Here is a 60,948-nt window from a genome sequence, read left to right as displayed (position 1 = left end):
CTCCCGTGTGAGGAAAGGCTGAGGGAGCTGGGGCTCTGGAGCTGGACAAGAGGAGACTGAGGGGGGACTCATTCATGGGATCAATATGGAAAGGGGCAGTGTCAGGAGGATGGAGCCAGGCTCTGCTGGTGACAACCAGGGACAGGACAAGGGGCAATGGGTGCAAACTGGAACACAGGAGGTTCCACTGAAATATGAGAAGAAACTTGTTGGGGGTGAGGGTGGCAGAGCCTGGCCCAGGCTGCCCAGGGGGTTGTGGAGTCTCCTTCTGTGCAGACATTCCAACCCGCCTGGACACCTTCCTGTGTAACCTCATCTGGGTGTTCCTGCTCCATGGGGGGATTGCACTGGATGAGCTTTCCAGGGCCCTTCAGCCCCTGACACTCTGGGATTGATTCTGTGATCCCGCTGCTCCGGGAGGTTTTTGGGGATCCTCGGAGCCGCAGCTCATCTGCCCCGGCGGCTCCCGCCCCCGAGGCACCGGGAGGGAGCAGGGGGACCGGGACCGAGCGGCACCGAGCGGGACGGAACGCGGCGGAACGGGACAGAACGTGCCGGCCCGTGAGGGGACGCGGGGTGACGTGAGGGGACGCACAGCTCCGCCCCCCCCGCCCCGCTGCGGCGGCCAATGGGAACGGGGCGGCCGCTGACGTCACGCCGCCGGTCCCGCAGCCGCAGGGGCGGCGGAGGGCGCGGGTCGGTCAGTGCGCGTCCCGCCGCGGCCGCAGCACCGTGTCCCGAGTGCCGATCCGCCATGTCGCGACACAGCTCGCAGGACGAGAACCTGCAGGGTAAGGGCGGTGTCGGTGTCCGTGTCCGGGCTCCCTCCCTGCGATCGCGCCGGCCTGCGCGGCGCCGAGGCGGCCGGTCGGTCGGGCCGCCCCCTGGGCCTGCCCGGGCAGCGCCTGTCAGCGGCCCCGGGAGCGTGTGCTGGGCCGGGCTGACGGGATCCGCTCCGTTAGCCCCTGGCCGCGCACCCCGGCGGGGATTGCTCCTTAAACCGGGGGCGGAGCTGCCTGGGAGCGCGGAGATGAGCGTGGGCAGAGCGGATCGGTCGGTGCGCTCCGGGACGGGAGTCGCTGGGGGCAGCGCAGGTCAGCCGCACGGACCGTGTGTTCAGCAAGGGCCGGCAGGGAGCTCACCCCGAGACCTGCGGGCGACGGCATGAACCCATGTACGCGGTGGTTTTAGCCATTGAGGGAGGCGTTCTCATCTTTCTGCGGCATTTCGCCTTTTTGTTCCTAGTTTTGAAAGCCATCTATTAAGAAATTAAGATTTCCAGAGCTACCTGAGTGCTTTTTTTAATGCTGGTCTGTACTCCCACAGTGTGTATCCTGGGCTGGAACATCATGTAAGATCATTCTCCTCAAAAATCCATCCCTACAACTCAATCTGTTCGGTTTGCGTTGCCACGCTAGACGTGCGTATATTTCCAACTTCGTAAAAATATGGGCTTTTTTGCCTTTAAAGATGATACAAGAGCATATTCCTAGTGCACTGGCACAACCTGACCCTTAAGACTGCCTAAAAGAAGAATGTACTGTGATCCTTTTGTTACAGTTTTCATCCTCTCCATGTTTTATCATGCATTTTTCTTTTTTTTTATTTTTAAGCAGAAGCGAGGCTAAATTTCTGTGTTCACCAAACAGCAACAACATTTGAGTTTTCAGGGTCTGTAAAGCCCATTAATGCTGGATCCAGTAGCACTGCAGTCGGCAGCGCTGGTTTGCTGTATGAAGCGGTTCTGCTCGCCTGTGGTGCTGATGACTGTTGAGATGTGATGGTGCCTCCAGCGCTGTGTGTCTTTCCAGGAGAAAACAGCTCCCAAGGGCTGTACAGATCACTGTAGTGCAGCACACGGGGTCTTTGTGCTTTGGGAGCAGGGGGGATGTGTGAGGAGCTCCAGTTGGACACTGTCTCATTAAACCTCAGTGGTCGTGATCGTTCTTTGGTAACAGCTTGGGCTTCCATCAGAATAGGGAAAAGTTAGTCTGGGTATAAACACATACCCAGACACATACCATACAGTGTCACGTGGAGGGGAAAACAAAACAAAACAGTTGTGAAATAAAAGAGGCTATCTGGAAAAATGCTGCTTCAAGACTCAGTAACCCAGTATGTTTCCATCCAAAAGATACTGTGGTTATCTGGCTTTTCAGAAGAGATGAAACAACGTTATTAATGCAGATTAAGCAGTTTGGCTTCTTGCTGTTTTCATTTCATTCGTGAACCTTCAGTCTCAACCACAGTATCTTTCTTCATTTGATGTTTCTGTTTCACGCTACATCTCTGCATTGGCGTCTCCCCCCTGCGTGCCGGTAAAACCTCTCCTTCCTCCCTCTGTTCTGACGTGGTTTGCTCCTCATGCTCTGCCCCGTCCGTGCGTCTGCCCCTGTCCGTCTGTCTGCCCCTGTCCATCTGTCTGCCCCCGTCCGTCTGTCTGCCCCGTGCGTCTGCCCCGTCCGTGCGTCTGCCCCGTCCGTGCGTCTGCCCTGTCCGTGCGTCTGCCCCCGGCTCCTTCTGCTCTGTGCACCAGGATCCCGGGAGTTTCCCCTGCCCGCTTGCTTCTGCAATAACTGTTGTATTTCCTGCAAACTGCTGTTTGCACACATCAACATGTTACATCGATAAATTCCACTGACATTTGTATAATTCAGATATTATCTGTCCCCTGAGCTGGTTTGTGAACGAGCCAGCAGGTACGTTGTGCACGGGTTACTCGTAGTCCAGAGAGAGTTGTTGTTGAGCACACTCTTAAAAAAACAAAGCAACATGTGACTCCATGTTAAATATACTGCGAGTAGCAAACACGTGATCTGGTCGTTGCCACATATCCTCTGTTGCTTAACAGTAACACCTAAAAACGCTTACTGAAAAAAGGCCCAACAAAACACAGTTATGGGATTCTCCAGCCTAAAATATTTTTGATAAATGGATAAATAAACTTCCGCAGAGAAAGTCCTTGAGATTATTTTATTTGCCTACCGCCTACGCTGAACAATAAAAATGAAGCGTATCCTGCAGTAAAAGATCTTCAGCTGCAGGAAGAGACATGATGTACTGAGCAGCCTCTGGGCAGCTCCGGCTGCCCGCAGAGCCCCCGCGCCGGGGCATCGCACCGTGCTTGGAGCTGAGGTGGCAGCATTCATGCTTCTGCCTTTCAAAGCGGCCCGTGGTGCTGGGGAGGATCAGCAGCCTCACGGTTTAGATGCCTTTCACATGAACCCCTTGGTTCATTCTGGTTCTGTTTGCAATTCTGCCACCAGGTTCCTGGGTAGAGCTCCACTTCAGCAGCAATGGCAGTGGCAGCACCGCCACCCCGACGGGCCAGGAACAGGTGCCTGCCTCCATTTCCATTCACAACGGCGACATGGAGAAGATTCTCCTCGACGCTCAGCACGAGTCTGGAAGAAGCAGCTCAAGAGAAAGTTCTCATTGTGACAGGTAAGCAGAGCGCTTGGGCGGAGGCCAGTGGTGCTGCTGCACAAACAAGAGGAAATACAAATACAGAAATGCTGACATACGTGTATGTATATACACACGCACATGCATGTACGTATATGCAGAGAGAGGAAAATTTCATGCTTAAAAGGCTGGTATTTAAATACTAGAGTAACATTTGGGTAGAAGCCTGTCCTGAAACCAGAAAGAAGGTGCAGGGAGAGGACGCTCGAAGACTTCCTGCATCTCGTGGAGATGCCATGGTGTGGTTTTGGTGCCATGGCGGGGTTTTGGTGCCATGGCAGGATTTTGGTGCTATGGCAGGATTTTGTTGCCATGGCGGGGTTTTGGTGCCATGGCGGGGTTTTGGTGCCATGGCAGGGTTTTGGTGCCATGGCGGGATTTTGGTGCCATGGCGGAGTTTTGGTGCCATGGCAGGGTTTTGGTGCATCTTGGTGAAGTCCAGCGGCAGCCGCTGCACTGTGCGTGGCTGTGCTGCGTGTGTGCAGGCAGCAGCCTTGTCCTGGTACATTGAATACTCCGGGGCCGTCATTAATTCATGTGTCTGATTGTAATGGGCTCTGAAGTCTGCAGCCTAAAGCTTAACAGTAGGATGCAGGACTTGCTAGTTTGAATTCAAAGCAAACCCCACTTCCATTCCCCATTTTCTGCCCATTGTTATTAAATAAGTTGCACAGGCCAAATCATACAGCTTCCCAGGCCTATCTGTGCACTGCTGAAAACCAGCCCTGTGCAGCAGTCTGCTTGGCAGGTTGTTAGGAAATCAAAGATTAATTGAATACGATGGCTGGATTGTGTCACCCGCTGACAGATTAATCTCGTAAGGTAGGGTCAGGGCACTCTGGCTCTTTGGGAGAACTCTTCTTACAAGCCTTATTGGCTGGCTTTTAGTTCATACCACAAACCCTGTCACACAGAATGTAACGAGTTGTTTCTTCCTTGCTCTTCTGTTCTTCAAGCCCTCCTCGTTCCCAGACACCGCAGGACAGTCACCGAGCTCTGGAATTAGAGAGTCACAGCAGCGGGGAGAAGAACAGCTTTCAGGTAAAGAGCTTGTCTTGCTTGGGGACAAATAATTTCTTACTCGTTGTTTAAAAAACAGCATTAAGAAATAAGAGGTGAAGCTGCTAATGTAGAGACTTAAATAACTTAGTAACTTGGATTAAGGTTTGCAGAGTCAGGCTTTGGGTGTTTGCGTCTGACTTGCGCAGAGTTTGTTTTTTAAACTAACCTGAGATATTTGAGAAGGATTGAAGTGCCCTGATTTCTTGCCTTTCCAAATGGCTGGTTCTCACGTGCCTCTTTCCCAGCACAAGCTGGAAGCACCACCCTTCAGATCCTACAAGTAGAGAGAGAGAAAGGCTGCTCCAGAGCACAACGCTGGCTGGAGCCAGAGCCAGAGCCAGCGCCGGAGCCAGCGCCTCGCTCCGTCCCCAGCTCTGGGGACCCTGAGGCGTGTTCTCTGTGCTGCTTCACTTCTCCTGTGCAGCGGGCGTTATGCTTCTCAATAGGCCCATGGTGATGGGAGTCTAAAGATTGAGAGACAGCTGCATTTTACGTTGGGGTGTATAGGAAGTTTCTCAGCAGGGCAGGTACCCGCGCGGTTGTACAGCGAGCATCAGGGTCCTCTGGGCAGCTCACCCTGCGGGAGTTTCCTCTTCCTCCTTGACTGTCACCGTGGTACTGGTTGTGCATCCCCACAATGAAACGGTGTTTAAATGCACAACCTGCGCATTGTGAATGTAAAACGGGAATTTGGCAGCAGCAAGAACTTCCGGAGTCACCTAAACATGACAGCAAATAACGTATGTTGTCAGAGCGCTGCCATAGCTTTGTGATTCCTGTTCATGTTAACAACTAGCACTTAGCATTTCTACGTGTGGCTTTGAGAAGCTCACTGGTACTCCTGCTTTCATTTTGTGCCTTTGTTTATGTACTTGCAAAGAAAGTTAGTAAATACGTTTGTGAGAAGAACGGGGAAAGGGATGCTGTGCATTAACCATGCTTTGGCAATGTGTAGTTTACTGCGTGATGACGGGCTAAACTCTCAAGTCTTCACTGTAATTAGATACTAGTTTAATATGAAAAAAATACATTTTGAGCAGTGAAGTATTAGAACTATTTAAGTAAATTGCTCTGCTCTTGCAAAGACTCGCTGTATTATCTTGGGTGAATCACTCTGCCTGCGCTGTGTATGTATAGAGATACTATTTGCTCTTTAAATTATGTTTTGTGCCTGTGCCACATGGTTACAGAGTTAGCAGCCGGCAATTAGAAACCAAGAGAATACTTTATTGGAGCCTCTGCGTGAAAAGAAATAGCGATGTACAGTAAACTGGCAAGAGTCAGCAGCACCAAGTTACGCTCCAGTGTGGGACTTCTTTTAATTCTAGGAACAACTCGGGCCCTTTGCATTTTACTTTAAAAAACCCTGGTTTTTTTCCATCCCCTCCCATTTTCAGTGACAATTGTTGCTCTTGTGTAGCTGAGGGGGCGCTGGGCCTTGTCTCAGGGTCCCCTTGGTCCCTTGGCTGTTAGTTCAGGGCTTGTCTTTTCCTGCCTGCTCTTAAACACTTTTTACACCCAGTCTGTGTGTTGGCTGTTTGTACAGAATTTACAGCACTTACCCGTGGGGTTTAACTTCATGCAGTTGTAGGTTATACAGCTGTACCAACAACACGTGGGTGTAGTCGGTTCTCAAAACGACAAGAAAAGCGCTTGGTCCCATTGCCTCGTCCTTTAGCTGCAGCTCCCGTCATGGCTACAGCTCCTACAGGAATCACCAGCTCCGGGTTAGCTGAATACATGGCTGGAAATCAATTCTATTGCCAGAAAACTCCTCCGAAGTTTAACGATCATTATTTAGGCTTTGAGAAGAACTGAAGTTAGAAAACCATCAGAATGGAAGTTCCCTGGGCAGTTTCATTTCCATTCCTGCGTGTGTACATGTGCATATGTAGCTGGTTTAATTCTGTGATCAGATGCTATTTTTATCGCGAGACCTCGGCTCCATTTAACGCGTGTGTGAGAAGCGAAGAGCTGTGTTGTGATTCAGCTTTTCTGCTGTAATTCACTGGATGGAAACACAGCCCCGGGCTGTCCGGGGCTCATCTCCGCACAGGTAGAGCTGGGCTGGCTTAGCTGCTTTACCAGGCTGGGATTAGAGTATTGATAGTTTCACTGGCTCGTGTTCCCGAGCTCGAGGACGGTCAGAGGCACGGCGGCTGCTTCTGAACATGGGCAGAAAGCTTCTTGTGCCAAATGCCGGGCAGATGTGTAATTGGAGATATTTTCAGGTCCTAGATGGAACAATCCAGTGCAGGGCTCTGGTGTCTGATGTGCAGGGTAGTCTTAAGCAAACTTGAGCACAAGCCCTATGGGGAGAGGCTGAGGGAGCTGGGCTTGTTTAGTCTGGAGAAGAGGAGGCTCAGAGGTGAGCTCAGCACTCTCTAGAACTACCTGAAGGGCAGTTCTAGCCAGGTGGGGATTGGGCTCTTCTCCCAGGCATCAGCAATAGGACAAGGGGCCATGGGCTTCAACTCTGCCAGGGGACATTTAGGCTGGATATTAGAAAGCAATTCTGTGCAGAGAGAATGTTCAGGCATTGGAACGGCTGCCCAGGGAGGTGCTGGACTCGCCGTCCCTGGAGGTTTTTAAACTGAGATTGGCCATGGCACTTAGTGCCATGATCTAGTAAACAGACTAGAGTTGGACCAAGGGTTGGACTCGATGATCTCTGAGGTCTTTTCCAACCCAGTCGATTCTGTGATTCTGTGATCTGCTCTGAGAACAGACCTCCCTCAGCCCCATCCTTAGCAGGAGATACTTGAGGACAAGGGGTCTGGAGAGTCCCCAGCGGGACGGGATGGGAGCAGCGAGTGTGGAGCCGTCCCGGTCCAGCCCGCCCTCTGATAACGGCTCTTCGGCTCTTCGTTTCAGTCTGAAGAAGATTTCCTGGAGAGGAGGAGGGAGGTGGAAAGGCTCCTGAAGAAGAATGCGGACTGGATATGGGACTGGTCCAGCCGGCCCGAGAACATCCCCCCAAAGTGAGTGCTGGTGCTGGGCGGTGAGGGCAGGGTGGTGAGCGCTGGTGCTGGGTGGTGAGGGCAGGGCGGTGAGCGCTGGCGCTGGGCGGTGAGCACTGGCGCTGGGTGGTGAGCGCTGGGAGCGCGGCCGCAGTCCTGCCCGTCCCGGCACAGCTCGGTAACGCTGTCACGGTGTTTGCCCTCACACCAGGGAGTTCCTCTTCAAGCACCCGCGGCGCACGGCGACCCTGAGCATGAGGAACACCAGCGTCATGAAGAAGGGAGGGATATTCTCAGCGGAGTTCTTGAAGGTTTTTCTCCCATCTCTGCTTCTCTCTCATTTGCTTGCCATTGGACTAGGGTGAGTTTTAACTTAAAGAATCTATATTTTTTTAGCTGTGTTCTCTGAGGCCTGATTCTGCCTCCCAGTTCCCTCACTGAGCGTGTGTTGTTGATCCGCAGGGTGTACATCGGGAGACGCCTCACGACCACGGCTTCGAGCAGCACGTTTTAAAGGCACCGGCGTTTGGAAGCGAACGCTGAGCTGGGAGCACAGGAGGGGGGAGCAGGAGGGGCCGAGCCCGCACTGACCGTGTGGCCTGTAACTGCTGTGCTGCTGGTTCAGGAAGAGGGAAAGAGACAGTAGAGCTGAGGGCTCAGATGCAGCCTCCGGATCAGCCCGCAGAGCATGGTTTAGATGCTGTAACATCGCTGTATTGCTTTGTAGTGAAGTATCTCTGAAAATTCAACCGCTTGGTGTTTCAGAACAAGCCTGGCTTTAGTAGAGCAGCTGTGCTTCAGCTGGGCATTCACCTGCACTGCTGTCCTGTTGTGCTTCATCCATGAGTGTTCATCGCTGCTGCTGTAATCACGGCAACAAGGGATTAGCCTAAACAATGCGTGGCCTTATGTATCTATAGGGGAATGCGGAGCCTTTCCCTCGCTCGGGGCAGCTCCCCGCTCGGTTCTGCTCGGCTCCTCGTGGCCGCGGCACCATCAGCCGCAAGGAACGAGCGGAGCACAAACTTCCCTGGGGTTTCACTAGTTCAGAGTGTGATGCACAATAGCCTGAGTTTAAATTTGGACTTTAGTGCCTAATAAATAGTTTCTTTTGCAAAGACACTTAAATAAGTCCCCGGTTATTAGTCGTTCCTTCTGTTGTATCTACTTGCAGACTACTGCTTCTCAGTCTTCTCGTCTGTAAAGTAATAACAGTTGCATCTTATATTTGCCTCCTCCTTGTATAGATTTAAAAAAGGGTTGCTTGCATATTTGTTTTTACTAATGGAATGCTTTTTCATTCAGTGATTTTACCTTATTTAATGAGAAGAAAATGAACGTTTGCCAAAATACCGTGTTTTATATATTTAAATAAAAAGGTTCCTTGTGGAGTCAGAGTTCTCTCATTCCTTTTTCTCTAGTAATCGTTGAAAGCGGCTGATAATGCTCTTTGTCTTTCAACGAGAGCTTCACCCTGTTCACTTGCATAACCAACTTAAGTTTCTGTAGGAAACAGCTTCGTTGCTTGTTCCTGAAGGGGCCGGTGGCTGGGCCGGCAGCAGGAGCCACAACTGAAACTCACTGAACTCACTGAACTCGCAGATGCGCATTTGACTTTGTACTGTCATCATCATTTACAAAATAAATTTGCTACTTTATCCTTGTTTCGCAGTCCTGACTCTTCCTTCCCTGCTTGCAGCAGAACCCGCGGGTGCGGGTGCCCGTGACGCTGCCCAGAGCCGCGGGTGCCCTGGGCTGCAGCGCTGGGGCTCCTCGAGCCCCTGAATCACACCCCGTGTGCAGCGCGACCAGGGGCTGTCGGGGGTTCCTGCTGGATGTGCAATGGAAAACAGATTTTTAGGAGTATTTTAATTCTGAATAATATTTCTCACACGTGACATAGGACACAGGTTTTCTTTAACCTGACTGCAGGCAGAGCTGAACCTCAGTGTCCCACTCAAGCAGTATTAAAAACATGGGTGTTGGGGTGACTGTCAGATCAGCAGCTTCCACCTCCTTTGGAAAAGCAAAGGTTTTTAAATACATTGCATCTAAAGGTAAATGAAGGATTGCCCATCAGCACTGCTAGGATGGGTTCCTGTCTGACTGTGGGCAGGGGGACCCTGGAGCTCCCGCACAGGTTATTGAACCTTTTCCTGCCTGTAGCGTGGTTGTTGCATTCACAGCATGAGGATGAGCCAGGGGCCGGAGCTGATCCCGACACCCATTGCAGGCTCTGCTCCTTGGGAACCGCTGTGTGCCAACACCAAACCCAGCCCAGGCTCCGCTCACCCCAAACCCAGCCCAGGCTCCGCTCACTCACCCACAGCTCCTCACCCCAAACCCAGCCCTGGCTCCGCTCACCCCAAACCCAGCCCCAGCCTCCACTCACCCCAAACCCAGCCCCGGCCTCCACTCACCCACCCACAGCTTCTCACCCCAAAGCCAGCCCTGGCTCCGCTCACCCCAAACCCACAGCTCCTCACCCCAAACCCACAGCTCCTCACCCCAAAGCCAGCCCTGGCTCTGCTCACCCCACACCCACAGCTCCTCACCCCAAAGCCAGTCCTGGCTCCGCTCACTCTAAACCCAGCCCTGGCTCCGCTCACCCCAAACCCGCGGCTCCTCTCACCCTGGCGGGTTTGATCTCCAGCCGCTCCGCACGTCCACAGGGAGGTCTGATCTCGGTCTGTGTTTGTGTGCAACAAAGCAATTCAGTTTCATCTTAAATCCCATTCCTGCCACATCCAAACCCACCCGAGGAAGAACTGGACCTCAGAGGCTGGTCTGTCTCCTCCCAGTGTTTTTCATCACGTAACCAGCGATGGGCTGTCACAGACACACTCTGCTGATTGAAGAACAACTGCGCTGACAATTAAAAACACGTGCGCAGGACCTAAGAAGCAAGAGTTGTGCAGGAAACTCCTGCAGGTTTACAGAACAGCCTTGGATGGGCCACATCCAGCACAGCCCCGCTCAACGGGGTGCTGGGGACTCAGCACACCCAGACCGCTGACTCTGCGAAACGAGCTCCAAAAATCTTACCTCTAACTTGTAGCAAAACCTTTGCTCTGCCGGTGATCCTGAGCCGGCTCAGCGCCGGGCAGCGTCTGCAGTGCCGCGCCGCGTACCCCCACCTGGCTTTGGACAAAATGAATTGATAAAAGTGCCACAAATCATCAAAAACTATTTAATTGGAAGTGGTACAAGCAAATCATGTTTTATATAGTAGATTTCATCATATGCTTTTCCTTTTTCCTCATATTCCGCTTACATTTACTGAAAAAATAGCTCAAAACTAGAGAGCACTAGAATATTCAGCGGGTACGAACAGATGACGGGCTGTGCGTCAGAGGCACGAGCGCTCACAACTAACCCTTGAGAACCGACACAAACATCTCCGGGCTGGCTCCTTAGGCCAGTTATCCCACAAACCGAAAAAATGGTCAAAACACACAGAGCAAGTCCAGGTAAACATTTAAAATTTATTAAACTTTTTGGTCAAAATAATTGAACAAGTATGTACAATCCCACCGTATTAGCTCTAGTATGTAGTTTAGGAACGAGGTCAAATTAACGCTTTAGTGACCCGGGAGTTCCACAGTTGGAGACTTGCCAACAGCGTCACAAGCGACGTACAGAATGGGTTGTGACGCCCGTGTCCCCAGCCCCGGCTCGCACAACACACCTTCGCTTCTGGACAGCGGAGCGCGAGCCGCACGGCCCCGCGTGCTCCGGGGAGCCTGGGGATCTCGTTTCCACGAGAACTCCCTGTTCGCAGGCACATTTCAGAGGGAAGGCCCAGCTACTCCGGAACGCCCAAGCGCTGCAACAGCCTCGCAAGTTCAGCAGCCCGTGGATTTTAGGCCTCTTTTGGGGAAAAGAAAACGAAAACAAGGTACCCAAGGCTTAAACCACAGCGGAGTCCCAAAGGCAGCGACCCCACGTCCCGCTCTTAGAGCCGGAGGCGACAAAACGAGCTCGGCTGCGCTGCTGCTCGGCGGAACCGACACTGCTGGCTGGAACCGCAACGTGAAATACAATATATTATGTCAGATATTTAAAATAAACTATATCTTCATGACGAATACTAAAAAGGTTAAAAAACGTAATGCACATAAGGTATGTCTCTATCTAACATTGAGAGGCATCAGATAAACCGGATTGCTCAACAAACTGTTTTTCCCTCGGCGCAAGGCGGTCACTCGCTGTTAAGGCTGCGGATGGCTCTGCACTAACCTGTTCCATCGACCTGGGACACACAGCATTTTACAACAAAACCAGTGCAACTCAAACTAAAGGACAACTGAATGGAAACTCTAAATTTAGAATTTGAAATACTACACAAAAAAGTTTGTATTAGTCCGTCAAAAAAAAATCCTCAGTGTTTTGGGGCAAACACTGTCAACTCTGCCCGTCAGAATTGTTTTGCACTACCTCAGTACATGCAATAAAAAAATAAAAAGACTGAATACATACCTTCAGATTTAAAAACACTTTTTATAGCTTGTTATTTTATTAAGTGGTTTACACCAGAAGGTGTGGTTATAGATACAGTTGGTGAGTAAATATCCATGGAAACCTGTCTACGAACCCAACTCAAGACCTACCTAAGTGCTCAAAGGTAAAAACACCTAAGCCTAGATACAGGCCAGAGGAGGAATGTTTACAGGCATTAAGCACAATATATGTTTGAAAGGCCCAAATATTACAGCAGAGAAAGAGCGCGAGAGATAGAAATTACATTTTTATGACAATTTTTCTTCTCGGGTGTTAATTTTTTGGTCTATAAACTGGAAAGGAAGGCTCAGACTTCAATAAATACAGGTGTCTGGAGACTGGCCTCGCTGAGCGCTGTCCATGGGCTCTGCTCGGGGTGTCCGAGCGCGGCGCACACGCTGCCCCCCGGCAGAGCCAGCGCCAGGCCCGGGGCAGCCAAGGGAGCGAGGGCGCCAACGATCCGACTGCTGGGACAACAGGCCTTCTCTTTTACAGACAAACAACTCAGCTCAACTATGCAAGACGATGACTCGGTCCTCAAGTCAGGCATCTTTAGTTAATTTTGTCCTGGAATATATACAAGTTATTGGTGGCAGCTACGGCAATGATGTTCTCCATGGGATGCCATGCTGTATGGAGAATCTTCTTGTTGAAGTCCAGACTGTCAACGCTTATTTCATCCTTCTTCCTCTTGCCCCCCGTACACACCTTGCGCGGCTTTAGGATGGCACGAGGTTTGCTGCTCTCCCTGGACGCCTCCAGAGTGATATCCCGCCGCGTGTTTCGGTCGAACATTCTAAAGAAATTGTTGTAAGATCCAGTCATGATAGCACTGTGGGAAAGCAGAAAGAGGCAAATCTTACTAGGTTTCCACAAACGGCATCATCACCCACCATCCCTCTCTGGCCCATGTGTGCCCCGGCTCAGATCAGTTTGGAATTGCTGCCCCAGCTCTTCCCCACTCCCCCAGCACTCAGGAGCAGCCTCAGGTTTGGCTCATCTCACTGTGAGCAGCGTGCCTTTGCTCTCCCATTGCTCCTCCATCCCTTTGTTCTCCCACTGCTCCTCCATCCCTTTGTTCTCCCACTGCTCCTCCATCCCTTTGTTCTCCCACTGCTCCTCCATCCCTTTGTTCTCCCACTGCTCCTCCATCCCTTTGTTCTCCCACTGCTCCTCCATCCCTTTGTTCTCCCACTGCTCCTCCATCCCTTTATCCCACAAGCAAGGACAGGCCAGCTGCAAACAAAGCCACTGTAAACCAATGACCGCGCCCTCCTTGGTGCTGTGCACACGTTGGCCAGGAGCACAGCAATGCATCAATTACAAAAAGTATCCTGAATCACCAAAAGAAACCCCTTGGGCGAATGTCTGCTGCAGCCCTGCAGGAACGAGTCAGCGTCTGTACAGTATCAAATTCGCTTTTGAACAAGGCAGAAAACCTGCACCTGAAAATGCTTTCACATATTTAATTTCCAACAGACAGCTTGTTTGTAGCTCACAAAAAATATATTTGAGGTTGAGGGCAAGTTGTCCATGATTCTCTGTATTGAACACTTCACTGCCTGGAAGCAGAAAAGCCGTTTCCCAGGTGGCAGAAGTCCCACAGGTGGTTAAAATCACAGCCACCTCACTTTATCATCGTATTTGCTAAGACACTGTCCTCACGGCATTAGGAAGCGAATGACCCAGGGAGGAGGAGATGCTCTTGCCCCACCACACACCATCAGCCACGCCTGGAAATGCTCCCCGTGAAACACTTCTCCCTTGTCAAAGGGCGCTGAGCAGCACAACTGCCACGACAACTTCTCCTCCTATGAAGATGTTCAAATGAGATGCCCTTGCTTTGACTGCTTTTCCCTCTTCAAAAAAGACTGACCAGAGTTGCTTGGGAAGAACAGAGATAAGGGGCAGTTTCTTTGCAATTTGCATGGTGAAAGACATACACCACTTTTTAAATGCGCTCTATGTTAGGTATTGGAAACACTGCTAACGTTTTTTCTTTTGTAATGTGGCAGATACAGCCTAAGTTCTCCCCTCAACACCTCCAAGCCAACTTGCAACCCGGCATTCAGAGTATCCGATTTTCTCTGGTATTGTTCACTTGAACAATGGTACAGCAGCAGCACGCAGCGATACCTGCAATCTCAACTCCCGCTGCAATAGTGCTGTAGGGATCTTTTCACTTTCTTAAGTAGTTCAGTACTGCTTATGGCTTTTGAGACTGGAACCCAAATCCCTAAAGCTGAGGGAAAACAAGCAAACCAAGGGAGCCAAAATGAACCCCCCAACGTACCTATCGGAACCGTTCCAGCAGCATTCAAACTTGTCAAAGATGCAGTCATTTTCATAGAGAGAACAAAGTTTGCTTCGAAGATATTCGTGAACCTTTTTGGAACATTTAAATTGATATTAGATATAAAGAAAAAGCAGAAAAGGGACAAAAAGGGATACTTAAGAAAACTTGACCGCCATACTTGATATGTCTCTACAGGCCTGTTCTCCATATTGAGGTCCCAGACCTTCACAGAAAGGTAGTCTCTCGTCATCATGTATCGACCGCTGTGACTGAATTTTACATCAGATATCGATGATATTATTTCTGAAAAAAATGATCTGCTGCTAGGATCTTCAGGTTCTTCGAAAACTGCAGACAGAAGACAAAATTACAAATGAAACCAACACCAAGTTTTACAGCTCTGAACATTTTTTGGTACTTGGAAAATTTTAAACCAATATACTGGTTTATTTTTAAAGAAAGTTGCTGTTAAGTACTTTTAAAAACTAATCTCTTCATAAACAAGGTTATGCTCTTAGTCACCAGATTGCTAGATGCCCACCTCCAACGTCTTCAACTGGAGCACAGCACCAGCAAACTACAGTTCACAGCTCTTTGGGATGAATCAGAGAAAACACAAAAACCAGCACATGGGTCCAGCAAACACTCCAACTGATCTACACACCGTGTTGGACAAGAGCCGATGCAACCAGCAGCATCCCAAACACCGCCTCTTGACGCACGACCCACGCACTGACACTACTGCACGGCACCCTTTTCTTTACACCCGAACACGAGTTGTACAACACAACCTACTGGAATATTAGTATCTACATTTGAAACACACTGTGTGTGGTTTGATAGAGCAGATAAAGAAACACATTATTTAAACCAAAGAGTCAATCTTTGAAGTCAATGTTTCATGATAGAATCTACCTAGAACTATTTGCTTCATTTTTGAACAGACCCCTTTTAGCAGGACCTTATTTTTTAACCGCTTGTCACTGAATAAAGTGCTTCTAAGTGATTTAATGCAATTCCACGTCCCACAGCCGAAGTGGCCTCACATTCTACATTTCCTATTGCGTGAGTATTTCCTTCCAGCACCAAGAAAGCCCTCTCTGCGCTCCAGAGCGCTCGGCTGCGGATACCGGTGCAGCAGGTGACCCCGCAGGACCCGCCGCACTGACACATCGGCCCTGTTCCGCCAGTCAACAGAAAGCAGCGAGGCAGGGCAGCTGTGGCAGCGATCCTGGGGAGCTCAGCACCACCGCTTCCTCACGACGGGATGGATGCAGCTCAGCAAACTAAAGAGCATTCACCTCTCGCCCCTGGAAGCTCACCTCTAACGCAGTGCATATGAAGAATTAATCCTATCCTAAGAGCTGCAAATGCTCACAAAATAAATGGATTCTGGCAGCATCAGCCCAGCTTCTAATGCACAAAGGTGAATAAATGGCCCTGAACTGGCATTTGATAAGCAGATACCTTTGAGAAGCACCAAGACTGAGTGTGGACAGCAGACAGGTCCCACTGGTGCCAAAAGCACTTGTTCCCGTCAGTTTATGATGCATAAATGGGTAAACAGGAGCAGAGTCAGATCATCAATTGGCTCATGCTACACTTCTGCTTGTTGATGGCCTAGAACAAGACAATTAAAATGTTCCATTCTACAAAACTACCACCCCTTACCTGTGTGCTCTTTCCCGACAAGCAGAGCTCGGTACGTTTATTTACACCTATAGGCTCTATGGGTATGAACACACAGAGGAACCCGGCAGCGCAGCCCGACTCACATTTGGAGTGGCGGTCGCAGAGCGCCGAGGAGCGCATGTCGCACAGCCGGATGGTGCCCTTGCTGCTGCTGTACACGAACACGTTGCAGTGGTGCGGGTGGAACTCGGCCGCCGTGATCACTTCTGTCAGCTCCTCCATGTTCGCAGGCTTGATATCTACAATATCTGGGAAGGGTTTTGTAAAGGCACGAACATGGCACGTTCAAATCGCTTCGAGAGGACAACTATTAGAAAACATTACAAATACCACGTAGAAAAGCAGGGCAAGATCTTAATTTCTGCCATGTACAATCTGTACAAAGTGATATGAGCAGATTAAACCAAAAATTCTAGATTGTACCAATCTCTTTAACAGACACAGGAGATAATTTCAGACTCCCCTCAAGCCTCCTTCTTAACACTTCCTGTTGAACACTGAATACACTTCAGTTATTTATCTACAGCTTTAGAAAACTTCGTAATGACCCTATTTAATATTCAGTTTCTCTGCAACTTTTATTGCACTGCAGATTTGCCAATATAGGACATACTATTAGTTTTGGATACATGCGGCCACAAAAAGATTTGAACATTATTTCTGCAGTCAATGATATCTTTGACATAGAAAAAATTTTAAATTTGTTTTCTTTAAGAGAAGTGTCACTTAGTTAAGAGACTTTCTGGAAAGAAGTACCTACAGTAACATCAACCCCTATTTAAGTCAACTGAACTCCACAAATAAAGGACACTCCCAAAACTCCTCGATTTCCTTTTAGCAATCAAACTATGCTGTTTCCAGTGGGAGTTTTCCACTGAGGGAACGCCTGCACTGCAGGACAAATGAGAGCATCCTCAGGCCTGCTTCCACCACACTAAACCTCCAGATTCCAAAATGCTGTATTTTAATACCTAGATTCAAATCCCTCCTCTAAATAGTAAAATGGAAGTGATTCTCTGAAACCTCCACAACGCCGATGTGCCCCAGTGTTCACAGAGAACAAAAAAGGATACTAAAACTCCTATCTGTGATTTCTAAATGCCATAGGTTAATTCTTAGGTCATCTGCAGAAAGATATGTTTCGTGATCACTATTTACTGAAATTGAGTTTATGTGATAAGTATGTGCATTTGCAAATATCCTTCTGGGACTTGCTTCTACCATTAGGTCCATGGGTTTCAATATTGGCACCTGAAACATGAAAAGAACAGTCAATTTTGGCATAAAACTGGCTTCTAATTCAGGAGATATTCATAGTTGCACATCACAGATTTCTGCTTTGATTTAGTGACTAATTTTTGAAATCTACTGAGCAAGAAAAGTAATCAAATCAGCTACGAATGCTAAGTTTGCATGCTACCAACACGGAACCTCGGATAACCGCTTCTGCGCCAGGCACCTGCCACACCCAGCAGCTTTGTCCCTCCTCCCCCAGGAAAAGGGGCGCGTGTGGAATGACAGCTGAAGATTATGGTCATTTGGAACAAGCCCCCCACACCTCAGAGGGGTAAGAGTGGTTTGCAGAGCAAGAGCCCGACTTGCTGAGGGAACTGGAGGAAGGGTTGGGTGCCACAGCCCGCTCGGGAGAGGGTGATGTGGCTGTTGGGTGCAGTGGCCCGAGCCCCCCAGTTCATGTTGGTGACCAGCACGTGGCAGGCTGAGGTGGCCCAGGGACGCCCTGCAGGCCACCAGGCCACCGACTCACATTGCCACCCAGAAAAGAGCTACGCAGCGCCCACGGTAACCAGCTCACCCCAGAGCTCTGGAATTGCTTTTGCAATGCTTCTATCTCACACTGCTTATAGCAAACTGTAATGATTCAAGTTAATCCATTATGTTTTATTAGGTAATTTTCCTATCTCACCACAAGTGTTCCTGGCCTGGTTGTGAAATCAAACATGCATCATCTGAATTATAAGGAATGGCATTTCTAAATGCCATTGTCTCTATGCACAGAATGCAGCTCTGAAGCGCTGCTTCTCCTCTCTGTCTACTTCTTTATAAACAACTGGGGAGTATTCTTCTGTAACAAAATATGTGAACAAAGCCCAACATACATATGATCATTTTAACACATGGAGGTAACTCTAGGCCAGGTGTTGTCCCCTCTGCCAGCGGTGGCTCAGCCTTGGCTCCCTCCAACCTCTCAAGGTCCGCAGCCCAGCCCAGCCCAGCCTGCCTTGCCCAGAACACCAGCACATTTACAACACCACGTTTTAAGAGAGGCTCTTGCTTTTTATTGCTTCCCCCCCATTCAGCCTGATGACTCGCAAATGTATTTTGGTGTTTGAAAAAGGTGCTAACGTGCTCCTCTGCAGGTACAGCCAGTGGCAGGTAAAACCCTTAGGTCATATTCTGGACTCCCCATGTTCCCAGATGGCTTTGAAAGCAGTGAGAACCTCAGTTCAATTTCTATTTATGGTAATAACAACAACATAGAAAAACCCAAGAAAAACCCCAACCCCACAGAATCACATTTCTTGGGCTCATGCTTAAAACGGTGCCAAGTTTGGAGCACTAACGCTGCCACTCCATCACTATGCAAGCGCAAAAACGTCAAGACTATTCAAGTATACATTTTCCAAATGCTCAGAACTTGCCTTTAACAAAAACACCTTCTACCTAACCACGGAACACCCAGCACCCTGCTTGAAATGGTGAGTCTTGTTCTTAGATAAAAACACCGAGCAAGTTCAACATGAGCATTATTGAGAGGAAAGAAAAAAAAATATCAACACATCAAATCTGAATTCCTCCTAAATTCAGAGGGGCATGCGCTTTAAGCCACCACAACACTGTAGCTGGCAGTGCCACAGGGCAGCACTCAGGGAGACACAAAGGTTCCTGCTGCTCCTGCAGCGAGCGGCACAGACCCACACAGCCCCAGAGCAGTCACTGTGTTATGGGCTGCTCAAATCAGCGTGTTCCTGCACCCTTCTGCAGGGTGCTCTGAGACCCCCCCAGCCAGCGTGTCCCTGCACCCTTCTGCAGGGTGCTCTGAGACTGACTATTTTAAGAACACAGGCGGGTGAGCCCACGCTGTCTAAGAACGGAGCAGAGAGCAATGCAGCCCCACAGACACTCAGAAGTACCGTTTTTTAATATGCTGAGGTGGAGCAATGCTGTCTGTAACAAAATACTTTATTTTAAAAAGCAGTTTAAATTTCAAATCAGTTTTACCAGGGGCCACATCAGCCTTGTGGTTGCCTTGAAAGGGTCATATGTAACTTCAGGACTGTATAAATGTTACTACTCCTACATTTAAACAGTCCTAAAATTACACTGGGCCCTCTGAAGGCAACTGTGAGGCTGATGGAGCCCCTGGTGAAAAGGAGTTTGACACCCCTGTGCAAGGATGTTCCAATAAAAACAAACTATTGGGAAGCTAATAATATAACATTCTAATAATGAAAGCTCGCCTCAGCATTTCCAGAGGAACCTTATTTAACAGTCACATATGTATAATAAAGTGCCTCCATGTTCTGTAAAAGTTTTCAGTGACCCTGACCAAAACATCGTTCTTAATCTGCACACATCAGTTGACAGCGTTGGTAGTACAAGGGTAGAGAAGAACATGCACAACGATATTTGAAGACAGAGCAGAAACATACCCGTAGTGCTGTGATTCTGAAAGGATCCCTAAGTCTTCCATCTTCATCTTTTAAGTTATAACCTTCGGCTCTTTTATCCCTTTCACTTATTTTCCATAATTTAATAGTTTTATCTAAAACCAACAAAAATTCACATGCTTGAGAATGCACTGAATTCAAAATAAAATCACCAAATAATGGAGTCAGCAGAGTGGATATTGTCTATCTGCCTGGCTTTCCACAGCAAGGACCCTGCAGGAGCCCTGAGCACAGGAGCGTCACACTGAGCACAGCCCGCCCTACGCACACCAGAGGGGTCTGCCTTCCAGCTTCTTGTTTAGCAGAACTGATAGGGGAAAACCAAACAAATAATATACCAGACACATAGAACTGGAGGGCGTGCATGGGAAATGCATGAAAATATCAGGAAACGGAGAAGACTGATTCCATCTTAACTCCAGTGTCAGGTTCAGTTTCAATAGCACACAAGTTTCTGCCTGAACAAGGCGCTACCACCCCCCAGAATGACCCGTCACAAGGGAAAATTCACACACCACTTACCAGAACTCACCAACCAGCCCTGTCTGGCCATCTCAATTATTTTTAACAGGCAAATGCTAGGGGAAAACCCAAGGAAGGCAGGATCCCTTGCACTGCCTGCACGAGGAAAGCCGAGGCTGCCCCAGGTGTGTGCCAGGAGGCAGCCGGGGCGGCAGGGCCAGCGTGGGCCCTGGTTCAAGGGCCATCCCCAGCTGGTCTGCAGGGCAGGAAAGCGTGACCCGAGGGAGATCCTGAGCTAACGGGAACAAACCTCCCAACCGCTGTGTTCTTTACAGCTTTTCAGATCACACGCTTTAAACACTGCTTTAAGTTCAGTGAGACTCAGATCAAAGTAAGATTATTTGAATTTCAAAGTCCAGTAGGCAGAAGTCATTCCTGCTTTTACAATTCCGTATAGCAGGGAGGGGAGGGATCAGCCCTTACATCAGGTCATTGAAGTACAAGGCAGAAAACGATCCCAACTGCTAAGAACAAGCACATCCATCTGATAATAAGTGCAGGTTTTGCCATGCACAGCTCTGCATCTACATTTACAGCTTGTTCCATGATGCAGCAAAGCTAAATAGACCCAACGCCCAATAACCACTGCCAAAAGAGTGGAAGAAACTTTTAAAAAGCACATGAAAACTCCCAAGTTGTAATTTTTACACTTCTTTTCTGTATTCTAAGGTACACAGTAAAAATAGTACAAATATACTCCTCCTAGAGTGACTCTTTTCTCTTAAAAAGTTGCTTTTCAAAGCACACATGATGTTTCGGTGTTGGAAAAGCAAAAAGAGCATTGTAACCACAGTGTTCCAATTTCAAATGCTTTTATTAAAAATTCATCCAGATTCACAAAAAAAACCCTATTTGAAAATTAGGATGATCAAGTGAAATTCAAACTTCTGGTCCAGTTCAGCACACTGGGAACCCATTTATCCACAAACTAGACAGCAGAGTAAGGGGTATGGGAAGCACAGTCAGGATATCCACAGAACAGAGCTCTCTGTGCCTATTCTGTTGCTGCTTCATTGCTTTTACATTCATAAATCAGGTATTTACAGAGTATTACAATCAAAACATATTTTGCACATAATTATAAGACATTAAAACAACCCCCAAACACTCCAGAAAAAAACCCACAGTGGATCAGAGGTGAGATTAAATGACATCAAAAGTTCTTTGTGCAAAAAGAAAGCGTCCTTACCATTTGTAGAGAGCAGGAAGTGAGCAGCGTTCTGTTGTGGTAACCACCTAATTTTATTAATTTTTTCCTCAATTTCTAGACTTTTCAAGTAGTCAAACTCAGGTTCATGACTCTGAAAGGTACTGTAAACATTATATTCTCCCCTAGAATGAGGACGGCTCTTATTCTGCAAGGAAACAGAATATTTATTGAAGCTGATATTACTCGGTTCATTAGGAATTGCACATACAAACTAATGACTAAAATTCGTCAATTACACAGTAAAAGTATTATGTATGTATTTTTGATTTTTTTCTTCCACTCCAGAAATTCCACAGTTTTGCACAACAAGATAAACACCCCTTATGCCCAACTCTTTCCCCAGTTTGCATGAACTCCAAGAAGCTCGTTAATATTGCTGTGTGAACAGCTATATTTTCTTTAGCACTGCGGAAATGACGTGACAGCTGGGTCTGACTTACAGACCAACTGAGCATTGACAGCTGAGCACCAACCCAGAATAGCCCTAAACGAGCCCGGAGAAGCCAGCGATCCTGGGCAGGCAGACACTCCTGACCTCGGCTCAGTCTATGCAGCAGACTAAATGATAGATGAGCTCCGGGCTGGCTCGGTGCAGCAAGATAACATTTCAGATGCTTTTGCAGTAATAGGATTTTCATTTCACTACTTCTCAAAATCCTCACAGTAAAACCTTTGGTAAAATGTTTTATAAATGGTATTACAGTGAGGATGAAATGCAAAATGTTGGATGACTGCTTGTTAAGTGAGCATCATCTGAACCACAGCATGAAAGAACTGGGATTCTGCTGGACAAAACCACGGCACTATGCACCTTGTTTGTGCATAGTTCATGTGCATAGTTCATGCACAAACAAGCTGAATTTAAATTCCATGATCAATGTAGTTATTTGTGAGCCAGGACAAGGCTCTTCCAAGGGAAGGACAAACACTCCTGGGTGGTAGGGAAGCAGGAGAACTGCCGTGTGAACCCTGGCTTTGGAAAGAACACACTTCCACATTTCTCCCTGATATGACAAGGCATGACAGTTATTTCTCAGCATACAGTGCACTTTTCCAATACCTGCTACTTCTCTGGATATAAAAAGCTCAGTGACGTATCTGAATACATCACATCACGCAGCTGAATACCATTGCAAAGGGCCTTGTGAACTGAACATGCTGAAGCGTTTCTAGAGAAGTAGCTGTTCCCGCTGATTTTGATTCACAAGATCCAAAACACATCAGAAGCTTAATCCTTCAATTTTTGAACAGTCTTATCCTGTTGTCCTTGAAGTTTAACATGTATCCTTTTTTATAATATTTTCTGACATTATCTTCAAAAACATTACAATTTGTCTTCGATCAACCTGACCAAGCGCAAAGCTTAGGAGAAAGTCTGCAAAGTGATACTGAGCACAGCAGCTACATATATAAACAATTCATTGTACGTTTGTGACTTTTCATTTTTTGAATGTGGGAGGGGAACCGCCAAACAAACTCAACAAGTTCAGCACAAGGCAGATATTTAGAAACTTGGTAAACTTAGGGTTTTCTGAGAAAACTATCTGACCATTTAAACCTCATGGGATGAAAAGGTGAAGTGAGACTGTGCAACTCAAGAACAGTGTAGTAACAGCACTTTTGTTTTTCAAGTTACTGACCTCTTGTTCCCTTTGAAATATAACCACTCTGCCACCTTTGTCTCCTGTTGCAAGAAGATCACCAGAGTAATTAAATTCAACTGTTGAAATAATATCAGCTGTAAACAGAACAGAAATAAAACAGCACTGTCACGTGTAAAGCAAATCAAGATGTTTCAAGACTTGAACACAAAACAAAATTACAATTTGTATTAATTTAACAGCACAACTTCTTGATTTACATCATTAGTATCCAGAAATTAAGTCATGTTTTAAAGAGTAACAAAACTTTATTTACCATCTAAACCACTTCCTCAATTCTCATTTTTTAAGCTCTTGAGTATCTCCAATGCCAGAAGAGGAGACACACAGCTCTGTAAGGCGAAGCCGAGCTCCGGCGCAGCGCTGCCCGGGGCAGAGCCACCGGAGTGCCCTTGGGAACGAACCTGCCACAGCCACGGGCCACAACGCAGCCTTGCAGCTGGCAATAAAGAATGACCGCCAGCAAACAATCCCTAACCAAGGGGCAGAGAGATAAGGGGCTATAAACGTCTGTCACAGGTTTTCAGCATATGGTAACCAAATCAACAAACCACTTGGCATGAAATTGTAAGCAGACGTTTATCCATACTGGTGCTTGCTGGCCATGCAAGTATTTCGTTCTATTATGCAGGCATAAGAACTGTACAATTTGAAGTATACAATATCAATTAGTTTTTCAATTGGAGACTAGATGAAAACTACTTTCCTGTATTGATTCTGACATGCTATCTTTTAAATTCCCTTCAATAATCCACCACTCTTATGAGGAAGGTGATTAGCGAGTCTCATCAGTTTTCCCAATATATAATTCATATTTCATCTTTTATTAACAGATGCCCTTTAAGTAGTTTTTTCCTAGTGTATAAATATCATTATTTCCTTTCTTTGATTTATTAAAAGAAAAACATTAAAAGCTTTTATACGGACTTGGCCCAGTCTTCAAATATCACACTACCGACCTGCCTCTGGCCATGTCTATTTTTATATTCACCTTTCTTTAACAGGTTATGAAAAGATTCCGTTTCAGTACAGAACAGGACGGTGGCTAATCCCAAATCTGCAGCAGAGCCAGAACATAAGTGCAAAGGCCAGCCCCTCGCTGCAGCCACTCCAGACCCCAAACACCCACCTTTCCTCACTCACCTACCGTTCAAATGCCCCTGCTGCTGGCTTCTCCCCAGTGCCCCCACCCAGTGCCCCTCACCTGCCACCACCTCCCCGCGTCCCCAGTCACCGAGCTGCTCGCAAACCTGACCCGTGTTATCAGCCCCTCCCGGGGAACTCGGAAGAAAACTCCTCCAGCTTTTCACTGCACACACTGGCAGAACAAAAATCACTTCTCCTGTTCTCCTGACTCCCGTTCCACACTCGGTGGGCAGCTCCTGGCACAGGGACATTCACCTCCGGAACAGACTATGGACAAAGTGCTGAAAACACAACCCCCAACAATCCTTCCCCTCTCCAAATCGCCCATGTGAATTTACAGCAATAAGGACACACATACAGAAAACTGCATATGGGATAAAGGTTTCACTGGTACTAATGATCTCTTACTTCAGAAATTGTCTTAGAATTATGAGCTTCTAGGAACACATTGACAGAATTTTAAAAGATATATATATATATATATATATATACACACACAGATATACACACACAACCTTAAAAATATTTGATATATATTTTTATACACACACACATATACACAAATAAGACTTAGACCATAGAGAGTGGTGCAACGTGTGCTCAAAACATAACTAGAAAAGCTACTTATTTCCACCTACCACAAAGATCCACTTTGTTAAAACTCTCCAACATTTCACCCAACCTCAGCAGTGAAATAAGCAAAATACTCAAGTTTAAACAGTGACCAAAGATCTGTCAACTCGCATGTGAATGGATCTCTGTTCTTCTCTTTGAAAGGTTCTGATACACTAAAACCAGATTATCAATATGAATACCTGTCCTTCCACACTACAAATAAATGGTGCTCAAGAGCTGATGGACAAAAGGTTTAGATGGCTGTAAAGAGACCAGTTTCTAGTTCACTAATTTCCTTGTGAATCACAGATCTTGTTCACACTTTTTACTCCAAGTAAGTAAAAAGAACGTACAGGTTATCTTGTAGTTAATTTTAACCATTTCTTAAATACACTTTCTATCACAAATAAGAAAACAATCTGTCTACCTGTAACACTGACACACTACTTCACTTTCCAAAGTTTGCCACATTTTCTGATGTGAAGTCTCATGCCCCACTTAGGTTCTCAGCAAAGAACTCCTACATACAGAGTGAATGAGCTGGTCCATGTAAGCTTTTTGTTCATGTGGAACCTTTTGCTTTCTTAAGAAAGAAACACTTGACCAAGGCCCTTTCCTGGCAAGCTGTAGAACATATGGATATGGTAATCGTGAACGTGTCTTAAAGCCAACTGATTCTTCCTGCCTGATAATCGTGGGGAAAACAAGATGTATGAGAATTGAGATTCAATTTTAAAAAAAGAAATCTCCGTATCTGGCTAATACTGCTGCTGGGCTTTGATACTGATTCATGCTAATTATTTTCACAATTAGATCTTTACTTTGTGCCCAAAACATACCTAAACTGTGTGAAAGTACAAATTACAAGCCATGACAAATGCCTGGCTAAGAGGTTTTAATAGTTTCAAATACCAAATATCGTGACACAAGTAAGGCATTTTGTACTAAGATGAGCAAGCTAGTGAGCTGGCTGGCCATGTCGACTCAATGGAACTCCAATCCAAGACTGACAACAGTGGGAGAATAAAACACAAACTCCCACAGCCCAGTATCACACAATCACACCAGGACAAACCAACCCAGGAGTGTCCAGAGGCACCACGGGAAAGAGGGAAACTAAAGAACAAAGAAACACTGATCACCAGCAGATCAATCAATTTGCAGCTGTAGCTCATGCTTAGAACTAACTTGACACTAGCAGCATCAACTTCTCCCTCATTCTTCTAAGCTATGTAAAGACTTTTGTCAAAAGCCCACTCCTGAGACACTGAATGAACAAGGGAGTCAAACAGCCACTCGTTTTGAACATGATCTAAAACGGGCTGCTCCAGCTTCTAGGGGATTCCAACTTAGAATTTCTAAATATGTAACGGACAACATAACACTCCACATTCAGTACACAGACTGACAAAAGAATGCGTGTTTGCAAACCTGAATCCCATCCCTCGCTTTGGAAACTCTTTTGACCCCCCAGCACCTCCGGCCATGCTCTGCTGCCGAGTGCTCCAAGGAGCAGAAGCAGGTCCCGCTCGGGAGCCCAGCCAGCGCGCTGGCACCGACCGCCGGGAACTAAACACAGCAACAACACTTCTGTGCCTGTGATCAAGATGAAAGGTGACACACCTTGCCCTCCACCACACACTGTTATTCTAGCAAGCGTTTTATTCTACAGCTGCAGAAAGTCACAGGAGACACTGTGTGTTCTGCTACAGGTGAAGGGAACCAAGCAGAGACCAGAGAACGGGGCTAAGTGCAGGTTACACACTCCTAAATCAACCTGGAAATCAGAAGTTGTGATCTCCCTCTGATGTTGTGCTGAACTGTAAGACATGACATGAGAACGAACAGAACAGGCAGTGACAACACACCCTTCCCAGGTTCCAGTGCTGAAAGCACGGGCAGGCAGGGCCCGGAGAACAGCAAGTACCAGCAGTGCAGAGCAACCACGGCTCTAGTGGAGTCAAATAAATGTAAGAGGTGCAAGTAAGATTAGTGATAGAAAATAAAGATACGGAGACATGTTAGTGGGAGCAGATTATCTAAGAGAATGAAGAAAATCAGAGGCTAAACAGTAAATGACAGAAAAAGTGTTTGAAAAACCAAGACCGTGTTTGAGCTTCACAAGTCACTGACACACAGGGCCTTAGAACGCGTTGGTTGATTTGCAATAACTGCCAGAGAAGCCTGGCCAGCCAGCCCCGCGCTGCCTGCTGGCGCTGAAGGGCTGTGGGGCAGGGAGGGGCAGCCCTTGCTGTCAAGGGTGACACATTTGCTTTTACTGGGCAGTTAGGATGGACTAAGATGGGCATGTCTAAGCCATCCTGAAGTATTTCCTAAAACGCTTAATTAATTTCTCTCTCTCAATTGTACTGAAAGGTGAGCTGAACTTCTATGTGTATTGTCAATTTTTAGACTTCCACTTTGATGGTTTGTTTGAAGTTAACACAGAAGTGAGATTATTAGGAGCCAGGAGAATAAAGCAAAGGTGGTATAGCTTTGCTTAGACCAAATTTCTTCCAGCTCACGCCGCTCAGCACCCTGCATGCTTTAACTATCCACCAGGTCTAACCAATTTTTATGCCTGAAAAAACTTGCAAAATGGCTTGAATTGCCTTTAAGTAGCCAGTATAGTTTAACAGTCCACAATAACCAGCAGGGCACAGCTCATCATTTGATGCTGTAATTCCTTCAAATAATATTTAAAAAATCCTGTCTTCCCCGAGTTTAAAGCACAGGTAGTTGTCTGGCTGTGTTAGCACAAAGACAGGGTAACGCAGCAGCAAGAGTATCAAAGCTGCAGTTCAGTAAGACAGAAATAACATCACCTTCATGCTTGCCAAAGCTCACCATGCCTCTTCTTACAAGCAATAAGAACTTATGGATGCTATTTATAATATTCAGGACACAAAAGTATTCGGCATGCAAATCTACTGCCTCAGTATTATTTATTTTATCCTCTGCAACAGTAATTCTAATAACCTTCCTCCTACTGGAAGCATATTTAATTAATTTGCGATATTCTCTTAATTTTTCCTAAGCAGTTAATTGTCATGCCTTTTTTTAATTGATTGTCTTAACATGATGGGTAAATATTTTTTTTCATTTAGGTACAGCTTTCACACTTAAATGACAAAACCCCCTTTATTTATTTATTTTTTATTAAAGTTCTTCCCCTGGCTGTTGAAACACCCAAGAAATGGCCCAGTGGCAGCAGCTGGTGCTGCTCACACATCAGCGGGAGATGGAGAGACCGGGACCAGCTCCCGTACCACAGCGCTGGGAACGGCTCAGCACGCAGTCCCAGCTCTCAACCCACACTCACTGCTTACCCAGTGCACTCACTGCTTACCACTTGTGCATGTGTTACACGTTCCTGCAGCTTCACATTTTAATCAAAATAGCATCCAGCTACATCTACTAATTTGTCTTCTATTGTAGCACAGTGGTTGCTTATTTTTTTAAAGGATTTTCTTATCTGTTAATATTCCACTTGCCATCTTTTACTGGTACTGAGAATTTTTCCCCCTTAATGCCCATAAACCTACACCTCTGTATTTCTTTTTACAAGATAGTTCTAACTTGGTTTTATATATCTGTACCTGGAAAAAGATGCTAGATACAAAAGCTATGGGTGAATTCCAGCAGTGAAATAAGACATTCATGAACCACTTCTCACTGCCTTTGAGGTCTTCACCTAGGTCCTAACTTTCCCAGTCTCCTTTCCAAAAACAAACATATTATTTTTCAAAATTCTCAGAACACTAAACATTTTCGTGCTTATATTCATACTCCCCTGTCTGCACACGGAATTCCATTAACCCATCATGTGCATGTGCCAGAAAAAAAAAAGAAAATTTGATACTATAGTAAAGATCACCAATTTAAATTCACTGTAAGTATGATCTGGCAGGACACATTCTCTTGTCCACAGAAGACTGGGGAGACATCACTTGACGTGACCACTTTTATGAAGCCTGAGGAGCAAATTTTTTTAAAGGCCAGGTAAATCTGGGCCCTCTCACTGTGAGGGGTCATACTCTGAAGAGCACGAGAGAAACTTCAAAACATTCACTAACACAGTATTTCTCAAACACAACACCTTTTCTTAATAGTCTCCAGAGTTACTTATACATCAATATACAGTGGCACAATATTGCCAGTGGCATAACACACATTTTGTTGTCTGACAGAACTGGAATTCAAAGAACACTTCTTATTAAATACTGCTCAAGGAGAGCAACATTTTTACAGAATGAAGTGTTGTGGAATAAAAGGTAAAGAAATTCTTGGTCCGTGGGTTGTATGAAGACTTAGGATTAAGGTGTTCAACCTGAAACACCAAGATAACTTTCTCCAGCAGGAAACCACTACATAACATGTACTCAGGTCAAAACTGTTTGCAAATTATTTCTGCCCACACTTAAACACCCCCAAACATTTCCCAAAGTTGCTATTACATCGCCAGATGTATTATGCAGAATACCATACACCACACACAGCACAGGTAAGATCAAGCCCTTGGGGAGCAGGGCGGTGGTGGAGGTGCCAGAGCACAGTGGGACAGGGAGCAGGGCCCGTGCGGGATGGGTCAGGAGTGGAGCAGAGCAGCCAAGTGCTGCTTGTGGCCAAACACCGCTTGTCGTGGCAGAAATCCACCCCGCAGCCCCTTCAGATAACCAGCTATCTACCACAAGAGGAAACAATACACACGACTGCAGAATGGAGTCATTAGTGCCATATTTTACAGTTCTTAAAGAGAAAAAAAGGTCTTAGCGATAGCAACCAATCCTATCACTTCTTCTATGCAATTTTAACCCCTTTCGGACTTTTTTTTTTAAGCAGCTGAAACCATGCCAGAATTTGCTTTAAAAAGAGAATAGGCCAGTTAAATTCCTGAACACATAAGAACACTTTTAAACCCCTGATTTGTAAACACAATGTAACACTAAGAGTGTTTTTAAATCACTTGTATCCGAATTTGAGAACAATTACAGGATTATAGTCCAATATGTTTTTATTAGATCATGGTTTTCTACTCCAGTTGTGCACTTTGACAGACTTCAGAGGGGGACTGACTTTGCACTGTAACCACCTTTAAGAGAGGTAAATAATATGCGGAGTTGATGATAACAGCGTATCTTTTAGTTTATCAGTGCTGTCAATGCCAATTACTAGCTGGAGAATTTGAAAACCAGTTCTTCTCTCTGATCTTTACACAGAGATACAAAATTTCTTCACAAGTAGAAAATCCAATACAAAAAGACAAGTCTTCTGGAAGCCAACAACAAACTTTTTTCAAGAAGAGAAGCTCTGCTCACGTGAAAGCTCTTCTGAAGGTTCATCAAGTGAAGGAGCTGGAGCTTCCAAGGAGCTCCTGTCCATCAGGAAAGGGCCCCATGGGCAGCACTTATGGGCAAGACTCTGCTTTACACTCAGCTGCTCCAAGAAAGGTTTCAAGTACAGCATTTAAACCAGGTTAAGAGTTGAGCTGACAAAGTTCCACTAGAACAGCATCACCCATTTCATTTAGGGCAGTAACCATACAGAACATCCAGCCCAAGGGAATTTGTGCATATCTGTACATTAAGGAATAAACTGGTTCATCTTTTGCTTGCAAAAATAACCCCAAACTTTTTGAACAAGTAAAACAAATTAAACACTGAAATCACAAAACTGATTAAGTCTCAGGCAGCATTATATTTAAAAAGTGCCTGTATTTAGAAAGCTGCTTTCCACCAAAAAAGGTAATCCAAGAATAACAAGTTTCACAGGCAATCAGTATAATGTACTAATCACATGGTTTCACACTAACAACAAAATTACAACCCAATTTTAAATGACTTTTAAACAAAAAAAATTAAGCTAGTTGCCACCCCCGATATCAACTCTTTCATTCAATACCTGCTTTATCCTCCAACCCTCCTCCTGGATCCAATTAAACTTTTCTGCTTTAGAAAACTACGTATTTCTCTAATTGGTATACATTCCTGATCTTTCTGAAATAGGCAGATGGGTCATACAAACATTGCTCTTCTGCTCACTTAAAGAGAGTGTTGTACAGATTGCAAACGTTACTCACTGGAGAAAGGGGATACACGGGAAAGACAAAGTGATTTTCTGTATTAATTACCCAGTCAGAAAAAGTCCTGGGAATGGAGGCAGCAGTTGTGCATCTAACTACAGCAATTTGTCACAGCCACGTTAATAGTTTCATTAAAGCAATACACATGAGAAGCTGTTGAATATAAAATGTATTTCAGAATTGCACTGCAAAAAGAACTGACTTTTGGGTTAAGTTGCCTATCAGCTTTGAAATTTCCACTATCGAATGAACTGTTTGTAAGAACATTTAGCAAAAAAGTCCACATTTAATATGTTTGACAGCTAGTTTATGTTGTCATTTTCAGATTTCCTCTATAGAGCTTATTTTTCACAAACCAGAAACAAAAATGTACCTGAAATTCACAGTGGTTTTATGGAATATTTGCAGGCTATTTCAAGGCAACTGTCACCCAAATAGGTTTAGATGTGCAATTCGATTCAAGAAGTTTTTAAAAAAGGTAATGAGTAAATAGTTACATAGCAGGGGCTAAAAAAGTCTAGCAATGTAATTGCACTCTTATTGCATACTGCTGCATCAAATTCAGGCAATTATTAGCAAATAAATCGTATGTTTTCTCTATTTAGTTCCAATTTCAAGGCAAAAAACTAACAGAAGGGGAAAGTCTACAAACCAAAATAAAGACAGTAAGTCACAAAAACTGTGATCAGCTCTCATATTCCAGTAGGAAAACCAGGTGCTGAATGATTACTTATATTAATTGCCCTATGAAGAAAATTAAATTCCTCTTATGTAGTAGCATCACGCACAATCTGCAGCCCTGACTCCAGAAGAAGTTGCATTAATAAGGCACATCTAGGAAAATCCAGGCTAAAAGCGTTGAGCATCTTTGCCAATATTTCCCTTTGCCCCGCCTAGAGTGCTCCCCCCTCAGACAGGGCTCAGCCCCAGTCAGTGTGTCGCTTCAGAACTGGAAGTTCCTCTGCGAACAGTCCTGCTCTGCATTTCAATAATTCACTGAGTTTGAGGCGTATTGGTGTTTCAAAACCAAGAAGCTCTCCAGCTCTACACAAACTCCTGTTGCTCAGTAACTGACTGAAGAGTAAGGTGCTCACACAAGTATATTTTTTGCAACATGGAAAACTGACTTTCAGTCTCATAGATGGTAGATCCTTAGAAAAAAAGGACTGTTTGGCCATAAAAGCTACTTAAACACATTTTCGTAAGAATTCTAGGAACTGTAGAACAATACTACAAGTTATAAAATATGTTTATGCGGAAAAAAGGAAGAAAACAACAACTGAGTCTGAGTACTAGTTGCTCCAGCAGTTTTCAAGTCTGTTCTTCCCATAGCTATTATTTCAAATGGAATGCCAAACAAGTGGCATGAAAATGAAAACAGTGTCAGCATAATTCCCCTGTGGCAGACAGTAAGAGAAAATATTTACTGCATCTAGTAGAACAAAATCCAAAAGCCAAGACGACCACACACTGACACTGCAAGTTATTTCACTTAATACAGTAAATACAGCTATTTCAGTTAATGCAGTAATGATCAAGTAAACAGCACAGAATCACATTTCACAACCTCTTTGCTAAACAGTAATGCCAGCCTGAACAGTTTGAACACAGAAAATTCAGGAGAAAGAAAATCACTTTCTCAAAGTTCATCAAAACTTCACATTGTTTCTACACACCACAGAGAAACCCTTTTTCTAATTAAAAGATTTCTACTCATTCCGAAACACGCTGTGCTTAGAAAGTTTCAGAGAAATGAAAGGTGTGCCCACTTTCCTTACTTAAACATCCCTATTTATAGCTTCCAAATGTTAACAAGCAGGAATAAGATCTCTCCACAGCTGCAGGAAGCCTTTAAACTCTACTTTTTAAATTAAGCACAAATGACAGACCTGCACACTCACTCTGTTGCTCTCTTTGCGTCAGAGTGAAACTTGACAAGCCTGACAGACTCCATTTGTGTGGTGTGTTTTTTTCCCCTATGTTTTATCACTGTCAGTACCTCTTCTCCCCAGCGATGGGAATTAAAGAATAGAAGGCAGGCATCGTGCCTTGTCTATTGTGCTCTCCCCAGCGAGCAGCGCAGGGCGCTGGGAGCCCAGCTTAGTCATGGCCACGCACACGCGCGCCCGCCCGGGAGCCGCTGCAGCACCGCCGGGCCCGGCTCCGCCAGCACCCCGGTGTGGTGGGCGGAGAACGGGCCGGGGGTGCCCGCGGACCGGGACAGGGACCGGCACCCGGCGGCTCCAGCTGCCGCCCGGGCGAGGCTGCGCGGCCCGGCCCTCCCCTCCCCTTACCTTCCGCCACGTCCTCGTCGATCGCCCCCTTCACCTGCGAGAAGCACCACTGGAAGTCGTTGCTGCCGCCGCCTCCACCTCCTGACACCCCTGCGGAGGGACGAGAGGGCGCTGAGGGGCGGGAGGGCCGGCCCGCCGAGCCCCCGCCGCCTCCCGGCCCCACCGCCCCCGGCCCGGCCCTTCCCCAGCGCGCCCCGCTCCGCCCGGCCCGGCCCAGGCCCACCGCCCCGGCCCCCGCCGCGGCCCAGCCCGGCCCGGCCCGGCCCGGCGCCCCGCGGGGCAGACCCGCTCCCTCAGGCCCTCCTGCCGCCCGGCCCCGCGCGGTGAGGCCCGGCCTGCCGGCCCGGCTCCCGCAGCGCCTTCCGCCCGCCGGCCGGAGCGGAGCCGGGGCCGGGGCCGCAGCGCGGCCTCACCTGCCATATCGCCCGGTGCCGCTGGGGCGGGGGCCCGCGAGGGGACGCGCCGGCCGGGAACGGGTCGCAGCCGCCGCCGCTCGGAGCTGCCGCCGCGGGAGGTTTCGGGGTTTCAAAATGGCGCCCATTGCCGGTCGGCCTGATCCGGTGACGTCATGGGCCCGGCGCTCCTGACGGGGCGGGCGGGGGAAGAAGAGCCGGGCCGGGCGGCGGGAGCGGCGGCTGCTCGGCCTGGGGCGGCCCTGCCCTGCCGGGAGGGCTCGGAGGGGCGGCGGAGGAGCCTCCCGGGCGGCGGGGGCTCCAAACTCACCGTTACACCCGCACCTTCACGCGAAGGGGCGCGGCGGGCCGGGGCTGCTGGGATAACCTGTTGATAGCGGCGCGCCCTCCGTAAATGGGAAGTTTTCCTTTCCCCAGCCGGGTGTTTGACTGTGATGTTTCCCGCAAAGACGAACACGCTGTGGCTGCGGGGGCTCCGGGGAGCCGGGCCGGCCAGCCCCGCTTGTAGGGCAGCCCGCGGGGCCGCGCCCCGGCGGGTGAAGCCGCGGACACGCAGCCGGTGTCAGTGGGCGCGGGTGCCCGTGCGCACCCGGCGCTGCGGCGGTTCGGCCCGGCCCGGCCCGGCCCGGCAGCGCGTCTGCCTGGCGCTGCGGGGCCGCCACGGTGCGCTGCTGGCTCATGAGCTGTGAATACTGCTGGTGCTCCGGTTAGTTTTGGCCGCTTATGCTGATGGTTTGTTTGTTTTTCCATAGATACTGAAGGCTGTGAAGATGCAATTTTTGCCCCTAAACCCCAAAAGAAATCAAAATTAATTTTGTGTTTTTCCCAAAACTCCTGTCTTAGTGTATTTTTGACCTACAAGTCCCTCAGAACGTGGTACAACATAAACTCATTGTTTCTAGGGAGGCGCTAAGTGCTTGGAGAGGTAACAGGTCTGTGTTGTTGTGTCTTAAATATTGGGTATGTTTCCTAAGTCATGGTTGTTGTAGGAAATGCAGGCAAAGCTGTTGAACAGGGACTTGGTTGTGATCTCAACGGCATATGACAAAAGAAGTGTATCCTCTTGTAGAGTAAGAGTCTCGTTAGCAATAACTCACACTCACTAACGTGCTCTGCAGAGCCTCCATCTCTTGATCAGCTGCTCCCCTGCAGATGCCTCAGGATCCTGCCCAAGGGCTCCGGTGCAGCCTGGGCTCCGCGAGGTCCTGTGGTCCCAGGTGGTTTCTGCTCTGGGCTTGCAGCTTCTGCCTCGTACCTTAGATACAGAAATGCGTTTGACTTCAAAATGTTCTGAACTTCTTAGTTTGGTATCTCTGTCTAAGTATTCGTTACGTGATTTGTGTTGTTTATTCCTTATGCAGTGTGTTATGTATTTAAGAATTTAGATGAAATCATTTTCAGCTTAGCCTTTTGGATGTGTCTCCTTTGTAGGTACAGGAAAGTCATCTTTTGAGACAAGCGGCTGTTAGTTGTGTTTTATTTGCTATCTAGTCTCTTGGTCTTCAGGAGCAAGTTCAGTGCTTAGCAAAACTTGTACTTGTCTGGTGAAAGTTTGCCATTTTATTTTATTTTTTTTTTAATTGACTTGCATATTTGCACCATAGTGATTAGCCACCTATCTCCTTATGTTAAATTTATCTTATAGGTGTGTCATAATTTTTTGGACTCCTGAAATTTCTGTGTTGAAAAAATTTAGAGCATTTCACTAGTGGAAATCCAAATGGTTTTAATTTTGTTTTTAAAGGAAGTTTTTGTCTTTGAAGGGTTTTTCATTGTTTTGTATTAGCAACAGAAACATTTCAATTAAACAATGGGATTTCTGCACACTGTGAGCGGAATAGACACAGCCCAGCTGACAAGGGGTTTGATGTCACACTGCTGGCCTGGGGCTGCTAAACCTCGATGACAGCCCCTGCTCGTGAATCAGCTCTGGGATGTGAGCTGCCGGGAGTTTTAACAAGACAGAACCATTTAAAAGAAAAAAAAGATCAGCGGAAACTCTGTGTTCTTACAAGCTCTTCTTGCCTGTGTCACGTTGGCATGATGGCGAGCTGTGCGTGCAATGGTAAAATTAAAGGAAATAGATAAACCTGTTGGCTGTTTGTCTGTGTTTTGGATGTCGCAGCCCTCTTGGGTGCCGGGACAGCGGAGGGACGGGGACAGCGGAGGGACAGGGACAGCAGAGGAACAGCCGTGCCCAGCACTTGCAGCCCAAGCCCATCAGTGTGAGCTACAGTGGGGAAGTTTGGGCTGGCCGTGAGGAGGGAGGTTGGCCGGGCTGCCCCAGGACACTGCGATACACAGCACTCTGCATTCTCACCTGAGCACTTTTGTATCTCTCTAGGGTTTTTTTTTCCACTCTTGTGCACTAATGTACTTTTGGAGCGAACTAGATGTCTTCGTGTGTCATATGCTCATGCAAATCAATGAGTATCTATAATCTGAGGGAGAATTCAAAAGCTGACAGGTAAATTGTTTTGAGGGTATTCTGCTAATTGGAAAACTGAAGCTGAAGTAGCCATTAATTAAGTTAGTCTCTTGAAGTGGGTATATGTATTTGTTCATTTTCTTATGTACGCAATTTTAATGAGCAGGATCTTTTTAAAAGCATTGTTATATTGTGAACTACTTTAAAAAGAAAAGTTTAACTCATGCAGAATGCACCTGTTGTCACTGATTATATTCAAAGAATAGGTTAATTAGACTGAAGGAACTAGTTAGTTTTTTATGAGCTTTCTAAAGCTTGTAACTCAAATTCAAGAGACTTGTGTTGACAGAATACGACTCCCCCCGCGGTGATCTGTTGGGTGCTTTACAGTTCGTAAACCTGTTGTGCGACACTGGTGTGGGACGCTCTCGCAGTCTGGCTCAGCTCCTGCGGGGGTTTTGTTGGCGGTGTGTATGGGGTCCTGGGGAGGGTTCCCGGGTGCTGGGGCAGAGGCTGTTGCACAAGCGTGGGGGTGGGCGTGATAACTTCAGCGTAATTCTCAGAATCGCAGCACAGAGTGTTTGCAGCGGCCGTTTCCAGCGCAGGTCGGTGTCCTGTCCTCGGGAGCTGCGCTCGAAGAAAGGGACGCTTTGCTCTCGCCGCATGCAGCAAGAAAAGCCCCTGGCAGCGATGTTTCCAAATGTTCTCCCGAAATAGCATCTTGCCCACCAGCTGCCTCGTGCCCCCTGACATATGCTGCGCAAAGTGTCGTTGCCAACTCGTCAGCAGTTGCTTCTCATCGTATTTCCCATTATCTGTTTATGATTAAACAGAGCCCTGAACTCTGGTGGTCTGTAGTAGCCTTTCACAACTATTGCTTGGAAAACAAAGCATGCTGAAAGTGTATTGATATTTTCAAAAGGCACAGTGCGAGCCATAGAAAGAGCATTTATCATGGAGTGAAATACAACTGGTTGGCATACAGGATCAATTTTCTCTAATAGATGCATATCAGATGCTAATTAACATAAAAACATCTGATTATTCTTAGGTGAGAAGAACAACAGATTAATTTTTTTCTCATGGAATTTTTGTCAGTTTTCCGAACTTGAGTGAGAATCTGTGGGTTAGAAGTTGGCAGGGTTCCTTATTAGCCCTGTATTTGGTTATATTACCTGTAGTTTTTTACACTGTGTTTATCAATATGGTTTATAAATGTATTCTGGACTTGAGTCCGTAACCTCAGGCTGGTCTGTGTTTAACAGGGCACTTTGCTGCCCTGTCTCTGCCCCCTGTGCCGTCCCAGGGAGGTACCTGCTCTCAGACCTGGCCCAAAACCAGAGCACAGACCCCGTTCCCCCTGAATACTGTCAGTGAGGCTCCTTCTGCACCGCAGTGCTCGCACCCAGGCTCCTCAGGAAAGCAGATCTCTTTCTTTATGTCCAGCCTAATGTCCTAAAACCGGCTGCTCAGCTCTTGTCTGGCTCCTGCTGTCCCGCACCCCAGTCCGGGCAGCGCCGTCCTGTCCCCGCTGCCACCGGCCTGTGTCCCGGGGCCGTTCCAGGAAGGGCCAGCACAGCCTTTATTCCTGGCGCTGTCCGTGTGTCCGGGGCAGCTTCTGCGGAGGGACGGTGCCTCGAGCTCTGTTTACAGCTGCGGGGGCCAAGCCTGCCCTAGTTAGTCACGGTTTCTTGTCCTGTTTACCTTCCAGTAGCGTCGTCAGGCATTTCACGTGGCTGTTCAGAGGGGAAAGAATCTGAGGAGAAGGAAAGAGCCGCAGAGAGCTTTGCTGCAGCGAGCAGTGGTGACCGCCGCACCTTGGGAGCCGCAGCTTTACACTGCTCAACGCAGGGATTATTTTAGGGTGGGTTTTTTTTCCCTTCCCAAAATAGAAACAAAAGAAAGTCTTTGACAGCTGGATCACCCTGACTGAAGAAAATGTTCTCTTGTGTTTCTCACGCTGTGATGCAGTAATTGCTCTCTGGCGTTATAAGGAAAGATCTTGAGCTAAGCAAAAAATTCAGGCGACTTCTCAGCACCCTGTGAGCACTTCTGTATAAAACACCTTTTTAGTAATGTCAACACTATTGCTGCTGGGAGAGCATCTTGGGGATGGTTGCTTTGGATGCCCGGGTGAGGAGCTACAAGAGTTTTCTACTAAATTGCGTTGCTGTGGTTTTGAAAACGGTTTTGCGTCCCCTCTGTCCTGCCCGCAGCGCCTCTCTAGGAGCAACGCTGTTGATGGTGATGGGGAGCAGCTACTGCTGGTGGTCCCTGAAGGTGAGTTACTTCCTCAGCGGTGGATCATCCCACATTTAGCAAAATACTCTTACAGCAATTCCCTGTGATTTTGCATGTTTGCACTCCTCCTGACCGATTTGGCTCATACCGATAGTTTTAAAGCACAGAGGACATGAAGTACGGCTGTGGACATGCTCTATTTGATTGTAGTGAGGTTGTAATCGCTTCCATCAGAGCCGCCCTTCATTTTCAGTTCTCAGATGAGTTCAGATAGTATGTTCCGTGAAGACGTGAATGTGTTTTCTCCTGTGGAAGCAGCAAAGTGCCAGCGAGCCCCGGATGCCGGTTGGTGTTCGTGCTTTCCCCGGCAGGTAACGTCCTTTGCAGACCCTCCTGTGCACGCTGGTCGTTACTGCTGAGGGCTGCATGCTTTATTTGCGTGAAAGTTAGGAATTCTCTCTTGTTTCAACTGAGACTCTTCTCGGTTAACTTTAAGGTTATTATTTCCCTTGACCCAAGCGGATCTTTGCTTCGTCCTGCCCAAGCTGGTCTGTGCCATTTTGCTTTGAGCCTCGTTCATCGCGGTTCCAGACATGGCACTGCAGAGGTGCCATCCCTCTGTTTCTCAACTGGAATAACTAGCAAAAGGAACCGGGGGTGTCATTGCAGTCTTTCAGTTTAAAATGGGAGCCGAATGTCCACTGTCTTGTAACAAAACCCAAATAAATCTCTGTTTTGTCACTTGCTGGTTTTTCTACATATGGTTTAGAAGCTGGCTCCCCTGAACACACTCTTATCTAACTAGAACTGGTTTGGGGACAGTCAGTGTCACTCTGTGATGTGCCGCATGTCTAGAGATGGCCCTTTGTGCTATTTTAAGTCCTATGCAGCTGGTGAACTATGAATGTCTTGCTAAGATATTCATTTTCAAGTTATCTTTGAAGGGAACGTGTATTATTTGGTTTAAATGGAATTGCTCATCCCTCTTCTTTTCTCAGATTAAAGTAGAAATTATCTTGATTTCCCAAGTTGGAGAAGATGGATGTCAGACACAGGAGCGAGTGAGTCATATCTGTGATAGCAAGATTCCTGTTCCGTGACACCTTCCGAAATGCTGGTGTCTCATTTTCCCACCCGGCCGCAGCTGCTCTGCTCTGGGAAACTGCCGTCTGCAATAATTCCGAACATTTTTGGGTTTGTCCAGCCTCACCCAGTTTTTAATTGTAACTTGTGCGTTTTCCAGCGGAGAAGAAAGCGTTCAAAGCCCGTCACAAGGCAGCGTGAGTCACCCCCTGCGCCAGGTGTGGCTGCAGATCCTCCCCTGGCCTCCAAGGAGCCGCTCTTCACCTGCATCGGGGCTGCGTGGCAAATCAGGTGTGGGACAGGACTCACTCAACTCGGAAGTATTTCTTACTGCATAAAACTGACACGGATACCTATGGGGGTGGTATAAAGAGAAAAAGAAACGCTACTCTCTGAAAGAAAATATTTGAATCCTACTGTAAACACTCCAGTTAGGAAAAGCCCTGTTTATTGAATGCTGGAACAGGCTGCAAAGAGCCGCAATGAAGACCTGTGTGGGGGGATATGCATGAATGTAGGAAATTATATGTTTTTTTTCTTGATGCAGCTTTTCTGTTTGAGGTACAGAAGGCTTGAATGAAGACTATTTTCTCCCTTCTTCCCATGCTGATTGCAGTGTGTGATTTCAGGAGGGTCAAAAGACCAAAGGGCCACAAGGACCAAATTAATGGCCGGAACACAAGCACAATTCCCAAGCCGCACCCCGTTTGTTGTGAGCTGCTGCAGGAGATGTGTGTTCTGATGGCAGTGCTGCCGTAACCCTGGGCTGCCTGCCCTTGGGCCTTTGAGTTGGGAAAAGCCTCAAGCAAAACTCTTCAATGTGGGTTTTTAGGAGAGATGGGACTAGATGAGATGTTGAAACCTCTTCACAGCCAGACAAGTGTTCTGCACACTCTTTGTCCAAAGCGGGGGTGGTGTTTGGTTGGCTTCCAGAGCTACCGTCCTCTTAAACCGATCGACTTTTCAGTAAGAATTAAAAGTGTACCGAAAATAACATTAGAGTGTTTAAGTTAGAGTAAAATAATGGAGAAAATTCACTGTTGGAGTAAGTAGCACTAACATATGCCAGAGCTAAGTCTGGTTGGAAGGCTTAAAAAGAGTATTTGAGATGTCAGGGATATTGGTCACACAACATCCACTTCACTACAGGATCAATACAGTGACATTTAAAATTATTGCCAAATTCTGTCTTAAATCGCCCTGTCTTGTGCACCCTTTAGCATCAATGATGTGTGAGGAGGAGGAAATGCCAAGCCCGTGGAAGCTGTGTTTCAGCAGGTGTTACGGCCCGGCTGAGGACTGCGGGCGGGACGAGGATGCAGTGCTGGTGCCCAGCGCGGCGGAGCGCCGGAGCTGGGGCGCCAAGGGCGCTGTGTGTGCAGCGCACGGGACAAGGCCGATTGATGCCCCACAGAGCTGCTGTCCCGGGCACCAGCTGTGCTTGGCAACGCTCCGCTCTGCCAGGACGTCGCGTCTGTGGACACCGGCGTAGCCTCCAAACTCCCCATTATTCCAGACACACATGTCAGCGGTGCACCAGTTTGCTATGAACCTCACACGCGTCGCAGGTGTTCCACAGTGTTAATCGTAAGTTTCTGTCGAAAAAGAGAGATGTTTTTTGTGTGTTGTGGTTACAGTTTGTCTGGCAAAACGTGTCAGGAAACAGACTGGGGTCCTGGGGTGTTCCCGCCATGGGCAGCGGGTGATCTGAGCAGGACCGGGGACCGCAGTGGATGTTGTTGTGTGTTGGCCACAGGTGGTGTTGGGTGCAGGTTCGTGCTGGGACTGGTGAGCGGCTCTGTCCTCAACCGAACGCGCGGGCCGGGAAACGGGAGCTGGGGCAGCACCCCGGGGAAGGGAACACGGCTATTTGCTAAATATCCATCTCCATTGTTTGAACTACCCCACATCCTTACCACAAGCTTATAAAGTGTTTATAGCCACCTCCCGACTAACGATTACTGACTGAAATGGAATATCTTCATTGCGCAAGAATACAAGTTTTATTAGTAGCGCAAGTTGTCTCTACTTTTGATCTGTTGTTTTTTTAGCTCAAAATTCCGAAATGAAGCCTTTTGTACTGATTCATTTACATTTTGGTGTCATAAACGCTGCCAACAGAAGCACACACGTTAAACAAAGCATTAAGGTTCTTGTTTTCTCGTATTGCAAGCAGTGGTTGGTTACCTGGGCAGGTGCCTTTGGTTTGCTGTGTCAGGAATCACTGCGTGCAGGTTCAGCTGTCTCTGGTTTGCTTTCGCTGCCTCCCTGACAGACAATTTCCGCTGCATTTCAGCTCATTCCAGTGGTGCAGTACACGAATAATTAATGCTTTTAAACTTTACTGCTTTTTGTACAGTGTTTCCAAGGTCTGACTTTTCTGCTTTATCCACATGCCAATATTTTTGTCAGAACTGTCCAGTTCTCGTGGCTGGGGTGCTGGAGCCTTCCCCTGGGCGGTGACCCGTCCAATGGGCGTTTATCCGAACCGAACCGGTTTATGCTCCCGCTGCCGACTCCTGCTTTCCTGCTCTGATAAAAGTGCACGAGCCCCTTCCCAGGTTCTCCCGCATCAGCACATCAAAAACAGGCATCGTACTTTCCATTGTGCAAACCTTCCCTATGAAACCTTTTGTTATCCTAGCCATGTAATAAATAGTAATTCTTGAAGCATCCCAAGAAACCCCCGAATCCCTGCTGGGGGCTCCAGCCCCACATGTGGCCCCGGGGGGCGAGGAGCCCAGGACCCCTGTTCCTTCAGCCTCCCTGGGCTGGGACAGCGCTGACACACAGCCAGCGCAACTGTCTCCATTGAAAGGTTGTGGAAAACCATCTTGCTGTTGACAGGATGAGAGCCCTGCCCTGGGCAGTGTCAATCCAGTTCAGTCTGGGCTGCTCTTTGCTTTTCTCCATCCCAGCTGAACCTCTCCATGACTTGTCTTGCACACATACTGAGTCCCCATCCCAAATTAGCATCAGGTTTCGGGCCTCTCACAGAAACAGGGAGAGAGGTGTTTTTCATCTACTCAAAGCAAGGTTCTCTCCAGTGATTTAAATATTTGTGGAGAGTTGGGCTTGCTAAGAAGCTACTGGTCCAAAAGTCTCTCTGTGGCAGACTTTTACTTCTTTATAGGAGACTGAGCTGCTTGAAATTCAGAGAAGGGAAGCTTATTTTGAAGTGTGCAGCCACATAATGCATTTCAGAGCAGGTGCTGGCCTGGGGAAGATGGTACTTGTATGGATGGCTTGCAGAAGGTCATGGTGATGAGTTCCTGGAGGGCTGTTCCTCCTGCCTGTGAATCAGGAGTAAGTCAGTGGTCGTGCCCCAGAGACAAGCTGATGGGGCTGGAAGAGCTGCTGTCTCACCTGGGCTGCTGGAAACTTGTTGTTTCCCAGGAACGGGATGAGTTTGGTGTCTCTATGGAGTGGGAGGTGGTGGTGGGGCTGCAGGTTTGCTGGTGGTGACGGGGAGGTCCCACGTGTCTGCTCAGCCTTGTCCCCTTGCCCGGATGCCTCACCTGCTCTGCTGCGCTTTCTCCTGGCTCCTTCGCTTCCTGAGTTATGGAGCTTTGCGCTTGTCCTTGCCTGGGGAATCCAGGCTGCGGTAACTGTGTCCAAAGTGCCCCGTACGCTGACGGTAACAGGGACAGATGCTGCGTCCCGACGCTGCTGCACAGCCAGACAGAAAATGCAACCGGCTGCTGGGAATGGGGATGAAATGCCGACAGATTCCTCCGCATTCGGAGCATTGTTCGGGTAGTTTGTATCAATTTAATAACATTTAGGCTAAATGAATTGTGGACGGTGTGTTTTGGAGTCTCACCCATCACTGTGCAGCAGGAGGGGCCAGCGGGGCGAGCGTGTCGGTCATGGGTGTTTGCGCTGACAGGGGACACCTGGCCACCTGTGCTGTGGAAAGTGAGCACGAGGTGTTATCTACAGTGGGACCGTAGAGTTTTAAATATGGATTGAAGCTGTAACGATTGCATTTTGATTTCTTTTGAGCTAGTTAGTAGTCCGCAATTAAAAATTCTTACAAATACGCTGTTTTCTATCCAGCAAATTTAAAACTCATGCAGAGTTAAAAAAAACATTTTATTTTTTTCTTTGAAGTGCTGTACTTTATTTTTAATGTGTGTGATTCCTGACTGGGACCATTTCGCTGTGATCTCTTGGATTCCCTTACCAGCAGTGGGATCTTTGGCAGAGCAGAGTTTCCTGTGCCCAGGCAGCTCCTCCTGTCTTCTCTGGAACAAAACATCAATAAATAAAGTTCCCGTGAAAGGTTTAGCCCTTAGGCTACCGAATATTCAAATACACATTGTTTTCCCAAAGCAGCACCTTTTAATATGTTGCATTTTGTTTTTAATGTGGTATAATTGATAGTGTTGATGTTATTCGCAGTGAGAAAACGCTTTGTGGTGCTCTCTGGTGATGTGCTTTGTAGATGTAGGTGCACAATGCTCGTGTGTGTGGTTTTCTGTGTGCGCTGGTGCTCTCTGCTGTCCTGGGCTTCCAACTGCAGCCAGGAACTCAGCGTGTTCCTGCAGCTTGGAGAGAGTTTCTGGATGATGCAGAAACGACATTTCAATTTACCGCCAAAGCAATCACATTTTAGGTTCTTAAGTGGCTCAGTGTTGAGAGCTCTGGACCAGCACTTGAGGTCTGCAGTGAGAACCTGCCTCTGGTTTGCACAAAAGCAGAGAACGGAGCATCAGCAGAACAAATCATACACCAGCCGCAGCAGAGGACGAGAGGTTGAACAAGAGGCTGCGAGGGGCACGGAGTGAAATGTCCCTTGCAGCGTGTGCTTGTCCACAAATAGTTCCTGGTCAGCAGCTAGCGGTGCCCGTGTCCGTGTGTCCATCGCCGTCCCGCTGTCCCTCTGCACAACCGGGGATATCCCAGGCAAAGCAGAACCCTCTGGGGCACTTCCCCTTGTCTGTGTGGAGAAAGAAGCTGGGGCTGGGGGGCGGAGGGGGCCGAGCAGGCAGAGCTGTGTTAGGTGGGCTGGTAAAGGGGATCTGCGCGGGGCTGCGGGAAGGCCATGGATTTCATGTGCTGTGCTGGCCGGAGACACGTCCAGGCTTTCTCCTTGGATTTTGCTGTAGGTGGGGCCTTTTTATATACAGCCAGACCTCGGATGGGACTTAGTTCTTTCTTGGGGAGCTTTGTTTTGCTGGGAGGGCTGTGCGCTGCTGGCCAGGACACACAGGACTTGCACTTAGGGTTGTGTTTTTCTCTCTTATGCTTCCAGCCAAATGTGGATGAGGACATTGCCCTTTCTCGAATGAGGTTGTGCTTGACACTAGTGGATCTGTTTGTTTCAGTTGTTTACAGAGAATTCATTATTTTCAGTGCATTTGTTCTTAAAAGATCCCGAGGGAAACAAGCTGTGCCTTGGCTTTCACCATTTTTGAATTATTTCGAACTACTTCCACATCACGTCTGCGATCTCGACAGTGTCTTTAAGGTCTGACCGTTGCCTTCCAAGCTTGTGACAGCTCAGGATCTTCCCAGCCCAAGCCCAGCACTGACACCGGAGCCTCGGCTTGGTGCAATGGGGACAGCAGGGCTCCCAGTCCCCTCAGTGCTCGCGGGTTTGGCCAAGGGGGCTCAGCCCTGCAGTGTTATTATATTATATTAAACTCTATCGCTTGTTCTAGAGTTTTGGGGTTTTATGGTCTCTCTTGCGTGTTACTAGAACATGCGTGTTCTGCAGTTTGTAAATCCTTGGCATGCGGTGCCTTTCTGTTTGTGGAGAGAGACCATGTTTGAAATAAGGACCTCTCAAGCACTTTTTAATTTTTAAAATTTTTTCTAGGCCTTATGGTGCTTAAAAATATAAATAACAAATAGATAGCCTTCTAAAAGTAGGAGAAAAGTCAACATAATGGCTTTCCTTGAAAATGCTGTATTTGCTTTTCTGTGGCTTTCCATCAAACCCGTGAGTTAACCCGGATTCCTCCCTCCGCGGTCCGCGGCCACTTGGTGGCGCCGTTGTCCTTGTTGTACCGCCCTCACGGCTGCGTTTGCGGATAAAAGCCGTTTGAACTCTTGGGGACTCCTAGAAACAGCTTCTCCACATGAATGAAAAGAGGAACAAGTAGGATTCTTTTTTAATGGCTACAATATTATGGAGATTTATCATAATGGGCCGGCTTCTCTAGGTCATGGGTTTTCATCTTTCTTTAAAGTGGAAAATGTGTAAAACACTGGGAAATGTCTCTGAACCCATTTTTATGTATTCACACAGCGCAAGTCAATGGATAGAATACTAATAAAGGAAAAGTGTTTTGTATGGAATGCTCCATCACAAGCTAAAGGTTAAGGATTCATTTCTATACTCTGTAAGAATGAATGCATAATTGCTCTCTGCTAATTCAGGAAAACGAGTGATGGATTAATAGCTACAAGACCAAAGGCACAACAGAGAAGACAGATGGCACGGCTGGTTTAGAAAAAGGACAAAAAGATCCCTGGGACCTCTTCCATTCATATTCCTCTTCTCCTCGACACTTGTCATGTTTCCTTTTCTTGTGTGCAGTGAATGAGGGCGGCTCATCCCCACACAACAGTCACATACTCCACAGTGTCAATGGGCTCCAGCACAGCTGCCGGGGGACGGTGTCACTGGGGACGGTGTCACTGGGGACGGTGTCCGGGGGACGGTGTCACAGGGGATGGTGTCTTGATCGCCCTGGTGGGGGTTGAACTTGTCTTCCAACTCCAGTTTGCAGTGATTTGGGTCCTGGTTCTCAGGCAGCTGTGAAGGCATTTTCTCATATGGAGAAACTGAACTGAAGGTGACTGTACCGTGCCGAAATGCTGCCTTGAGAAGTTGCATTTCGAAGCATAAGCCTTCCTCATGCAGATACAGAATCAAAGCGATAATAAAAGTACTGGGAGTCATTACATTGATAACATTGTGTCTCCCTGATGTCTCTGCCTCAAGTCATCTATGATTTTGTCTTCCTGCTTGTGACATGGAAGAAATGATTCTGGTTCGTGCGCAGTCCCCGCAGAGTCCATGTCCGAGCCTTTGGTGGGGCAGGGAATTGCCTCAGGCTGGTCCAGCTCCTGGTGTCGGTTCCTGCGTTGGCCTCTCTGCATCCCTCCTCCTCCTGTCCCACAGCTGTTCTGTGCCATGAACCCAGAGGGGTTTGTGGCCAGGGACCTGCAGCAGCAGCACTTGTCTGTCGTTCCCCAGCCCCCGGTTGTGCCCACCCGTATCTCCCACCTCCTGTGCTCAGGGGAGGGGAGAAAAGCTCGGTTTTATTCTTCCCTCTTCTTGACATGCACCCATGGGTGCAAGCAGCAGCACTGAGCCTTCAGCCCAGCGCCTCAGAGGAATGGAGCTGATGCACCTGCTGCTTGTTGGCTGAGTGCTGCACCTTCATGTCTGGGGCCTGGCTGCTGCTCTTTGGAATTCCCAGCATCATTTCCTCTTGTTGGGCAATCTCTTCTCAAATTAAACATGTTGATGAGTTAAAGCAATATTTAAAGGTACTTTAAAAGGTTACATCTGGTGGCTGGTTTCATGGCAAATACACCGGAACTGGAATGGTGTTGTCACAGACTGTATCTTCCTGCCACAATTTCTTTTCTCTCATTTCATGCCTAGAAAAGGTGCAGGTGTTTAAACCGTCCGGTAGGAATTTGTGTTTGGTTGGTGTTTCGGTTTGCTCAGGTGTGTAAAGGGAAGTCGTGGCAGCTTATAGCAAAGATAGCACATTAATGAGATGGACTTGAGTGTCAGCTGATGGACTGAAGTGAGGATTTTCCTTTGGGGCTGGAGAGGTGCTGGTGACCTGGTGCTGGTGACCTGGTGCTGGTGACCTGGTGCCGTCCTGCCCTGGCACGGCTGGGCCAGCGGTGTTGGGGCAGGTGGCCGCAGCAGGGACGGTGGCACAGGGCACAGTCCCCAGGCTGGAAGCAATTAGGAACAGAGGGTTTATAGTCAGACACTGGTCTCCTGGGTTACTGAGCCACCAAGACTTCAAATGCTTCACAAACAATGCTTTAGTTAAAGATATCTGAGCATGAATTCAATTAAAATAGGTGATACTTTATGAATAATTACAGCAGCAGGCATCCTCCAGTATTTAATGTAGGGAGCAGAATAGGATATGCATCAACGAACCCTTTTGGATGTTTTTTCAGACCTCCAGCATTAAATTTTTGCCACTTTTCAGCGAGGCCAAGTCTATGTTTGCAGTTCAGTGTGGTCTTTATACAGGACGGGAGCTTGCGAGGAGGAGGAGGGTGAGGAGGAAGGGGATGCAGAGAGGGGGATGAGGGTGAGGAGGGGGATGCAGAGAGGAGAGTGAGGATGCTGAGGAGGAGGGGGTTGCAGAGAGGAGGATGAGGATGCTGAGGAGGAGGATGAGGATGCTGAGGAGGATGAGGATGCTGAGGATGCTGAGGAGGGGGGCTGCAGAGAGAAGGATGAGGAGGATGAGGATGCTGAGAAGGATGAGGATGCTGAGGAGGATGAGGATGCTGAGGAGGATGAGGATGCTGAGGATGCTGAGGAGGGGGGCTGCAGAGAGAAGGATGAGGAGGATGAGGATGCTGAGAAGGAGGGGCTGCAGAGAGGAGGATGAGGATGCTGAGGAGGATGAGGATGCTGAGGAGGATGAGGATGCTGAGGAGGGGGGTGCTGCAGAGAGAAGGATGAGGAGGATGAGGATGCTGAGGAGGATGAGGATGCTGATGAGGAGGGTGCTGCAGAGAGGCTGCAGCCCGAGCTGCTCCTCTCGCCCCATCTCTGTACCAGTGGTTGGACACTCCGAGAGCTGCTTTGGACGGACAGCTCCCACATCTCATCGGGAAGGAATCACTTGCCGTAGCCCCCGGGTTACTGCCCTTCCCCTTCCCTTTGCTTTTGCCTGCATGATTTTCAAACAACGAAGAACGAGATGACTATAGCTGGAAAAAGAGTTAATCCATTGCTTGTCATGTCTGTTCTCTTGATTTATCTTTCTTGCCTAAAACCTCATTATAATACAGTAACCGAATGAATCCCGCAGCGGTTTGTGTCCTGTATGAATTATTTTGTCTCATTTTGAGTCTCGCTAGCACAGTGTCCCACAGCAGAGCTGTATGAGAGCTGAGATACTTTATTATCAGCATGCTGCAGAGATCCAAATTGTGCTCCCAGTGATATTGGTTTAAGTAATCATTGCTCGTTCAATCTCAGGTTTAAAGTGTCACAGCGAAGATCGGAGCGTGTTGCTGTGCTTGGCGGAGGTTGATACACGGAACGCTGTGCTGCCGCAGAGTGACCGTCAGTCAGTGGAGTGGCTCTGTTTTGCTGCTCCAGCAGCCAATTTTCAATTACAGTTTTGGTTCAAAATATTAGAAATTGATTGAAGTAAAACAACAATTTTTGAGCCGTTTCCGAAATCTGCAGGTTTGCTGCCATCACAGTTGGTTGGGTGATACATGTGTATATTGATGAACACAGCTATCAACAAACTGAACTTTGTCAGGCAGTTAATTAAAAGTGACGACAGCACTAACTGAGAGACATCCATTTGCTTTTACTGGAGGGAAGAGCCACTCCAAGAGAAATGAGACCTAGAAGGAGGAGGATTCAGTAACTTGCAAACTGAATAACTTGGCTCACAAAGGCACCAGTAAAGTTTGCCACCAAACTTACAAATGCACCCGTTGGACCATTCAGTACTGGAATGAGTCGCGAAGGGCTCTGCACCACCCGCCCCTCGCGGGGAAACCGGCTCAGACCTCTGTCCAAACAAAAAGCCCCTTTGGTAATCATGTTTTAGAACAGATTCCTCTCTTTTCTTACCAAGAAAAGCAGTTTGTGCCAGGCCCTTGAATGCTTTCTCTGAGAGGTAACAGAGCGAATCCTAGATCCAATGGTGGCGTTACTCGTTTGTAAATCAGAGAAGTATTCTCCAATGTGTAAGCAATTGTAAAATGATGTTTGTGGAGGAATTTCAGTGGAGTGCTGAGGAATACAGGGGGTTTGAGGGCGCTAAGATGGCACACTGGAGAGCTGCAGCGTAGCCTGGATAGTGACGGGTCATTATCTGTGCGAGGACTATCCGAGTGTGCGCGTGGTTTCCTCGCACAGGCAGCTGGTGGGCAGCCCCATGTTAGTCTTACTTAAACTGCACCAGTTTAGCGTTTTTCGTCCCAGCTGACTGGACTGAATTGGGTACTTGATCCCATAATTAACTATTGAATGGGAAGTGTCTTATCTGCAGAGATACAGAGGGACCTGTTGCTCCTGGAGAAGCTGAATGATGAGTTTAGCATTGGGCTTATTCTTAATAGAGACGGGCCGTGCACTGGTGATTGACCCTTCCGCACTGAATATTGGCTGTATTAATCAGTTTGCTGGGAACACCTCGTCCCGGCACGTTTGTCCGTCCCGCTCTGAGGGGCCGCAGAGCTGTCCTGGCACGGCATGTAGAGAACTGTCCTGGGCAAACCCACGGGTGTTACAGATGTGAATAACAGACTTAGTGGCAGAAATAGCTGAGCAGCTGCATGCCAATATTCCCTGTCCCAGTTTGCCGTTTGCCTTTTTAAGTGACTCTCTCATTGCTTCTAGGACCTCACATGAGGCCAAACCTCGAATCCTGGGGCAGCGTTGGGCCCCTCGTGCCAAGAAAGGTCTGGAGGTGCTGGAGCGAGTGGAGAGAAGGGAACGGAGCTGGTGAGGGGCTGGAGCACAATGTGATGGAGACTGAGGGACCTGGGGGTTCAGCTGGAGAACAGGAGCTGAGGGGAGACCTTCTGATCTCTGAACTGCCTGAAAGGAGCTTGGAGCCAGGGGGGTCGGGCTCTGCTCCCCAGGAACAAGCGCCAGGAGCAGAGGAAACGGCCTCAAGTTGCGCCAGGGGAGGTTGAGGTTGGATGTGGGAACAATTTCTTCCCCAAAGGGCTGTGGGGCATTGAACAGGCTGCCCAGGGCAGTGCTGGAGTCACCAGCCCTGGAGGGCTGGACAGACGGACATGAGGTTCTCAGGGACACAAGGTTGATCTTGAGGGTCTCTTCAACCAAGATGATTCTATGATTCTGTGAATTGCATTGAGTATCGCTTATTTTAGATTTTATTTTTGTTTATTATTGTTATTATTAGTTGTGGTATATTAGTATTATTTTGCTATTAAACTATTTTGATCTCAACCCACAAGTTTCTCCTTTCCCTTTCCACTCTCTCCCCTACCTGGGCAGTGAATGAGCAGCTGTCATGGTTTTGCTTACTGCCTGGGGCTCAACCACAACACCTGCACACCCGGAAATGCAGTTTATTACATTTGGAGAGAAGAAGCCAGCAGCAGACGGGCTGCAGGACGCCGTGCGGCGGGTGTTCCCGTGGCTGCGGTGCCGGGCGATGCTGGGCAGTGCTGAGCATCCCGGCTCTGGGCGCTGGTACCCGCCAGCAAACAGCACACAGAGTTCCAGCACGATGGAAACCAGCGTCCTGCTTCCCCCCTCCCGGTTCGCTATCAAAAACGTATTGGTCAGGTTTTTAATAAAAGAACAACGAGCATTTTCAATTTGTTAACTGCCTGGTGACCTGGGGTAGACTGCCATTCACAAAGCTCTGCTCCGCTGAGAGCAGCTGCCAGGAAGCTGGGATGTTTTTAATACTTGCTCATCGTGCTGCAAAAAGCAGTAAGAAGAGCAATCCAATCGAGGAAAGAACATTTCCTTAAATTATTTTTTTAATTAGCAACTTGCAAAGATTTTGTATTAAAAAGTAAGAATTTAAAACTGGTTTTAGCTTTTTAGAATGAAACGATGAGGGAGTGACAAGTCTCTCCCATGCATCTGTAATGAAATATTAATTGGCTAAAAGCTTTAATATAGATTTTTAAAGCGACTTTTTTCCTTTCAGTGTAACATATTAGAGCTGGAAACTGTTCTTATTTGCCTCCATAACAGCAGATGAGAACCTGCCTTTCTGCTGCTGTGGCTGTTTTCTACCAATTCTTCACTCTTTATTTATAGGAGGCATTAAGAAAGGATTAGGAATAGAAAGGGAGAGGAAATGCAAAAGACAAACCAGAGGAGAGAGCGAGGGGCTGGGTGTGATGAAGCGGAGGTATCCAACAAAGAAAATGAACTTGGGAAGACTTTGTACTCTACATCCTAGACAGAAAAATGCATGCATTCAGTCCTTTTTATAGCACAGGAACACATGAGAAACGGCCTTTTGGTTCACGTACAGCTACACTTTTAATACTGGCTTTACCACTTGAGCTCTTCCCTGTCCCTCAGGTCAGAAGGCGTTGAGTAGCGCTGGCGATGAGTTGGCACATCGTGGAGAGACACATTGGATTGGTGCTGGCTGAGAGGTGCGGAAGCTGGGAGGGCAGCAGCAGTGATTGCAGGGGTTTTCTGGATGGGGCTGTGCACCTTGCCAGTGCTTTCATTTGTTCCAGTTATTGTGGTTACTGTAGTAAATGTCAGATGTACATTCAATTACTGTGGTCAGTGATACATATGGATAACCGCTTAATGCATGTACAGATATACACATTAGAAAGTCATTGTTAGTGATGTTCTTCAAGGTGTTAGACAAACGTGAATTTTAACTTGGGCAAGAGCTCTAGCTTATGTATGTTATGTACAAGTGTCTTTTAAAAACATATCATTAGGTGCCTCAAGGGAATAAAGACTCTTAAAAGTGATGAATCCCTCAAATAATGTAGGTAGAAACTCAGGGAACAACTTCTGGATTTGACTCATAGTTTCAGTCAAAATCTGGACTTCTGATACTCTCATCCTGGTTCCTCTGAAGGATCCAGCTCTTGCGGCAGCGTTCGGGATAGGAACGGGAGTTCCTGTCAGTTGTGTTATGGGGACGGCGGTGGTGACCGACCCGTTTAAATGAGTGTGAGCTTTGGATCACCGCTAAACAAGACGGGATTCCAGTTCTCCTCCCCTTCAGGAACGTGTTTGCTCAGTAGCGTGGAAGCTGATGAAAAATGTGCTGGTGGCTGCAGGTAGGGCTCAGCTCAGCTGGGCCAAGGTGGCTGTCACCCGGTCACGCTGGTTGTTACACTGATCCGAAATCAGGGCTCCCCTCCGCCTCTGCCCCGGCCCCGCGGAGCCCGTGTGCTCACGCTGCTGATTCCTCGTCCTTCTCCCTTTTGTCATTTCCCCTCTTCCTCTTGGTGTTTGTCGCGCGTTGGCAGTAGCACTATTTCTCATTCCCATGCTGTGAAAAGCTGTTGGAATGGGTGTCAGTGACACACGTTGTATTCGTAAAAACACTTTGCATATATTTTCTCATTCAGACGCGTCAATATTTCTCACAGAAATTATGTATTAAGGCTTTAACTGCCTTAGTTATTTAAACCAGTGAAATTAGATAACAATTCATTTATTATAACATAATAGTATCAAGAAGAGCTGGATTTTCAAAATGGATTGACTAGTTTTAAAAGTGTGTCAAAGGCTTTTTAGAAAACTCATGCTGGGAAGATGCTGAATTAGTGGCGGGTCGGGGTGTCCTGGTCCAGGTGTCTGTTGAGGAGAGGTCTGAACCCTGTCCAGCTCACTCCTGGCTTTCCTGTATCTTTCTGGGCAGCTCAGAGACACACATTTTCAGAAATCATTTCTCTAGTTTATTCTGGAAATTCTAGTTACTCTCTTCTCTGTACTTCAGCACCAGGGGAAGATGCTGCCGCTCCGTCCTGGCTGCGTCCCGTTTGCCCACGGGTGACACCTCGTCTCGGAGTCACCGAACACAGCAGGACTCTCCTCCCTTTGAAATAATTAAGCGCTGAGATATTTCTGTTATCTGTCCTGTTTGTATGTTTTTCGAGCAACCACAGAGCTGTAAAACTGCTGATCCCATATTGTGCTGCCTCAACACAGCAACAGAATCTCTGCCCTGTGAAGAGTGTGTGGGGAGGGCTGCTTGGGGGTGGAAATCAGAGCTGATGCAGGCAGAAGTGATGGAGTGAGGTATTTCTCTGAACATATGTCATGGAGAAAGTTAATAGCATTCTTCAGTGATCAAAAAATACAAATATATTTTAGATTATTAAAATCAGTCAGCAAGAGTGCCTCTGGCGATCTTCCCTGGCACAGCCTTAGCAAAGCCCTGTAATTCTGTGTGTATTGCAGCTGCAGCCCCTCAGAACAGAAAACCCGCGATCCTGTTCTGTGTGGGGCTCTGCTCCTCCGTCCGTCCCTCCCCCAGCCCGGGCTGCTGAAAGCAGAGCTGCTCGGGGCTGCTTGGTCCTGGGCCGAAAGGGCCTGGGGCGTAAGAACGGGGGGACACGGGGACGAGCACCCGTGGGTGCGGGTTCCTGGGCTGCTGCGGCCCTGGCAGCCTTCGGAGGGGATGCCGGTGTCCCAGCCGGGTGCTTTGGCTCCCTGGAGGCGTTTTTGGCACAAATAACGGTGTTCTGCTGCTGCTTCTTGACAGCGGGTGTCTGAGCACCTCTTACCTGTTCTGATTGCAAACAGGGTTTGTGATTGCCTGATCTCGGCAATTGCTTTCTTGTTGGAAGCTACAAACTTAAACCCAGATCTCAACAGATGTGGAATGTTGAGCTAGAAAAGATGGATGGAGGGCTTTTCTTTATCACAGCTCTTTCTGGAAGACCTTATTCCTTTGTTCCATGCAGTTATAATAATGAACTCTTGGTGGGTGTAAGAGCTGAAGGGCAGGACAGTCCTCACGGCGGATGGATGTCCTTTCCCTGCGCAGATCCCTGCCCTCCCTGCCTGCTCTCCCACCGGTCAGCCTTGTCCCGGCCAGGTTTCCATGAGAACACCTTGTGGGGATATGGCCCCTGCCCTGGGCCTGTCCCATCGCAGCCCCGGGGCTGGTCCCAGCATTGGTCACAGCAGGACGTCCCACCGTCTCCTCTCCCGCTGCCCACGGCTCCTCCAGGCTGTGGGGATGGAGGGATGGTGGGTGTCCTGTGTCTTGGTGTCCTCAGCAGGTGTCATCGCAGCCATTAGCTCTGCCTCAGCTGCCAATGGGGAATGCCTGCATTTGTTCTTTATTCCAGTCTCAATTTTCAGGGAAAAAAACCCCAAGCGTTTTAAAGAATTGAGGAGAAAAAGGCTCACGTACAGTGAGCTGAAGGAGACTTGTTTTATTGACTGCTGAATTTAACTTGCCTATGACCCAAGTATTCTTCTGTGTTTATGCTGGTTTTGTGTGGATTAACTTTAAAGCTGTTCTTACGGTAGATTAATTAATCCGGGAAGTTTTTAAAATCAATTTTTATTCTTTATTTCCAAATGGGCATCTCTCAAGTGATCCAAGCGATGGAGGTGATGGGGATGGTATCACCCAACAGGCTGTCAGGCTCAGCACTCCTGACTGAACAGGAGAGATTGGGTTGGGTTCAAAAGAGCTTATTTTAGGAGGAATATATATATTTCTTTTGCTTGGGTACTTAATGTCTCATTTGCTATTCACCCCTTCACCCTTGTTTGGAGGAACAGGTACAGGGGCTGGAGACCCAAGCGTTGCTGTGTCTGCAGCCCGGCCAGCACAGGTGATGGGGGACCCTCCGTCCTGCCCGTCCCCAGCCACCGGCTGACGGGTGTTCCCAGCACCGGCGTGTCCTTCTCCACCCGCCATCCTCAGGCTGCGGCTCCCGGCCTCCAAGGGTGGGATGTGCTCAGAAATGTGACATTCTGTGCTCAAAAATGTGACATTCTGTGCTCAGAAACGTTATATTCTGTGCTCAGAAACGTGATATTCCCCCAGCCCTTCCAGCTTCCCCGTGACCTTCACTGGCTCCAGCAGCTGCCCTGGCAGATAATGATCAGCTTTTAAATGGTCTGGTTGCCAAGAAGGAACTTTTTGTCTCTTGAGTGACTTTTGCTGAGTTTCTCATTTGTTCTTCTATTAATGTTCCTTTTTGTGTGTGTGTTGAGAATTTCCTTCTAAGGTTTAAATTTAGTTCTTTTTACTATTTTTACCATATTGTATTAATCTTTAGTGTTCTCCTGCTGTGCTATCGCTTTCTCTTTGCCAATTGTTTGTTCGATTGGGGTTTGATTGCTTGGTGGGATCCTGAATTCCATGTGCGTGCTGGAGGCAGCGGGTCCTGTGGGTCAGGGTGGCCATGGTGGCTCCTGCGGTTGTCACAGGTGGCTGCGGTGGCTCTGGTGGGTCAAGGTGGCTGTGGTGGCTGCTGGGGGTGTCACAGGTGGCTGCGGTGGCTCTGGTGGGTCAAGGTGTCCATGGTGACTCGTGGGGGTGTCACAGGTGCCCGTGGTGGCTCTGGTGGGTCAAGGTGCCTGTGGTGGCTCCTGGGGGTGTCACAGGTGGCCGTGGTGGCTCCAGTGGGTGTCACAGGTGGCTGTGATGGCTCCAGCGGGTGTCACAGGTGGCCATGTTGGCTCCTGGGGGTGTCACAAGTGGCCACAGTGACTCTGGTGGGTGTCACAGGTGCCCATGGTGGCTGCTGGGGGTGTCACAGGTGGCCATGGTGGCTCCAGCAGGTGTCACAGGTGGCCACGGTGGCTCCGGCGGGTGTCACAGGTGGCCGGGACCCCCGAGCCGTGCACTGCTCCTGATCCCTCCTTCCTTCTTTTGCTCTTTCTCCTCATTTCAAGCCCTCGTGGTATTTTCCATACCCAACAATTCAAAACGTGTTAGCAATCAAGATGCGGTGACACAACATCCAACACTTTACTGCAACTCAAGTGTATCATTTTTCTTTTTCTCTTCCCAGTCCGTAATGCTGTCGGGAGAGTCAATCAAGTTCCTCCACAAAGATTCCTTTTTCGGAAAGTGTTGTTTATTTCATGCCATTACAATGCTTGCTTGAGTTTAGAGATATGTTTTTTCCTCTCTTACAATTTTCTCCAGATGGACCATCTCCCGCTGAAATAAACACCTGAGTGCGCTGCCCATAGGATGTTGCTGGGAGTGGTGGCTCCCAGAGAATTTGAGCTCTCTCTGGAAAAATTGCTGAAAATTCCTTAAGAAAAGGAGGCATTGGCTCATTAGAACAGCTTCTGCTCCACGGCAGTTTCAGCCCCTGGGGATGTAGAGGGGGGATAAGAATACAGGCACAACCTGTATTTTCTAGCGGGAGCGCAGAGGTTGTAGTAGAGCTGTGACAAACATGGGCTGCGGCTTCACGTTCACCTGCTGCAAATAGGAAGCGAGAGCTGGAAATTTGCTTCTTCTATCTGTTGCTAATGAAGATCTGTCCAGGGGGGCTCAGGATTTCTGCAAATTATATCACCAGGCGTGAATCTCCATCCTGGGGCAGCCGGGCTGGTGGGACGGGTCCCAGGGACGTCCTTGTACATATGCCATAAGCGCCCTGCAGCGATGTGCCCATTGCGAGGGGGGATGGATAAACTGTATTTACTAATTACTCATTAACTACTGGTTAGCTAATATTGGTATTTCATAAAAAGTGCTGTGTACTGAAGAAACTTCTTTCTTTTCCCTTTGAATGTAAGATTTTTGTTCACATTAACACAACACTGATAACAAACCCCACAATTCTCCCCGAGTCCAGACGTTTCTTAAGAGCTGTCCCAGAACTCTGAGAGAAAGGTGTCACCAGCTTTTCCAATTTAACCTGCTCTTCATGAGTTTTCATTTTTCATAGGGTCACAAAAACGTCAAGTTTTCCATTCCGGTTTTGTATATTTCTTCTCACATGACACATGTAACACAATTAGATACGTGCGTTTATTTTTGTTTGTTTCAAGTTGATATACATACTGATACCTTTTGCTTACTGAGGTTAGTTCACCAAGGGAAACGTACCAGGCAGACTGCTATTTTCCATGTGATAATCTGCCATTTTCCAAATAATTAACTTTTCTTTCCTTGTTTAGAGATCATTGTGGTGTGGGTTTTTTCCTGTGTGTTGAACTTGGAAGTTTTGCCAGAAACCATCCATTTTTAGCCTTGTGCATGAAGGGCTCTCTGGGTTTTATTTATTGAGAAGCATTTTAAGGCGTGATGGCTGGCTGGCGGCGTCTCTTCTGGATCGCAGCAGCTTTCCAAAGCCGGGGCAGGTGCGCTTCCAGTGCTGAAGTTCGTTTCTGGAGGTGTCTCTGGTCCTGAGTTCGTGTTGTTTGCAGGGTGCCAAAGCGAGTGCTGGGGGGTTTGATCCTGCTCCGCACCCGCCGCCTGCGCTGGCTCCGCTGGGGGAGTCCGAGCAGGAGTGCTGAGGGAACTGGAAGGGAAAGGCCACCCAGGCCATCAGGAAACCTGGAATTCTCTTGGGAGTTTCTATCCTATGAGAGCTGACCAAAGCGCCAGAATCATAGGATCAGTTTGGTTGGAAAAGCCCCTCAGGATCATGGAGTCCACCCACAACCCACCCCGTCCCTGCCCCATGTCCCAAGAACCTCATGTCCGTCTGTCCAGCCCTCCAGGGCTGGTGACTCCAGCACTGCCCTGGGCAGCCTGTTCAATGCCCCACAGCCCTTTGGGGAAGAAATTGTTCCCACATCCAACCTCAACCTCCCCTGGGCAACTTGAGGCCGTTTCCTCTGCTCCTGGCGCTTGTTCCTGGGGAGCAGAGCCCGACCCCCCTGGCTCCAAGCTCCTTTCAGGCAGGTCAGAGATCAGAAGGTCTCCCCTCAGCTCCTGTTCTCCAGCTGAACCCCTAGGTCCCTCAGTCTCCATCACATTGTGCTCCAGCCCCTCACCAGCTGAATTTCTGGATTTTACTAATACGGTTTGTTAGTTTGGGGCATTATACACATATTGGCTCCATCCCCTTCTTTCCACTTGCTCCAGAGCTGCTGTCCCAGAGCTGTCCCCATCAACTGGCCAACTCTCCCGGGGTGCACAGGGCTGAACCTCCAAAGGGGAAGATGAAGAAGGGAGAAGCAATGACTGTAAATGCAGCCCAGCGATGCATTTAATCAGCCTTCATAGTTTGTGGAGGCTAAAATTCAGTAATTTCCTCCCATTCAGGGAGGACTGAGAAAACGTTTGGAGGCGCTTTTGTCTGAGACTGAATGGGTTGAAGCTTCCACTCGTATTGGCGGCACTTTCTTGGCACAGCTCGGTTGCCCAATTCAGCATGATCCACTGTTTTGCTACATTTTTCAGCCAGTGTAAATTGGTGCTGCTTTTTTGCAGCCATATGCTGTGTCACAGGACGCGGGCACCGTCCTCCTCGCTCTGTTTAAATGTGCTTTCCACTGGTGTTTTGGCTTCCGCAAAAGCACTTTAATATTTCTGTTTACTCTTTTGGAGACAAAATCAATATTTGTTAGATGCAATTATGAAGAATGATGGATGTGCTGTCAGTGGTATGAGAGTATGAAAAATAATATTATGGCACAGGCCTGCTCTTAATAAAAGCAGAGAGAGGGGTACAAGTAGCCAGCCTGAACAATCCCATCCCAAACCACGGGTTCTGTAATAAACAGGAAGCTTTTCAAGTGTTGTTTTAAATTGGAGCTGATTGCCCGCTTCAGGGCACTGATTGAAAATTTGCTTAAATAAGAGTTAATGTGCTTGAGCCGTGTTTGTGCCCCTTGGGGTGTATTTTGGTGACTGCCCTGCGTGCCCCACACGTGGCTCTGCAGATCCGCTCTGTCTTCTGCATCACGAGCCGTCGGTGCCGGCTGGAGAGCTGCCGTCAGCACAGCCCGGCCATGAAACTCATTTCATTTGCCTTCGATTTTTAGTCTTGGCTTAATCCTAGACAGCTTGGAGGCTCATGGCGTCGTCTCACCGAGACAGGCCACGTGTCCCAGGCTCCTTCCCAGCCCTCGGGGGGTTGTACCCACCTCTCTTTGCGCCATCCGATGCCCAAGCTCTGCCTTCCTTGTGGGGGTGAGAGCTGATCGCTTTTCCATCCCTCGCTCATGGGAAGGATGTTGGAATCTGCCATCATTTCTATGTATATACGGATATAAGCAATGCCTCTTTTTCAGATGTCATGTATATTTGTAACACATTCTGCTGGTTTTAATAATTAACCGTGTGTTCCTGGAGATGGGCTCGCCGCCCGCCTGCTCCCCCACAGTCCAACAGGTGGCTGGAGCCATGAGATTCAGATTTATGAGGCTGTTGGTTTTAAGTATTTTTAAGGTATTTTTAAGTATTTTTAAGTATTTTAAAAGTATTTTTAAAGTATTTTAAAGTATTTTTTTCTCAATATTCCTATACTGCCTCATAGGTTTTACCAATAAGTGACTCTCAAAACGTGATTTCCCCAAGTAAATGGAAGCAGTGAAGAAGCAGTGGCCCGGGATGAGCAGTGCCGGAGCGGCTGGTTTTTCTGAGCTTAGCAATGAGTGCAGGTGATGAGGAAAGGGAAGAAACGCTGGTGACTGTTTGCGTGACCCAAGCGCTTCCTCAAAGGGCAGCAAGTGCACAAGAACAAAATAGGGTGTAACGTGTGAGCTGCGCAGCCAGGGAGGCTGTGAGAGCTGGGAGGACTCGTGTGATCCGAGGCTTTGTGCAACCAGGTGCAGAAATTCTGGTCCCTGGATTAAAACCCAGCAGGAGCCCAGCGCACACCCCAGAGGGGACCCGGGGGTCCCACCGCCAGCGGGGACAGAGGATTCTCACCCCAGTGCATCTTTGTGAGACCCAAATACTTCATAGTGCCCGTTTTGCTGATGTGCATGTATGGTTTGGTTTTCTTTCCTTCTCTGTGTTCAAGGTTAAACTTTCCACTATGGAGAATTAGATGGTAAAAGACAGAGGATGCTGATCAGTAGAAGTGGGAGAAGATGATACATTTTACAAAAGATTTTTAGCTGCAGTACCTGAAGATAGATCAATATTTTCTATTTGCCTTAGCACTAAGCTTATTTTCCTTCATCACTGAAGAGATACTCACTTGTGCCTGCTACCAACACATTAAACTGTTCTCTTATGATAAATGGCAAGGCAAACAATAGAGCTTTCTAGGAGCCACTTTGCCGCGCAGAATTACCTGGGTCCCTTTGGAGCACGGAGAGAACCACGGCTCTGCCTTGGCCTGGGGAGTCCGAGCTGGACCCGAGTGCAGCTGCTGCAGGAACCCCATCTGTCCCGCTGCTCGGGGACCCTCAGCGTGTGTCCCCGTGGCTGCTGGGAACCCCCCCAGGGACACGGGGAGAACCCTGTTTACAGGTGTTTACCCCATCCCTGTTTGATGGTGCTGTGAGCTGTGGTACAAACACCACAATAAACCAGCTTACTAGAGCTGGGATTAAGCCTTATACATGCTGACAAACGTAGAAACTTAAGGCCAACTAAAAGACAAGGAAAGCACCTAATTACTGGTTCCCCTAACACATTTTGTTGTCTGGACTTATAAAGGAATTATGAGTACCTAAGCTGTAATAAGTATTAAGAGAAACCAGCAAAGCAGAAGCGGCGTGTTTGGGGTCACGTTGGGTGACGTGCCCGTCACTTGTCCCAGGAGGGACCGACGAGCACTGACGCTCGTTCCTCTAACGGGGATAAGAGGGTGAGTCTGGTTTTAAACACGGGAAGGATTGGTCAGCATGAAGTAAAACCACCGAAATGTTGGTTCCTAGGCTCTTCCCTGCAAGGCAGTCAAAGTTTAAGGGGTAACACCATGGTAAGGTAATACAGGGATTACAATAAGTTGCGAAGGATACATATACTCTGGGTTTCAC

The 60,948-nt window shown here is 47.8% G+C and overlaps 2 protein-coding genes across 6 annotated transcripts; one reads left to right on the top strand and one right to left on the bottom strand.

The window, feature by feature from the left end:
- Positions 1–645: 645 nt before the first annotated feature.
- On the top strand, positions 646–9,147 carry BNIP3 (BCL2 interacting protein 3). The gene is made up of 6 exons (XM_080347988.1): positions 646–791; positions 3,267–3,444; positions 4,422–4,506; positions 7,402–7,508; positions 7,699–7,848; positions 7,950–9,147. Exons 1-6 carry the CDS (start codon positions 755–757, stop codon positions 7,999–8,001), a joined length of 609 nt encoding a protein of 202 aa, XP_080204114.1. The 5' UTR covers positions 646–754; the 3' UTR covers positions 8,002–9,147.
- A 1,812-nt stretch (positions 9,148–10,959) lies between these two features.
- Positions 10,960–33,740, bottom strand: PPP2R2D (protein phosphatase 2 regulatory subunit Bdelta). 5 transcript variants are annotated; one of them, XM_080347840.1, is made up of 10 exons: positions 33,608–33,740; positions 33,195–33,284; positions 23,037–23,134; positions 21,376–21,541; positions 19,647–19,759; positions 17,049–17,226; positions 16,059–16,223; positions 14,462–14,631; positions 14,281–14,372; positions 10,960–12,819 (listed from the first exon to the last, which is right to left on the bottom strand). In XM_080347840.1, exons 1-10 carry the CDS (start codon positions 33,612–33,614, stop codon positions 12,540–12,542), a joined length of 1,359 nt encoding a protein of 452 aa, XP_080203966.1. In that variant the 5' UTR covers positions 33,615–33,740; the 3' UTR covers positions 10,960–12,539. The 5 variants fall into 5 exon arrangements, with proteins under 5 accessions (XP_080203966.1, XP_080203967.1, XP_080203968.1 ...); XM_080347841.1 differs by lacking the exon at positions 19,647–19,759 and having other exon boundaries at positions 17,049–17,099; positions 17,197–17,226; XM_080347842.1 differs by lacking the exon at positions 19,647–19,759 and having other exon boundaries at positions 17,049–17,099.
- Between the last annotated feature and the right edge of the window lie 27,208 nt (positions 33,741–60,948).

The sequence above is a fragment of the Nesoenas mayeri genome (genome assembly GCF_963082525.1).
Source record: "Nesoenas mayeri genome assembly, chromosome: 7".
Lineage (NCBI taxonomy): Eukaryota > Metazoa > Chordata > Aves > Columbiformes > Columbidae > Nesoenas > Nesoenas mayeri.
This window is presented reverse-complemented; position numbering and strand designations above follow the sequence as displayed.

Coding starts and splice junctions, on each gene's coding strand:
- BNIP3 (XM_080347988.1), top strand. CDS start 755: ATGTCGCGACACAGCTCGCAGGACGAGAACCTGCAGG. Junction 3,445..4,421: donor GAAAGTTCTCATTGTGACAG/GTAAGCAGAGCG, acceptor CTGTTCTTCAAG/CCCTCCTCGTTCCCAGACAC. Junction 7,509..7,698: donor CCCGAGAACATCCCCCCAAA/GTGAGTGCTGGT, acceptor CCCTCACACCAG/GGAGTTCCTCTTCAAGCACC.
- PPP2R2D (XM_080347840.1), bottom strand. Junction 23,135..33,194: donor CGACGAGGACGTGGCGGAAG/GTAAGGGGAGGG, acceptor TTCTGTTTACAG/CTGATATTATTTCAACAGTT. Junction 19,760..21,375: donor CTTCCTGCTCTCTACAAATG/GTAAGGACGCTT, acceptor TGTTGGTTTTAG/ATAAAACTATTAAATTATGG.